The sequence below is a fragment of the Triticum urartu genome, chromosome 5A, assembly GCF_056163025.1.
Source record: "Triticum urartu cultivar PI428250 chromosome 5A, HENAU_Tu73, whole genome shotgun sequence".
Taxonomy (NCBI): Eukaryota; Viridiplantae; Streptophyta; class Magnoliopsida; order Poales; family Poaceae; genus Triticum; species Triticum urartu.
The window spans coordinates 12,640,354-12,712,442 of NC_141877.1; the positions used below are offsets into that span (position 1 = coordinate 12,640,354).

At 44.4% G+C, this 72,089-nt stretch overlaps 2 protein-coding genes, 1 long non-coding RNA gene and 1 pseudogene across 8 annotated transcripts; all 4 read right to left on the minus strand.

The window, feature by feature from the left end:
- Positions 1-2,172: 2,172 nt before the first annotated feature.
- On the minus strand, positions 2,173-13,046 carry LOC147967477 (uncharacterized). Its single transcript, XM_087522476.1, has 4 exons — positions 12,923-13,046; positions 11,540-11,753; positions 11,370-11,457; positions 2,173-3,083 (listed from the first exon to the last, which is right to left on the minus strand). Exons 2-4 carry the CDS (start codon positions 11,750-11,752, stop codon positions 2,413-2,415), a joined length of 972 nt encoding a protein of 323 aa, XP_087378602.1. The 5' UTR covers position 11,753; positions 12,923-13,046; the 3' UTR covers positions 2,173-2,412.
- A 14,239-nt stretch (positions 13,047-27,285) lies between these two features.
- On the minus strand, positions 27,286-29,747 carry LOC125531923 (uncharacterized). Of its 6 annotated transcripts, none has more exons than XR_007293627.2 (6): positions 29,302-29,747; positions 29,082-29,195; positions 28,909-28,968; positions 28,681-28,752; positions 28,257-28,428; positions 27,286-27,646 (listed from the first exon to the last, which is right to left on the minus strand). It is a non-coding gene; the product is annotated as an uncharacterized LOC125531923 (long non-coding RNA). The 6 variants fall into 6 exon arrangements; XR_007293626.2 differs by having other exon boundaries at positions 28,681-28,755; XR_007293625.2 differs by having other exon boundaries at positions 28,702-28,752; positions 29,302-29,746.
- A 1,460-nt stretch (positions 29,748-31,207) lies between these two features.
- LOC147967478 (uncharacterized) lies at positions 31,208-32,011 on the minus strand. The gene is made up of 2 exons (XM_087523153.1): positions 31,897-32,011; positions 31,208-31,737 (listed from the first exon to the last, which is right to left on the minus strand). The coding sequence occupies exons 1-2, from the start codon at positions 32,009-32,011 to the stop codon at positions 31,208-31,210; spliced, it is 645 nt and encodes a 214-aa protein (XP_087379279.1).
- Positions 32,012-34,590: 2,579 nt separating this feature from the next.
- On the minus strand, positions 34,591-35,555 carry LOC147967479 (uncharacterized; annotated as a pseudogene).
- Positions 35,556-72,089: the final 36,534 nt, after the last annotated feature.

The following is a 72,089-nucleotide window of genomic DNA, read 5'->3' on the forward strand; positions in this document are numbered from 1 at the left end:
TGCTATTTTTCTCGAGAGAAGCCACTAGCGAAACATACGGCCCCCGGGTCTCTTTCTCATATATTTGCCTTTGCGATCTACTTTTCCTTTGCATTTATTTTCAGATCTATCAAACCAAAAATACAAAAATATCTTGCTGCATTTTATTCTTATTTATTTTATTTCGTGTTCGATCTATCAATCTACTACAATTTCCTGACGTCTGTTTGCCATATCTGGCGCAGTTACCCAAAAGGGATTGACAACCCCTTTTACACGTCAGGTTGCGAGTAGTTGTTATTTGTGTGCAAGGGCTTTTTACATTGTGTTGCTTGGTTCTCCTACTGGTTCGATAAACCTTGGTTTCATATCTGAGGAAAATACCTACCACTTCTGTGCTGCATCATCCCTTCCTCTTTGGAGAAATACCGACGTAGGTTCAAGCCGCAACCAGTGGCTCTTCTGGTCTCCTCCCGAACCTTTCAGGGTTTCTTGTGGTGCAAGAAAAATCGTCAAAGAGTATCGTTCCGTTTGGTATTGATTTTTCCTAAAGACAAAAACAAGGAAAAAACAACAACTAGCACTACCACTAGGTTAATAGGTCAGTCCCAAAAAATGATATAAAATAGCATAATAATGCATATAAAATATCCAAGATTGATAATATAATACCATTGAACAATAAAAAATTATAAATACATTGGAGACGTATCATCGGCCCGTGATTTGTTCCTCACATTTCAGGCCCAATCTACTTCTCAGCCTGTTAAAAGCCCATTTTATTTTCTAGCCCAACTAAGGCAAGCGGTTTACTCGCCTTTTAATGGCCCGAAACTAATAGTGGGCCAGATTAAGTCTAGGCCTGCTAATGGCCCAAGATGATTGCAGGCCCATGTTCCGGCCCCTTTATAGCGATTGGTGGGCTGGCCAGTTTTAGTACGATTTTTTTATATAAACCTAACGTATTGGCCCATTGCGCTCCGATCAAAGCTTACAACCTTTCACAGAGCGACGACGGCATATACAATAAATAAATTGCAGCACCATGACGAAGAATAAACCTAGACTATACAACAAAGAAATTACAGCATATTACATCCACTGGGCATCAAAGTTCATCGCTAGTGATAATAAAGGGCAACCAGACAGCAGATTACATACATTGGACATCAAAGGTCGCCACCAGTGCAAGTAAACACGCCGACAAAATAATAGATAGAACCGATAGCACTTCAACACATTTCAAGAAAGGTTAGCCCTGCCCAGGAGCTGAGCAACCTGATGAGACTGCGCTTGTTTGACGCTTATATCCACCAACTCAAGTTGCATAACATCAATAGACCTCATGTACTTATGATTAATCTTCCATAGAGATTGGAATTAACCTCGGATTTGAGCTGAAGCATGTCTTTCTGCTTGAATTTGAGACTGAAGAAGTCAAACAGATTCACATGGCGACTTCGTTGAGCTTGGTTCAATGCTATTAGCGAGTAATTTCGACACTACATCAAGACATGACTTCGGGGTTGTATCGTTATCCTCAAGATGTGTTGCCTTCTTCTCTGCAATATATGTTAGAGGGACAAGCAATGGGTTCGTCTCACTATAATTGTGGCAGTTCTTCCTAGCGTCAGTGATGTCATCCTAAAAGAGAAACACGTAGACAGATAACATGTTTTGCACGTATAAGCACTAGAGCTGTCAATTCATCCCATTTTACTCGAAAATAAAGAGACACGGTTTAAAATAGCATTAACATAATAGTCATTGTTCATAGTTAAGAAGGCAGGAAATGTCATTGTGCAGGAGCGGCCAGCTTCACCACACCACTGGATTACAGATCAAGAACACAAGCATCAATGTAGTGCTAAACAACGTATAAGCATGAATGGTGAGTGTACTATCAATTTATTCCATTTCAAATTAGTTAATAAAGAGACATGATTTAAATAACATTAACATAATGTGACACTGTTCATAACACATAGCTGGATATGGCATTGTTCATAGTTAACGCATAGTAAAGGTTAATTTCTGAATGCACATGGAGCTAATAAGAAGCAATCAAACTAAAATATTTTGTCAAAAAAAGGTTCAGAAGGAAAGGATAAACAAAACTAATATGCATAAATACATAGTAGACAAATAGTATAGAAGAGCCAATATCTGTCGGAAGATAAAAATCCCTTGATCTGTTGTAGAAAAGGACATCTTGAATCTAATATTAAATTGTCAGGTCGCTTGCAAATATTGTTAACAAAGTCTACAATGAAATATTAATTTAGGAGCCATCAATAGTACACATTGTAATGACATCGAGGATCGCCATATATCTCGTCCAGCAAACACAAATAGAAGCATTTTTCCAGCAACAAACACGTAGTACCAAGCAAACACATGGCTCCAGACCTTGTTAGTTCATGACACTACGACTCAGGGAGCGACGGTCAGATAGCTTGGGATCTCCAGATGGAAGCCGAAGACATGCGAGCCCAGATCCGCTGGCAACAGGTACACATCACCACCATACCCTGTCAGTTCAGCACACTTGTGAGCGTCATCCCCATGTGAATCTCTGGCCCTAAACAGAACCCTGTGAACCTTCCCATTCTCGCCGGTTGCTTCATCTGTGAGAAATATCTGATTTACTTCCACTCCAATAAGCAAAACAGCATGATTTTTCTCCTTGTTTGGCCCCCTGTATAACTCTTTGTTTGCTGTCATCTTGAAACAGCGACCAGTTCTCATGCCAACTAGTAAGGGGAACCCGCTAGCAATCAGACGTACTAGCTTGTCGACTTCAGTAGTAGCAGTGCTCAAAAGGAACCACGACTTCAACTTCAGCACTCTTTCTGTTCGGACGCATTTCGTTGCACACACATACTTAACTCCCATCAACTGGGCAATCCTCAACAAGTTAGGAATTCTTCTCATCCTGTCGGCTTCTTCTACTTCATTCCCCACACCTTCCGGAAAGAGTGGATAATACTTTGCGAATAGGTCAACAATATTCAGCGGCAGACATATGGTAACCTCCCGGAGCGCTCCCTCGATTCTAATTGAAACATCCATGCCGGCCACTAATGCATGAGCTGCGCAGGTCGCTGCAAAAAAAAGTTCAACAACAAACTTTGAGGAACTACACACAGTCTGCAGTATTACCACACATAATAGCCAAGAGAATGGGCAGGAAATCTAAGCTAGCCACCTCACCGAGAAATTGTCAGCAATTCAATCCAAATCTAAGCTAACTCACGGCTCTCTCCTTGATCCTGCCGTGACTCCACAAGTACAACCTACCCTCCCCTGCGGCTACGTCATGTGGCACTAGCTAGAAGCGTGCTGGCCCTTTCAGGAGTCTACACGTTTGGTTCAGTTATCAATTGAGTTTAATAAAAAAATGCTTAAATTCATATTATGTGCTTGTATTTTAAACCAAAGAGCTGAGTATCTCTTCATTTGAGAACGCATATCGTATAACTTAGAACTCGGTTTGTATGACATGATTTGTTCTAAGCACTGTTCAAGATATCTTCCGATATGCCGATAAATCAGCCGATTTATCGCTTACCGCTGTCTGACCGATAAGATAAATCGGCCGATAAATCAGCCGATATGGCGATAAATCAGCCGATATGCCGATAAACTGGCCGATTTACCCCTTACCATGGGTCGACTGATAAGTTCCCGATAAGTGATATCCCCAACATTGGTTCTAAGATAGAAAATATTTAAAAGGCCCAATTTTAGTCATAACAGTAATATTTACCCTAATAAGTGGTGAAACATCCGACATCCTCAAGCATTAAGACGATCCCGTCAGTAAAGGGCGCTCTCTCTGCTCAATGAAACGTATCACTCTATGTCTGTTTTTTTAATATCTTTTTTGACTCTCTCTCTCTTTCTCTCTCTCTCTCATACATACTCCATCCTTATCAAAATATTGGAGTTCTAGGTTTGACCAAATTTATTAAAAGATATACCAACAAGTAAAACACACAATTAGTTTCATTTGATTAATCATAAAAATATATTTTCATATTATATATATTTGATGTTGTAGAAATTACTATATTTTTTTCTGTATACACGGTCAAACCTAAGTTTGACTTAGGACAAAGCTAAAACTTAAAACAAAATGAAATGGAGATAGTGTTAAATCAAGTTTGTAATGCTGTACAACTGGATATAATATTCTTAAATGTGCATTCGAAACCGACTAATATTGATATGCTGAGATCGTTTGCAACACATGCATTCTTTTCTGCATTGTTATTTCGATTTCATAACGTGTTACAAAATTGTAGTTAAAGTCTTTCGTTAAAAGGTGATAAGTCAAAAGATGAATTGCATTTATTTTGCCTTTTTTGAAAAAATTACAGACCTATTATAAAGGTTCAACAAAAGTACAAAACACCAATCTTAGCATGAGTTTGTCGTTACAAGCTAGTACTTGCTGCTCACCTATTTTACCTTTAACTCTGTACAAACCCTTCACGAAATTCATAAAAAAATCACTATGCAAATGAATTCCTACAGGTTCACCTACAAAAAGATACAAACATACTCACTTGGGCGGACACTATATGTGTTGGTCGCTGGGAGCAAAAATACAAATTTCATGTTTCACAGTATATTGTGAAATCATGCCATTGTGTTAAGTTCAATTGAAAGCATCTCTTTGTCAATACTTTGTAGGTTTTATTGTTTTTCAGATGTAAACCGAAATCACACTTGCATTTTTTTTCATTGGTTTTGTTTGTTTTTAAGCGCTTCTTTATCCATTTGTTTTAATAATACGGTTCCGGAGCAGTGCACAGGGCACTATCTATTATGAAGAATGAAGCACCCCCTTGAAGACCCCCTAGACCCCCCCCCCCTCTCTCTCTCTCTCCACTAGTAGAAAAGGGGGCTATGGTCCAGGCCGGGTCAGCCCATTAGTCCCGGTTCAATCTAGAACCGGGACCAATGGGGGCATTGGTCCCGGTTCGTGAGCCCAGGGGGCCGGCCGGGCCACGTGGGCCATTGGTCCCGGTTCATCAGGACCTTTTGGTCCCGGTTGGTGGGACGAACCGGGACCAATGGGCCTGGCTCCTGGCCCACAACCATTGGTCCCGGTTCATGCCACGAACCGGGACCAAAGGCTCCCCTTTTAGTCCCGGATCGTGCCTCGAACCGGGACTAAAGAGTTTAGTCCCACCTCGCCAACCGAAGGGCGCCCACACCTGTTTATAAGCCCATCCCTCTTTGCGTTGTTGAGCTCCTCTCAAAATGAAAATAGATGCACCTATAGAGGAAATTGGACTTAAATTCATAAATAGAAATTAATTATGAATTTGTGTTTAATTTTCTCTATAAGTGCATCTATGTTGACTAACAGAGAAGTTTTTATTTTTTATGACCTAAAAGAAAAAAGAAATCACTAAAAAACTATAAGTATTTAGTTCTAAGTAGAAATGAAAAAATAAATAGCAAAAAAGTAAAAACAAATGCCTATAATATTTGTTATGACTAACTAAAATAACCAAATTGAGTAAAGTTATTCATAAAGTAGTGATTCACACAAATTTTAAAAAATTCAAATTTAAACTATTCAAATTTTAAAACTAATGGCACTAATAGAAAAAGTTTATAATTTTTGTGACCTAAAAGAAAAAAGAAATCACTTAAAAACTATAAGTATTTAGTTCTAAGTAGAACCTAAAATAAAAAATAAATCACTACAGAACAAAAAAACAAAAAAAGTGCCACCTACTATTAAATAGCAGGAAAAAGATTGACTCAAAAATCAATTTTAACTATTCTACAAAGTGTTTTCACACAAATTTAGTAAACTAGTGATTCACACAAATTTTAAAAAATTCAAATTTAAATTATTCAAATTTTAAAGCTAATGGCACTAACAGAAAGTTTATAATTTTTGTAACCTAAAAGAAAAAAGAAATCACTTAAAAACTATAAGTATTTAGTTCTAAGTAGAACCGAAAAAATAAATGGAAAAAAAGAAAAAAAATGCCACCTACTGGGCCAGCACGGCCTGAATACGACTAGAAACCCAACCATGGGCCAGGATTCAGGCCCGCAGCAGGCCCAGTAGGCCCACAGGCATTGCAGTGTCCAGTTAGGCCCATAAGCCTGCATTTGAGAGGAGCTCGAGAGGGAAGGCGCGGCAGCGCTTATAAACCACTCTCGAGCTCCCTCAGCTAGCGAGGTGGGACTAAAGATTTGGCGCGGGGCAGCACAAGGTCTTTGGTCCCGGTTGGTATCACCAACCGGGACTAAAGGGTGCTTTGGTCCTGGTTCGTGGCACCAACCGGGACCAATGCCGCCCTTTAGTCCCGGCTGGTGCCACCAACCGGGACCAATGTCCGCCGCTTCCCGCCCTTTGGGCTGCCGAAAAGTGGTCTTTGGTCCCGGTTGGTGGCCCCAACCGAGACTAAAGGGTGCATTCGTCCCGGTTTCTATCACGAACCGGGACCAATTCTTCGTCTATATAAGTAGCACTTGTGAAATTTTCGATTCAGTTCGTTCTTCCCCGCCCGACGACGCCGCCAGGCTGCGCCTCGCCTTCGCCCCTGCCTCCGACGCCGTCCCGCGCGGCCGCAGACGCTGTCGCCGCCCCGTGCCCCCCTGCCTCCTCGCCGCCGACGTCATGCCCCTCACCGTCGCTGTCGCCGCCCCCTGCCTTCCTCATCGCCCGTCGCGCCGCGCCCCCTCACTGTCGCCGTCTCCGCGCCTCTCACCGTCGCCGTCGCCGCGCCTCTCACCGTCGCCGTCGCCGCGCCCCTCACCGTCGCCGGCCTCCTCGTCGATCGCCGCCCCGGCCCGTTGCGTAATTTCCTAATTTAGTGTGTGTAGTTAATTTAGATGCGTAATTTAGGATGTAGAGTTAATTGAGTTGTTGTAGTTAATTTAGATGTGTAGTTTAGATGTATAGTTAATTGAATTGTTGTAGTCAATTTAGATGTATAGTTTAGATATGCAAAAGTTAGAATTTTTTACTGTTCATACATTTTTTGGTGATATTATTGTTGCATATGCAAAAGTTTGTGTGTTCATATATATGCAAAGAATATGTCAATTTTTTTATACAATTTTTATGAATTTTGTTGTTGTAATTTTGTTCATAGAATTTTTATTTTGTTCATAGATTTTTTATGATTTTTTTCTGTTGTAATTTTGTTCATAGATTTTTATGATTTTTTCTGTTGTAATTTTGTTCATAGAATTTTTATGATTTTTTTTGTTCATAGAATTATCTGTGTCAATTTACGTATATGTTCATATTTAGAAAAAAAGAAGGAGAGAAAAAAGGAAAATAAGAAGAGGAAGAAGGAGAAGAAGAAGAAGAATAAGAAGAAGATGAGAGGAATAACAGGAGAAATAAATAAGAAGATGAAAAAGAAGAAAAAAAGAGGAGAAGAAGAAGGAATAATAGAGGAGAAGAAGAAGGAATAATAGAGGAGATTTTTTTCTTCTTTTTCATCTTCTTATTTATTTCTTCTTCTCCTCTTTTTTTCTTCTTCTTCCTCTTCTTATTTTTGTTATCGGGTATGTCGTTGTCGATATACCCCCCCTCCCCGATAACTTTTAGTAATTAGTACTACTTAGAAAGTGTTTAATGGAATTAGTTAGAACTAGGTAAACTTGTTTATTTTTAGTAAGTACTACATTATTCTATTTATAGTAAGTGCTTAGTAGTTGAACTAGTTGATTTAATAGAACTGGTTTATTTTACTATAGAAGTAGTTTATTTTTAGCAAGAAAATTAATAGAACTAGTTTATTTTTTTTAGTTAAAGCAATTATTCCCGCATCGACGTGGACGATCGATGCCTATCCCGCATCCTCGTCGTCGAGTCGGCGGAGGACGACACCTGCTTGACCAGATGGGCCATGTCCGGGACTGGGCTCCGCCGGGGTGGTACTGGGAGGCACTACCTTCCGGGGGGCGTAGCTTGGTGAGGAGCCAGCCCGTCGTTGACCCGATCCTTGTTTGGTGGCGGTCGCGTGGGCCAGTGACGGTGCCGAGGCTTCCGGACACCGCGGAGGTGGTACGTCACCATGTCAGCGAGGAGGACGAGCACGTCCGTCGCTACATGGTTGCGTTGGAGGGCAGGTTCGAGAATACCTGGCAGGTTCTTCAGGGATCTCACTGGAGCTATGATCCTGTGATGGTTCCTTCCCTTTGGGTGTCCACCGCCCGCGCCGATACCCGTCGGACGCTACGGTTCTAGCTGTACTTGCGATATGTATGATAGTATTCGACGTGTATTAGTGATAATATTCGACGATGTACGGACACATGGAGATGATATAGTTTTTCTTATAATTGAATGCATCCTAATTTGAATACTACTTTATTTTGCGATTTGATTTTTCTTATTGAATGCTTAAATTGGAGAGCACTATGCAAGGCATATGCATATGATTAGTTGAATAATAATGATCTAATTTAGTTTTTGTAGTACATATATATATATATATATATATATATATTTAATTGTACATGTTTAATCTTTGAATTATGAACGTATAGGAAATGTCATCATCGGACGACGGAAGTCTCCCAGGAGAGTGCGACTGGTGCCACGACGATCGAGGTCAGTGCGACAGGCCTCACCTTGACGATGATCGGCGCTTCAGCATTAAGCTCGAGGAGACCTTCGAAGTTGAAACGGTACGCAACGACGACAAGTGTTTTTTTTTCATAATTAAGCATGACTTCAACTATTTCAACGTGTAATTTTCATCTTTTACAATTCGAGTATAGTTTATCCCATGCCATGCAAGACGCTATGTCTTGAAGAGGATGGATTTTGAAGACCATGAAAATTTTGAAACGAAGAAAATTCACCTAAGGACCCATCATGATGTGGATTTTGAAGTAAAGTTGTATAGTGCTGAGAGCGTAACCCATTTTGGTTGCAAAAATTGAGAAGCATTTTGCAAATTGTATGATTTTAATGAGGGTATGCTTGTCACCATGTATCTTGGTGATCCTGAAATCGAGCAAGACAATGTGGACATTTGGGTCCTTGTTGATACGCCTCCAGTTCTACTGCTATGTGAGTTTCTCAAACATAGTTAATTATTAACTAATTTATATTGTTCATTTCAAAATAGTTGACAGCTTATTTCCATTGATAGCTTATTTTGAAGTATCAAAGAATGTGCAGAAGATGGTAGATAGAACTTACTACACCGATGGCTCTGAGTTAACTTACAAGGAGAAAACTCATCTGGTTGGATTTTGTAATGATCTTGAAAATTACAATATCTACAATCGAACTCCTCAACATTATGGTCAATACGTGCCACTAGTGCACGTGTTGAACTACGGTAACTACCATGGAGATACCCTGGTAAGATTTTTTACTATTACGACATCCGTGCATCTTTTTGCATACTTCTAAAACTAGTACATCATTGCTAACTACGAAGTTATTACTATGTTTTTCAACAAAGAATCCCAGAGGATTGTGTGCCTCATTTGATGTATCAGAATGGCGGCAGCCTTCGTGTTTTGAACATATATCCAGGTCATCCTACGAATCTCAACTGTCCATACCGGATTTCTAAAAGAAGTGGAGACATGACAATCAAAGAATGGAAAAAATGTATGGACAGTCGTAATGAGCTTCTTGGAAGCAAAAGGAAGCGAGGCGCAAGAATTGGAGATAGGATGATCTCCATTCTTCATAATGGAGAGTCAGGGTCTATATTGTTTTATGCTATTTTACCTTAAGTGTGTTCAGGTCCTACCTGATACTGATGATCATGTGCTAAGAACAATTATGTAGGGTTGGGTTCGATGACTATGAGGATGATGATCGTATGACTTATTATTAATAACGAGTAGAAGTTGTATGATGATGCTTGATTAGTAGGACTTGTTATTATATATGATGATGTATGATGCGAGCATGCATGCGTTATTATATATATATATATATATATATATATATATATATATATATATATATATATATGCGGGTGAAATAAACATAGCAGTAGCGTTGGTAAACCAAGGATGAAGATATATATAAGAGAGGACACTTCTCTCTATATTAGCTAGCTAATAACAACCTAAAAATAACCCCCTAAACCCCTAAAACGGCCACTTATTTATTAAAAAAAAAAAAACCTCAGCTCCAGCCAGTTGCTGACGCGTGGAAGCCTTTTGGTCCCGGTTTATGTCATCAACCGGGACCAAAGGCCCCCCTACCTGGGCTGCCGGCAGCGGCCACGTGGAGGCCCATCTGTCCCGGTTTTGGTTGGAACCGGGACTAAAGGGTCAGGGCATTAGTAACGACCCTTTAGTCTCGGTTCTGGAACCGGTACAAAAGGCCCTTACGAACCGGGACAATAGGCCCATTTTCTATTAGTGCTCTCTCTCTCTCTCTAAAGCGTAATATGTACATCACACAATAAGAGATCGTAAAATTGGTGTAGGCTACAACAGATAAGTATATACTCGCTTATGCAAAAGAAAATATGTACTTTTTATCTGTTGCATTAAATAAGTATATACTGTCCAAAAAAATATTGTATGTAATACAAGCAGTAAATACCCCCAAAAAATGTTCTCATGAAAAAAGTAGTATGTATATACCCACTCGTGTAGAAAGAAGTATATAATCCACAAGTAGTATATATATACTCCCTCCGTTTCTTTTTACTCCACATATAAAATTTGTTTGAAGTCAAAGTACGCAAAGTTTGAGCAAATATATATTAAAAAATATGAACATCTACGATACTAAAACTACATAGTATGAAAATACATTTCATTATGCATCTAATAATATTGATTTCATATAGTGAATGTTGGTATTTTTTAATATAAAATTAGTCAAACTTTACAAAGCTTGACTTTGACCAAATTTTATATGCAAACTAAAAAGAAACGGTGAGAGTACTTGCTAATTCAAAAAAGAATGGTATTCATACTCTCCCACAAACAGAAGCATTACTACTGCACTCCTTCGCAAGAAGAGGTATCATATTATCTCTCATGCTAAACATAGTTATATAGTCAGGTTGATGAAGCATGCCCTCAGAATATGAGTGTATACACATGCAACTTACTATGCACGCCAACAGAATTTAAAAAAATACTATACACGCCAGCAACCAATCAATATTATACATGCACCGCCGCCCCCCTAGAATATTATTGGAGATTGTTGCGTGCATGCATTATTCATGTATTGTAGAAACAAATAATCAAATATTATTCAGCCTTGCGATTGAATTAATTTGGTGACCCATTAACCAACAACTACCCGTTAAGAAGGGTGGGAATAGATACTCCTTCGAATGTAGAAAAGAGATGTCATGTGTAGTAGTAGTACACTAGTCCTAGATGTGTTAAGATTTTAGACTTACGGTTCGGGCCTTGATCTCTTATCGCAAAATTGGTTCTCACTCCATTTACTTCACAGTCATTAATGTTCATTCCGGCAGTCCCTGGGCACTGCAAAAAGGAAAAATAGATGTCCACTGTGAAACAACTTCCACTAGATTATAGATGTAAATGGTAAGGAACGAAATGTAACCTGGCCCTTGCAGTTGCGAGTAGCACACTTGAAAGTAGGAATCTTACAAAGAAGATTGTCCTTGGGTTCGTTTAGACGTCTGCAGGCCAGACAAATCCAGCCATCACAACATGTGGGTTTGATCTTTATTAGTGTTGCGCGCTCGTCGAGTTCCGCGTCCGTTGGAGCAGGAACAGGCTCAATTGCTGCTAGTTGCTGACGTCGTAGATCCATGCTGTAACAACAAGAAGTGATACATTTAATACGTGCAAAATCAAGCCTGCTTATGATTTATTAGAGCAACTCTAATCCATCCAAAAAGTTGGTTGTCAAAAACTCGTCCCTAAAACTTACTAATTTGCTACATAATCCATCCCCAAAACTTAGTTCGCAAAAAGATATTTGTGTGCTAAATTTGGAACAAAAACATCACACATTCCATAATCGGACAACTTGTTCACACAAACATGCCGAATGAAACATAAACATCACGTCATTATACATAAAACTAGACCAGGACCATACATAACTAAACCTAGACTGGAGATAAACTTCTTAGTCACTGTTAGAAATCACGACGACCTGCTCTTCGGCGGCAACCTCCGCGTATACCTCGGCCAAGGCCACTTCATTCTCCCTCTTCTGTTCCTTATAGCCGGAGCGTGCTGACGTGCAGAAGGGTTCAATGGCGGCCTTCACCGCCTTCGTCTCCGTAGCCTCCTCGGCTGCAATCTCTGCATGTAGCTCCGCGAAGGTCTTCGCATTGGCCCTCTTCCTTCCTCATAGCTCGCGTGCCAAAGCCAAGGGATGTTCAACCCGGCGCCTCCTCTAGGGCGCACTCTTCCCTGTCCCACCGCCGGAGTTCAGGATCGGAGTCGGACAATGTTCCGCCGTTGCCGGCATTTCCTCATGCACACAGCCGGCGGAGCAGGAACTGAGGAAAGCGAGTGGGTAGCGGGTAGTGAGAGCCGGAAAGCCGGCAGGGAGAAGGATCCCGCCGGCCGGGAGAACCACCTCCGAAGGTGGGATATAATGGACGGGCAGCGGTGGTGCAGCATCATCCTCACGGAGGAGGGCAAGGCACGGCGGTTACGACGGGCCGCGTGGCGTGGGGCGTGCCATGGGACCAGTGCGGGTGGGGACGACGGACAAATGGCACGCGGCGGGGCGGTGGTGGCCTTTGGGATCAAGAAATTTCTGCTGCGTGGTTCTAGGGTGTTTGGGACGGGGATTGGGACGAGGCTTTCTGACTTTCACACTTCTTTGTGGTAGATCCACCGATTTACAAAACAACAACACAAAAAGCTACTTGCCAGATCCAGTAGAACACAACAGCAACAAGCCAAAAACAACACAAAAAAGCATACCAACTAGGGTAGATCCATCAACTGTTCGAGTACTTACCGAGCAAACAGACCTCCAGCACGCGCTTGTGCCTTTGGTGTTGGCTGTAGCAGCTCGCGGTGTGTGTGCCTTTTGGTTTTGGATGTAGCTGATGGAGAACGGAGTGCTAGTAAAGAAGGGAGGAGAGGTGCGTAGCTTTGCCTATTTACTACAGTACCTACCACGGTAGTACTCCTTTGCTATAGTCAGGGTGACCTCAATTTTTTCTTGAAGGCACACCGCGCTTCGTGTAACCCGGCTGCAGAACTACGCCTATTTACTACAGTTGTACCTACCACGGTAGTGTTTGCTACTACTCATGCGTGGTCTAATAATATCTCTTTATAGCATCTACATCCACGAGTGGCTAATCTGGATCCATGCAACGTAAAACATGAAACTACGTAGATTAACAAATTAGCAACAAACGGACGTAATCCTAACATAATTCACATACTAGGAATCATCGGACAACCAAAAGAACAAGTGTTAGATCCTCGCCGGACAGTACTAACTAAACATAGAAAATAACTACATAAAATGGACGGACGGAGAAGTGCGAAGGAAATCACCATATCCTCACCGCCTCCTTCCCCTTGCGGTCGCCCGTGTGGCTACACCCATCCATGTAGGCATCGGCGGCTGGAGGGATGCTGTCGTCAGAGCTGGAGCCGTCGGTAACGTCCGAGTCGTCGAAGTAGATGTTGCCGGTCATCACCCAGCCGCATGTTCCTACTCCTTGCCCGGCACGCAGACAACACCGTACCTCCCCCACCGTCACCCTCTCCCTCGCCTGTTGGACCTCTCGACATGCCGCCCGCACCTCATATTTGTGCGTCCTCGTGTGCGCCAATGCTGGCGCTGGAACTCGGCGATTGATTGCCATGGGAGCGTGTCGCTCCCGTTAATTTTTTGTTGCTTTTTTCCTCACATGTTGTTAATTACAAGGTTACTTGGGTATTTATATTACAAATTAGCTAATCCCTTTGATCCATATTAATTGACGTAACTTTAACATAATTTGAATACAAAGTTATATCAAACCTGTGCCAACTAATATGATATCGGAGGGAGTAGTACAAAACCTAGTCGGTGATTAACTCCTATACTACACGGATAGGACACCACGCGTGATTTAACATCGCACGTTGCTGTGTTTAGTTTCAACATGGACATGCTCGGCACATGACGTATTGAAGATCATAGACAACTGTTTACATCTTTTTTGATTCCTATATACAGCCTCGTAGCCTCCGGGCAGCTTGCTCTCACCCAGTGCCATGCCCATGCATCGAACAGTGTGGGTACCTTTTTCTCGGACACGGGCTACGACGACTAGCTATACGCCAACTCCAATGTAGAGATGTAAAGGGCCGCAGATTTAATTTGTTTTTTGTCTGTTGGATAGGCCAGACGAACGTTGAAATCTGGTCTTGTCCGTCGTTCCGTAGGTGCGCCCAACGCGGGCCGATCGTATTTCACACTTCGGCACATTTTGGAATTAAAAAATAGTAATAAACAACCGACGAAAGTGCAACTTAAATTAAATAAAACTAAAAGTATTAAAATAAAACACTAAACTAAAACAGCCAACAAATCTAGGCGGCGGCGGTGTCATCCTTCTCCTCCTTAGTCAGGTTGACGTACGTCGACGCCTGCATCCACGGAAACGGCTGCTAGAAGGTTGCCAGCACCGTCGCCTACCGTTGAGCCTCCATCTCGCGCTCAGCGAATCTAGGCGGCTGCGGTGTCATCCTCCTCCTTAGTCAGGTTGATGTACGTCGGCGCCTGCATCCACGGAAACGGTTGTAGGAAGGCTGCCAGCACCGTCGCCTGCCGCTAGGCCTCCATCTCGCGCTCCGCCGCCTGCCGCTCGGCCTCCTTGTCGGTTGCACCCACCCACACGGGCATACACGACGTGTACATCGGCACCGTGCTCGTCCACGACCACGACTGCCCAAGCAACGGCCACTACTCCTCCACGAGGGCACAAGCAGCGGCCATGACTCCTCCTCCACATGCTTGGGTGTGGGCGGGGCTGGTGGCGATGGGGCGCGTTGATCTGCATTTCGGTGGCCGAACAGGCCAACACCTGCGCAAGGCAAGGCCACCTTGTAAGCTCCTCGCACTCGAACTCCTCGGTGGCCTGCTTTTTCACCGCCTCGAGGGTCACAATGTAGGCCTCCTCCTCCTCTTGGCCCTCCTCCTTAACCAACACCAGCGATGGGCGTGGAGCGGGTGCACGGGTGAAAGGACCACGATGTCGCCTAGACCGGGGGGGGGGGGGGGGTGAATAGGCGTTTTAAAAACTTCTACGGATTTGGCTTTATCCTAATGCGGAAATAGACAAAGCGTATACTTTTCAAGCACAAATCCTAAATATAGTAGGCTCAACTCAGTGCACCAACAACTTAATGTAAATTAGGTGAGCACAACAAGGATACTAACAAGCACAAGTTACACAAACTTACTTGAGCAATATCACAAGATATGTAAGTGTATGACACAAGTTAGCAATTCACACTAAACACAAGATATATCAATAGTAGCAAGTATGAATTGCGGGATATAAAGTGTAGTCCTAAATAATCTCTTCAAGGAAATAGCCAACACAATATAATGAGGACAACAATATATAGTGAATGCAAGGTCAAAAGACCAAGGTACACCACAAGTAAGGAGATAGGGTTAGGGATAACCAAAGCCACGGAGACAAGGATGTATCCCGATGTTCACTTCCTTGGAGGGAAGCTAGTCACCGTTTGGAGAGGTGGATGTTACCACGAAGGCGCACCAACGCCACGAAGGCTCACCCTATTCTCCTTGAGATATCACCATGAAGGCGATTCCCAACCACTAGTGGTAGACCTTGAGGCGGCCTCCAAACCTTCACAAACTTTCCGGGGGACAAATCACAAGTTGATTCCTCACCGGAGCACTCCTACCGCCTAGGAGTCTCCAACCTCCAAGAGTAACAAGATCAAGGGGGAAATGCTCAAGACTTGCTCAAATCACAAATTGCTTTGGTCAAAAAAGAGAGGAGGAGTGGGTGTATGCTTGGATGAAATCTCTCTCAAGAACTCTCGCAAATCTCTTCGGGGTCTAGCACGAGAAGGCTCAAATCCCTCTCCTTCAAATCCCACCAAAAGCAACTAATGCTATGGAGGAGGTCAACAAATGAACCCTAGATACATGGGATAGTTTTCCCCCAAATGGATTGGAGTTTTGAGGCTTGGGGGAGGAGGATAGAGCTCAAAAGAATGGGCAAATCTCAGATCCAAAAGCTCTACCTCAATGGGGAAGAAGGGTACCTTATATAGTGCCCCAACCAAATCTGTCTGTTATGTACAGAAAAACGCAGCCCGGAACTTCTGGGCATGCCCGGAACTTCCGGGCTCCCTATTGGGCACATATGTGCAAACTCTCTGGTTACCCCGAAACCTACCCGGAACTTCTGGCCCCCGGGACTTCCGGGAAGGCCCGGAACTTCCGGGCTCCCTTCGGCCCGATGTGTGGAAACTTTCTGTTTAGCCCGGAACTTTTCCCGGAACCTGCCCGGAACTTCCGGCCTGCCCGGAACTTCTGTCCCCGCAGAAAATAGCCAGCATACCAAAAGTAAAACATGCATACCTTTTTCATACGAACTCCGATTTTGATGATCTTGGGCTCATTTTGTAGATATTGAAAATCTCCAGGTCCTCACATAGAGAACCACCCAATATCAAACAAAATGGATGATGGCATCAATGAAAATGTTTGCTCACAGGATTTGGGGAATCCTATTTGGCTTTTGGATTTTACTTTGGAATGTATGGTAGGAGTGGAATTGTGTATAGAAGATGTTCACTTGAAGAAATCCATCACGAACCCCTTTGATCCCCTCTTAATAGTGTGGGATCCCTATAACTCAAGAAACATAAAAACAGCTACACTAGATAGCTCCTAGTAATCCATTCTTTGTCATATACCTTTTGTGATGGTCGTCGATCCATGCAACTACAACCAAAGGAACTAATACCGTTGACGAGAGCATTCCACTTGAGCTTAATGTTGACATTTATTCTTGGCTCAAGATGGAAGCATAAGCTTGATCAGATCATTTGATGAAGACCTCAAATAGCTCCCCCATAAGCCATGCGGGGAGAACTTCATTGTATCCCATCTTCATATGTCCATCATGTGATCATCCACAAGCTTCAAGCATGTAATACTTCAGGATGCTTATCTTGAACTTGCCCTTGTTAAGCATGATCGTCATTACTTGATGTCATCCTATCATGGATAATAGGATGCAAGCCCATGAGAGTCACCTAACCCACATAGATATAGAAAACACATAGTATGTGTTAGTACACATAATGTAATTGACCATTACGTACCATACCACAAAAACCCATGTGGTACATTATTTGAGCTTGTGTGTTGACCATATTTGAATTCGATCTTCGATCTTCATCTAGGTCACATTTATCTTTGGTCCATGATTAATCTTGATGTCTTGAAGGCCATATTGAACTCTTAAGAGGTACAATGAATTCTTCACTTGAATTACTTGCTTCAAGACATAATCATACATGACTCAACATATGAGAGCATCATGCTTCTAATCTTCAAGCCATATGGTAATTCTTATCTTTAATCATTCCCTCGAGAACTTGATCCATCATGATTCGGTCATTGATCTCAATCTCGATAAATGTAGATGGCATTCATTTCGAATCCATTCAATCTTCTTATTGCATTACCCATGGAACAAACTTTCATATGTCTCTTGATGTCTTTGTTTCTTCATAGGAATTGTCATTCATTATCAAGTCTCGATGCATATGTTTGTATTGATGGATTACATCCTTCAATTCATCCCATATTCTTCATGCATTGCCAATGGGACTTTCCTTCAAATGTATAACTCAATGCAAACATTAGTCCATTAGGATTGTCATCAATTACCAAAACCACACATTGGGGACTACTTGCACTTTCAATCTCCCCCATTTTGGTAGTTGATGACAATCTCAACAAGAGGGTTTATATATTGAATTTTAAAAATAAGTGTGCAATTCATACGAGGATAAATTGTATACTTGAGGTCATTTTGACAGCATCAAGTGTCACAATGATACTTGAAATTATCAAAACCGGTTGTACTCGCATCAAACACTACACAAGCATTTGATGTTAGCACACCCACAATACATAGAGTAAACTCCCCCACAATTTATGCATGTGTGAATGAACTTTGAATGTCATTGCATATATTGGTTAATATAAACTAGGTGAAGTTTTCTCTTTATACAATACTCATCAATGCAACACCACATATATAACAAGGGTAGGTAAGCATGAATTACAACAAGCACACTAAGAACACTTATCTTCAAACCCTCTAAACTTCTCCACCATTGGCAACAAATGCCAAAATGGGAAAAATCTAGAAGTCAATACAATATGAGTTCCTCCTTAATGTGTGCATATTACAAAATGTGATTGAAAATTAAATGCACATATTCAATGACAAAAATTTGAGGAGCTCGGGATCTATAGAATGCAACAAGGTATTATGATATGAAAATAAGCCTTCTACATGTGAGAAAAAACATTCAAAAGATCCAAAGAACATATTTTGGACAAGATATAATATGAATACTCAATTTGATCATCATGATAAGAATGGGTCCAACATACATTCAAAACACATGAGTGCACAAGATTATATGCAAACATACAAGCACTCACTACTCAACCTCTTACCAAGACCACCACCGAATCGAAAAGGAAACAAACGAGGTGACCCGCAAGGAGTAAATATATCAAGGTAAGATCTGAACTTTCTTATGTATAAAAATTGCTAAGTGGACAATAGTAATCTATGTATCCGCAAAGAAACTTGCATACACAAAATAGTCACAATTGATAAGAACATGATATGCACAAGTGAATTAATTATTATACAACTGTGATCCTAGCATAAGACCAATTGAAAGGACCAAGGCACATGACACAAATTGATCTCATTTGCATAACAATGAATTACTAAGTAAGATAGCAAATAACACAAGCAAATAGAGTGTTTTTGCAATTTCATCAAAATGTCACATGAGAGAACATTTTAGGACTTGATATGCAATGAACTGCTTAATTGGCATAATTTGGGATAACTCAATCATGAATATGATTTTATAGATCCCTATTATCTGGTTCTTATCAAATGTCTCACCATTGTAATAAAATGTCTTCTAGGAACATGCAAGAGAACACAAATACAACAAGTAATATACATGCCTTGATGCAACCTACACAAGGTTGACTCTATTTATGTATATGCATGAAGCAAATACTTGTTACCGAGAAAACATTGGTATGAATTAGTAGATCAATGAGTAATCCAAGCTTGGCTCTAATTCCTTGGTGGTGTCACCACCTTCTTCATGAATAAGCCAAGCACACAATGCTTCTCCATTGTACCTAAAACAATTTAAGTACAATATGGTCCTCAAACTTATTGGGTCCGAAATAGTTAGCATAACTACAAAACATAAGGTAAAACCAATTAAATACGTGCATATGGATATGGATGTGAGTTTCATGCACTTCTTAATGGTTAAGGATTTGATACCATTTGATGAATTTACCCTATATATTGGATCAAAGAAATCAAACAAGGCATGAAGATATACAACTAACAAATATGCATGCACAAGCCTACCAAGATCCAAGGAGATACAGTTTAGACACAAGAACACATAAACCATGAATACTACAATAACACACAAATCATTCATGTTGGCCAAGTTGCATTGATGTGATGAATCAACACATGATCACACATAGAGTTCCACAAAAGAACTAAGGAAAGCCCATGAGCATACAAGATATACATTTCAGACATACTCATAGGCATATCTTACTTGATTGGATACAAGGTAGTAAAAGCAATGACATAACCAGCTCCCATAACTAGACAAAACCAATAAGATGAACTCAAACAAAGACAAGCGAGAACACATTCATTGGCTAAATATAAAATGCAAGATGAAGCACTAGATGATATGAAGATTATCCTGAAGGTCTACCACATAATTAATACCATGTATAAGAGAATAAGAAAAATGGTATTTTGAATTACCATTCGGTGGTAGATTCCAAAATAAGCACAAGATCATCTATACTAATCACAAGCATAACATGAGAGTTTTAGCTATAAACACAATGCTTGGATGGCATATTATCAACATTCCAATTAGATAGATCATCATGCAAAGTAACAATTGGAATGGCTTGAATCAAACGATTTCCCAAATACAATGGGGAAAACCGCAAGAATGATATACACAAACAAGTCCAGAGGATGCACACCAAAAAGGTGTAAACATAATTGGGAACTTGTTGCAATAGCAAGCCACAAAGATATAAGGTAATCTAACAATATAAATTAGAGTGGCAATCCTCGATTGTTCACATTAACAAGGATTGTGATACGCACTCCCATAATGTGAAAACCCATGTATTATACATAAGAGGCATATGAAATCCGACTAAAGATAATCAATGAATGAGAATTTAAATTTCAAATGAACTTGACATACCACATAGTGACTAGATAATCTTGCACTATAATACTAGGTGGTATCCCGTATATATACACATTTTAGGTTTGTGATGTGCGTAGAGCATGACACTCCCCCATAATGTGATGATCCATTAATATCTCAAAAGAGCCCAAAAAGATGCAACTACGATGTAATGAAGGCTCGAGACTATACACACAAATATATGACGTGCATAGAAACCCACACATTTTAGATACATAAATCAAGCATACTATGAGGCACAACATATACGAGTTCATGCTAGGTACAAAACCTAAACATGCAAGAGGCAAGTAACTTCCAATGTAGAATATATTAGTACAACTTACCGCCTCGAGGAGCATTGGAATGAAAAATTTGATGATAATCCACTTGACTTGGCTGGCACCATGATAAATGTTGAGAATCATTTTTCTTCATGAACTAGCCAAGTCTCCAATGCCCTCCACACACATATTGATCAAGTTTGAGCTTGATGGTCCCCAACTAAGTTGGGGGTCCTAAGAAGTTAGTCACAATAGGCTTGGCAACCCAAATGCTCTTATCCACTTCCAAACCCATTTAGGCACCAACATACTTGGCAAACAAATTGCCAACATTGTCCTTCCTAAGTGAATAATTATCATTGACAATTGGAGGCTTAGATATGTTACCATTGGGACATGACGAGGCTATGTGTCCTTACGGCAAATATAGCAACATGTACTCCCCCTTCTCTTCTTCTTTACTTTCTCAACTTGGGGAGCATTATCTCCGTTAATAATGGGTAGAGGCCTTTCTTCATCTCGTGATTGAACATGAGGCCACTTCCCTTGTTGCTTCACACTTGAAGCCTTCTTCTTAAATGGACAAGATCTCACATGGTGACCAACTTTCTTGCACTTGAAGCAAGTAATATTGGCTGAATTCTTGACTTGATATTGTCTCTTCATCATGTTATGGGACTTCTTATTAGAGATGAAGTCATGTCCACTTTTGTCTTGTGGGTATTTTTGGACACACAAGATCACATTACCACATTTTTCCAAGTCATTCTTCAAACTAGTGACTTGGGCCTTGAGCTCATTAATTTCCTCTACATTGTTAGTTTCAACACTAGAAACAAGAGGACTAGTGGAAGTAGAAACTTCATGGTTAGAACAACAAGACAAGGTGAGCAATTCATCATGAGTGGTAATAATATGAGAGGTGGATGAATTGCAAGGATTAGCACATGGCACTAGAGCATTTAGAGTAGATGTGCTAATGTTCACATGAGACTCACAAGATTTTACCTCGGTGGCCATAGCCTCGTGAGCTAACTTTAGCTTACTATAAGAGATTAAAAGATCCTCATGAGTGCCCGAGAGATTTTCATGACTTTCTTCCAATTTCCCATAATTGCTTGTTAGCAAATCAAGTTGAGCACATAGCTCAACATTCTCCTTCAAAATTGATGCTTCACATGAAACCAAGTTAGTAGCACAAACATCATTATCAATATGAGAGGAGCAAGTAGGAATTAGAGACTTCTCATGAGTTGATTGAAGCTCCTCATGAGACTTAGAGAGTTTTATGAGCTCTCCCTTGACACCATTGCATTCAAGGAGAAGGAGCTCAAAATCCTCTTTAAATTTACAATGAGTAACTTTAATCTCTTATTTTGAAGACGTCAAGTCACTAAGCGTTTCATGAGCCTTAGCAAGTTCATGTTCAAGTTGTTCACTTTTAGCTTGCTCGTTAAGAAATAAATCATTACGTTTTTCAAAGCAAGTAAGAACTTCTTGGAACCTTTTGTAAGTGCTATTTTTAGCTCTATGGAGTGTTTTCCCAATCTCATAGAGATTTTGAGTCAAGTCATCATCATCATCCTCATTACAACTATCATCATTATCACTAAAATAAGATGATACCTCGTCATTACCTCTTGCCATGAGGCACATGTGAACCAAAGGGGTTGATGATGATTCTTTTGGAGAAGAGAGTTCTTCATCAATCAAGCGTGCCTCATCTTTCTTGATTTCCTCTACATGGTTAGTCATAGAACAACTAGAGGAAACCAAAGCATTTCGATCATGGCAACATGTGAGAGAAAACATATCATCATAAAATATATCTTCACTCACCATGTCATTACCTTGTGGCACACCACATGTTGGTGAAGTGGAAGATGTGGAAGTGTCTATGTAATCGGAGGTGGAAGCAATAGAAAGCTCTTCATGATATAAAAATGTGGAGAGCTCCTCCATTAACTCCTCCCAAAGACGATTATCTTCATCAAGATTGGACCCACCATATATTTTGTCAAGTTTAGTCCAAGCCTCATGAGTTTACTTACAAGCTGAGATTGACTTAAACACTTCAAAAGTTACAATTTGATGAATGGCAAGAGAAACCTCACAATCAAGAAGCATATATTCAATAGATGGAGATGGACCACCCTTTGCAATAGAAATCCCTAATAGAACAATTTGCAAAGCATTTGGGCCCATGGCCCGAAAGCGGCAAAGCATGCGAATTCTCCATAAGTGATAATATGTGCCATCTAAATCAAAGGTGTCATTGTGTACTAAATCACTAGTCGACATCGATACTCTCTAGGCGGTAAAGCCTAATAAGGAGAGACCTAACCCTGATACCAATTGAAAGGACCGCGATGTCACGTAGAGGGGGTGAATAGGCGTTTTAAAAACTTCTACGGATTTGGCTTTATCCTAATGCGGAAATAGACTGAGTGGATACTTTTCAAGCACAAATCCTAAATATAGTAGGCTCAACTCAGTGCACCAACAACTTAATGTAAATGAGGTGAGCACAACAAGGATACTAACAAGCACAAGTAAGTTACACAAACTTACTTGAGCAATATCACAAGATATGTAAGTGTATGAGACAAGTTAGCAATTCACACTAAACACAAGATATATCAATAGTAGCAAGTATGAATTGCGGGATATAAAGTGTAGTCCTAAATAATCTCTTCAAGGAAATAGCCAACACAATATAATGAGGACAATAATATATATTGAATGCAAGGTCAAAAGACCAAAGTAAACCACAAGTAAGGAGATAGGGTTAGGGATAACCAAAGCCACGGAGACAAGGATGTATCCCGATGTCCACTTCCTTGGAGGGAAGCTAGTCACCATTTGGAGAGGTGGATGTTACCACGAAGGCACACCAACGCCACGAAGGCTCACACTATTCTCCTTGAGATATCACCATGAAGGCAATTCTTAACCACTAGTGGTAGACCTTGAGGCGGCCTCCAAACCTTCTCAAACTTTCCTGGGGACAAATCACAAGTTGATTCCTCACCGGAGCACTCCTACCGCCTAGGAGTCTCCAACCTCCAATAGTAGCAAAATCAAGAGGGAAATGCTCAAGACTTGCTCAAATCACAAATTGCTTTGGTCAAAAAAGAAAGGAGGAGTGAGTGTATGCTTGGATGAAATCTCTCTCAAGAACTCTCACAAATCTCTTCGGGGTCTAGCACGAGAAGGCTCAAATCCCTCTCTCTCAAATCCCACCAAAAGCAACTAATGCTATGGAGGGATGGGAGAGGAGAGGAACAATGGAGGAGGTCAACAAATGAACCCTAGATCCATGGGATAGTTTTCCCCCAAATGGATTGGAGTTTTGAGGCTTGGGGGAGGAGGATAGAGCTCAAAAGAATGAGGAAATCTCAGATCCAAAAGCTCTACCTCGATGTAGAAGAAGGGTACCTTATATAGTGCCCCCACCAAATATGTCCGTTATGTACAGAAAAACGCAGCCCGGAACTTTTGGGCATGCCCGGAACTTTCGGGCTTCCTATTGGGCACATATGTGCAAACTCTTTGGTTAGCCCGAAACTTTCCCCGGAATCTACCCGTAACTTCTGGCCCCAGGAACTTCCGGGAAGGCCCAGAACTTCCGGGCTCCCTTCGGCCCGATGTGTGGAAACTTTCTGTTTAGCCCGGAACTTTTCCCGGAACCTGCCCGGAACTTCCGGTCCCCGGAACTTCTGTCCCCGCAGAAAACAGCCAACATACCAAAGTAAAACATGCATAACTTTTTCATACAAACTCCGATTTTGATGATCTTGGGCTCGTTTTGTTGCTATTGAAAAGCTCCAGGTCCTCACGTAGAGAACCACGCAATATCAAACAAAATGGATGATGGCATCAATGAAAATGTTTGATCATTGGATTTGGGGAATCCTATTTGGCTTTGGATTTTACTTTGGAATGTATGGTAGGACTGGAATGTGTATAGAAGATGTTGACTTGAGCAAATTCATCACGAACCCCGTTGATCCCCTCTTAATTGTGCGGGATCCCTATAACTCAAGACACATAAAAAGGGCTACAGTAGATAGCTCCTAGAAATCCATTCTTGGTCATATACCTTTTGTGATGGTCGTTGATCCATGCAACTACAACCAAAGGAACTAATACTGTTGACTAGAGCATTCCACTTGAGCTTAATGTTGACATTTATTCTTGGCTCAAGATGGACGTATAAGCTTGATCAGATCATTTGATGAAGACTTCTATTTTCTCCCTCATAAGCCATGCGGGGAGAACTTCATTGTATCCCATCTTCATATGTTCATCATGTGATCATCCACAAGCTTCAAGCATGTAATACTTCAGGATGCTTATCTTGAACTTGCCCTTGTTAAGCATGATCGCCATTACTTGATGTCATCCTCTCAAGGATAATAGGAATCTTCATCTTGATGCAAGCCCATGAGAGTCACCTAACCCACATAGATATAGAAAACACATGGTATGTGTTAGTACACATAATGTAATTGACCATTACGTACCATACCACAGAAACCCATGTGGTACATTATTTGATCTTGTGTGTTGACCATATTTGAATTCAATCTTTGATCTTCATCTAGGTCACATTTATCTTTGCTCGATGATTAATCTTGATGTCTTGAAGGCCATATTGAACTCTTAAGAGGTACAATGAATTCTTCACTTGAATTACTTGCTTCAAGACATAATCATACACGACTCAACATATGAGAGCATCATGCTTCTAATCTTCAAGCCATATGGTAATTCTTCTCTTTAATCATTCCCTCGAGAACTTGATCCATCATCATGATTCAGTCATTGATCTCAATCTCGATGAATGTAGATGGCATTCATTTCGAATTCATTCAATCTTCTTATTGCATTACCCATGGAACAAACTTTCATATGTCTCTTGATGCCTTTGTTTCTTCATGGGAATTGTCATTCATTATCAAGTCTCAGTGCATATGTTTGTATTGATGGATTACATCCTTCAATTCATCCAATATTCTTCATGCATTGCCAATGGGACTTTCCTTCAGATGTATAACTCAATGCAAACATTAGTCCATTAGGATTGTCATCAATTACCAAAACCACACATTGGGGACTACGTGCACTTTCAACTGGACGCAAGATAGAAGGACAACCGGCGGCGCTCCTCGTGCTCGATGGCAAACCACGTGTCCAAGTTCGGGGAATCCACCGCTTACGCTGGGTCACGACAGAGTTCGGTCTAGAGTTGAGCATGGCGGCGATGGATCTCCGCCAGCCGCACGCGTTTTGACAGCGACATCGTGGGCCCTATTCAGTTTGAGGTGCCACATGTGCGGCAGGTTGACGTCGGGCCACGAGACCGGCACGCGATGCTGCTAGAAGTACTCTCAGCGGTGCACCGCTACGCAGAGGCGGTCGGGAGGCCATGGCTCTGCACCCGGCGGCCCCATGGTGAAGTTGGCCGAGAGGCATCGCTGACAAGCTGCCGGCCTCCTGGTCATGCTTGTTGTGCTTCCAGAACCCCATGGTGGCGGCAACTAGGGCTGGGTTGTCGGCTGATGGGGATAAAGAGTAAGAAGAGGACTGGGGAGGAAGTGGACTGGGCGCGCCCCCATTGCACACGTGGCATTAAAAAGGACACGCGTTTGCTGGTTTCTGTAGCTGACGTGCAGGCCCAAGAATTTAATAGGACTGGTGAGTGGTGGTTTGGGCAGCCGATGCGCGGGTCTGAGGCGAAGACCGAGCGGACGCGTGCCGTGTCCAACTCAATGCAAATCGGACCCAAATTTATGGCAGATATACGTCCGGACGGATGCAAGGCGAACAAAATTTGTACTTGGGCCGGCGCGTTGGGTTGTTGTTTTTGGCTGCGTGGACCTAAACAGACACGAGCAGACGAAATGGATCGATCGCGTTGGAGTCTGCCTTACCGTCACAATGTAGACTAGCTGATTCCCTAGAATGTTTTTATTCGGTAGCTGATAATTCAATTCGGATTCGACAACATCACGGAAGTAGTCGAGCGACGAGCCAGCATGAGCGTGGGGAAATTGAACGAGCGGACGAGACGAACTTCTGAAGCAACTAGATGATGCCCCGCGCGTTGCTGCGGGAATCGGTTGCGAAATATCTCAGTGAAACTTTTTTGTATGGAGCATGAATATTGAATTAATAATATGAGAACTAAAACGTAATATGTACTACATATAAGTAGCATAACAAAATCCATGGTGACACGTTGTGGTGGGCCTCTTGCCCCTTTTAGGAAATTCAAAGCAAATAGTTCTCTTAGCATAGTGGACAGTGAGGGTGAAATTGAGAGACTACCTCGCATATGTGCAGTTTTGTATAGTAAGATCGCACTTAGTTTTGCTCACACTAATTTTCCTTGAAGATTTGTATAGGGAGGTAGCATTGTCCATGGAGTTAACGGCTAGGAATGAAAATATAGAATCTAGGGAATTCCAGATGAGAAATCTTATCACATAGCATTGAGAAACAATATTCTGAAAGAACAGGAAAATAAGTTCAGAAATACATAGCCCAGCCTGCAGTGGGGTGTTAGTACCCCCTCCATACCATGTGTTGGAGATACAAAACATATGTAGGATTACATTGATGTAAGAGGTGGGAGTAAAATATGCATGTGATGTGTACATTTTATTTTGGAATGATACGAAATGGTCTGTAGTATGTCACGACGCAGGTACGTTTGATTAATTCTGGTGGTAAAAGTGTCTGCCCGAAAATAGTTCAAGTGTTGCAATGGTAAATAGGTGGGCTCCTGATTAAAGGTCAACCAAGGTTGTCAGTCATCATTGTTGTGTGCGGTCATATTGATTTGGGGATGATAGAAATAATGCATAGACTACACACATTGATACCTGCGAGCATAGACGAATAAACCATGTTATTGCCAGAACATCATATCGTAGTATAGGGATAATATATGTAATTCTAGGCCTCTACTTCAGTGTTATATAATCATTGAGTTATCTCTAATTAATTTTATGTTGTGTTCCTCCGATATGGTATATTCCGATGGCATTGATACTTATCATGTGGATTTTATTCCTGTTAGACTTCATTGCAGCTATCAACCCTTTTCTGATCATACGAAATCGACATTTGATATTCTGTTTATAGAACTGGGACAATCACACAAGTCCTCACTTTCCTTTTCATACGACGCCAATTTGCATATATATCACTTGGATGGAACTGATAATGTATAAGAAGCTGAATCGTTTCCATATCAATGTTAAACATGTACTTATAGTCTCAAATTAAAAAATGGCATGTGCTCTTAACTTGTCCAAAGTGTGCTATATATGATTCACTTTTATGCCATTTATACTTAAGCCGCCCACTTATCATGTCTTCTCTCAACGGCGGGCCTGTCAATATGTTGTAATGACAATATACCCAAAGGGATGATACATGGACAATGTATTTGGAAATTAAAAACATGGATGAGAAGTTGAAACAGCAAACCTGAAAGTGGCTGAAGTTTGCACTGATAAAGATTAGTCAGGTTCCAGAATAGAGAAAATCTTCGTCAGTCATTCGAACGTGAAGGAGCAAAGAAAGTTGTCGGTTGTTAGTGTTGTGTGTGGTCATATTGATCTGGGTAAGTACAAAAGAGTACCTAGAATCCACTGTGTAACTGCAAGCATAAACAAACAACCATGTTATTTTTAGCACAACCAGATTATAATATAGAAACCTAGAATGGATTATCTCATCATACAGTGATAGATTTAATCCCAGCAGAAGATCAATTAAAACGAAGCAATAAACATCAGTGCCTACCTATGGTGTAGGATTGCTAGTGATCAGAAGGTTGAAGAGAAATCAAAAGTGGCAGGTAGATGGATCGTCCTAGTGAACAACACTAAGGGAAGGGGAAGGAACTTACGTTTGATGTATGAGTGCTTACCTCCGCTTGGTAGATGAAGTAAAAATTGCCGGAATTCTGGTGGCGTGCGGCCTGCTGATAAATCAAGAGATGCAGGTGCATCAGGTTATCCAAAACAACAACAACCAATGAATGGGATGGATCCAGATGCTGAATAAATAGAACATAAGAACGGAAGAGAAACTGGAATATATAAAAGAGGCATTACTGATACATATATAACACAACCTGCTTGCAATTTTGCCAACCCCTTGGTCGGAATGATGCCATTACACATCAATAATATTGCTGAAAAGGCGTGAGAAATTCAGAGACATATATTAGCAATCAAACACTTGTGTGAGAGAAATGGGAAAATTAAATCAAAAATCTCATGTATTGTCTAAAATGATATATGCTACCTTATGTCCAAGTGAAACAGAATCTCCATGAAGTCCATGTGGAAGCACATCGAGCTGCTAGCCTGGCCTTGGGAGTGTCAGACGCGTGTGGAGCGGATGAACAGATGTTGCAGACTGCAGAGTATGGATTGGGAAGCGATTGGAAAGGCAGAACCGGAATGACCAATCACACAGAAGCATGTCAAGGATGTTATTTAAATGTAAGCGTGGAGATGCTCACCTGATAAGATGGTGTGTTAGCCCCAAAGGTGGAGTCCCTTTGGAAGTCCTGTTTGGCGATTGAGTTGGATTCCCCACCTCTCCTCCCGCCGCCGGCCCGTTCTGTGTTCCCACGATCAGAGACACATTGAAGCGAGGCGAGGCGAGGCAGACAGGCGGGCGTGCGGGAGGTGGTCCAGAGCAGAGCAACGGCGTGTCTTCCTCGACGATGTGGGTGGTCGACAACGGAACCGCGTCCTACCAGCACCTAGAATTGCATCCGAACAGAGGCAGACCGGCGATGGTGGGGAGGATGGTAGCATAGACAGGTTAGTAGTAGACGTGAAGGCGGTGGCCGCGCAGTTTAATCTCGCTTTTCTTCCTGTAACGGAGGGCAATATAATGAGGGGTGATGAATGCGTCGGTAGAGATTCGGTCGCTGCAGCGGAAGAGATAGCGGCGGCGATTAGAGTCACGCGGAGAAGATGAGCGATCTTTTTTTTTCTGAGCTGCAGTTTTTTTTTTTGAGACAGACTTGGCTTGCGCTTGGGCAAATACTTGCGGGATTGAAAGCCCATGTACTCGGCTTGGGCAGCCCACGTGCACTCGACACGGGAGCGCATCGAGAGTTAGCGTTCGTAGTTGATTGCGTTCGTTGTTGATCCAATGGCTAATAATAATAGAGGTGACGTGGCTGCACGAGAAGCCAGGAAAATCAGCTAGTGGGAGGCTACTATTTAGATATAGAAGATTCATTCTACCCTACCCCACTTGTGCCCATGCGTGCTTTTCTTGTAGTACTCCCTCCGTTTCTTTTTACTCCGCACATAAGATTTTATCAAAGTCAAACTACACAAAGTTTGATCAAATTTATATAAAAAAATATAAGCATCCATAATACTAAAACTATATGGTACGAAAATACGTTTCATGGTACATCTGATAATATTAATTTCATATTGTGAATGTTTATATTTTTTAATATAAAGTTAATCAAACTCTATAAAATTTGACTTTGACCAAACCTTATATGCGGACTAAAAAAACGGAAGGACTACTACTAGCATTACTCCCGTGATCCCATCCATCCTGCCGCGGCGTGCCCGACATGGACAGGACGCCAACTATTGGCCGCGTAGTATGCCACTGTACTGTTCATCCATTCATTCGCCTCGCTTTGAAAGAAACTGCACAATGGCATGCCACTCTACTGTTCATCCATTCATTCGCCTCGCTTTAACTATGGCTGCCTCCTTAAATTCGTCTGTCCGAACCCATGTCCTTAACCATACACTCCTGGTTAAGTACTACTCTAAATGTGGGTCTTAGGTATGTACTAGGTTAAATTAATTACTATATGTGTAGCAACAACAAAATTATGGCTTACAGCGAAATGGAGCACAGCAATGCGATTGGCAATCTTGATGCGTGAGTTAGACAGACCGTCATTGAGCTAACCACCTTTTTCGAGCTAACCCTGATGTGTTGCATTCATGCACTTGTTCACCTATTAATTAATACTCCCTCTGTAAACAAATATAAGATGTTTTAGAGACTCGTGTCAAGTCTTTAAAACGTCTTATATTTATTTAGGCCAACTCCACCTCGCGACCCCAAACGGACGTCCGTTTTGTTCGGTTTCTGTCCGTTTGGATATAGATTTGGGGTCGTGTCCGGGCCTGTCCTAGGATGCGGTGGCCGTGCGCCTACCGCGCGGCCGCATCATTTTGCCCCATCCTGTCCGTCAGGGCCAAAAATGCCCAACTTTGCATCAAAACTAGTTTCCAACCCAAATATTTGTCTGAAAATTAAAATAGTTTTACAACCCAATTGAAATTGTCTTTAATAAAATAGTTTTACAACCAAATCAAAATTGTCTTGACTGAACATAAAATGGACAAATACATCTATTGGTTGCCAATGTGATCTCACACGTGCTCAACCAAGTCACTTTGAAGATTCACATGAGTGTGCCAATCACGCATCTCACGGTGGAATTGGGCAAACTGTTCAAATGTGGCCGGGTCTTGGTGCAGGGGCTCAATATTTTCACCTTGATAATCAAAACCTTGGTCAAAGATACTCTCATCACGCTCGTCCTCGACGATCATATTGTGCATGATCACACAAGCAGTCATCACCTCCCAAAGCTTCCTTTCATCCCATGACAGTGCAGGGTTTCGAACGATACCCCACCGGGATTGAAGCACACCAAAAGCATGTTGCACAACCTTTCTAACACTCTCTTGCATTTGGGCAAATCTCTTTCTCTTCTCACCTTGGGGTTTCGAGATTGTCTTCACAAAAGTTGACCACTGAGGATATATACCATCTGCTAGATAGTATCCCTTGTTGTAATGGTGGCCGTTGATCTCAAAGTTGACAGGTGGGGAGTGGCCTTCTGCAAGCCTCGCAAAGACTGGAGAACGCTGTAGCACGTTGATATCATTGTGTGAACCTGCCATGCCGAAAAAAGAATGCCATATCCAAAGATATTGCGATGCCACCGCTTCTAATATGACAGTGCACCCGTTAACATGCCCCTTGTACTGGCCCTGCCAAGCAAATGGACAGTTCTTCCACTCCCAGTGCATACAATCTATGCTGCCAAGCATACCTGGAAAGCATCTAGCTGCGTTGGCCGCCAACAATCTCTCTGTATCAGCGGCAGTTGGCTGCTTCAAGTACTCTGGGCCAAAGACCTCGATCACAGCCTGGCAAAACTTGTACATTGACATCAGACATGTTGTCTCACTCATACGCACATACTCATCCACCAGATCGCCTGGAATTCCATATGCAAGCATGCGGATGGCTGCGGTGCATTTCTGGTAGGAGGAGAATCCAAGCTTGCCAAGGGCATCCGTCTTGCACTCGAAGTATGGGTCATGAGCAACCACTCCCTCTCAGATACGATTGAACACATGCCTTGCCATACGAAAACGGCGACAAAATTTATCTGGCTTGAAGAGCGGTGTGTTGGCAAAGTAATCGGCATAGAGCAGGGCGTGGCCTCTCTCCCTGTTGCGGTTCAGGTTGGGAGCACGGCCAGGGAGTGACCCCCTGTACCGAGGAAGCTGCCGTTGAATATGGTCGTGAACGACCAGTGCAGCCACCACAAGATCGTCATCATCCGACGACGAATCGTCCGATGAACAAAGGAAGTGATGGAAGAAAAACTCGTCTCCACTGTCCATACCTTTATTGGCAAAAGGTCGAACACCTTGCGGTCGTGGTGGCAAAGAGGCCACGATGATCACCTCGACGCAGCAGGGATGGTTGCCGGCCGGCTACTGGCCGCTCTGGAGCTCTCGTCGGAATCTGCCTCGGCCGCCGTGGTACGTCATCGGCAGTCGTGTCCCCTCTGCCACCGGCAAGGACGGCGACGGCCAAACCTCCTCCGATCGACGGCCAAAACTATGGCAGAAGCGCGGGCGTGGTGGCGGCCATGTCGAGACGTGGTTTGGTATAGACGGGGGGCCTGTGCGGTGAGGAGGCGGCCGGAGAATAGCGGCGGCGCCGGCGGCGGGGCGAGGCAGGGAGAGAGGGTGAAGCGTTGGGAGCGGAGGGACTGCTAGTGTCCCCGACAGGCGGGCCACGGGGGGGATAAGGGCGTGCGTCGGGGCCGTCCGCGCGCGTCCGTTTCACCCCAAACCGAGCGCAAGTTTGGGCCGGGGATGGGTCGAAAGCGGACGGAATCCGGACATTTGTCCGTTTGCGCCCGCGCGCTGGGCCGTCTCGTTTGTCCCTTTTACCCCAAACGGACGGGGGCGGACAGGATAGGGTCGCGCGGCGGACAGACATAAGATTTTTCTTGATAACCTTCCAATACAAAATCATATATTCCCGCATAACAAATCACTACACTTGCGCACTATGCCATTTATTATTATCATTATCTCTACTATTAATTGGTAATCATAAGTTTCCTAATACAACAAAAATAACATATCTTTTTTCTTATGAGCGCATCCGCGCGTACACCATGTAAGACGCCGACGTGATTCTCGAGAATGCCAAGGTGTGGATCACGGTGTCGAGGATGGTTGTGGCGAAAGGCGGGTCGTCGGGCCACCACATACAGGCTTATGTGAATGTTGTCAAATTATATTTCTTATAAGTCATACAGAGAGCCGGACAGGCTAAATTCTCAAATCAAGTGTGATCATTTAAATGTCAAAAAAATCGTTAGGGAAATGCATCCAACAATACTCGGTAGTTGTCCTCGTCATTCGTAGCAGCCATTCACATGAAAATATTATGAAAATTGAGCACATAATCAAATTGGAAATCAAACCATTAATGCAATTAATTAGTTAGAAATTAACTACGCATGCAATTAATTAGGTCCATTTAAATAGGAATTTTTTCGCACTGAATCAATTTGAAAATCAAGTCATTAATGCAATTAGTTAATTAGGTAGACAATTTATTATGCCTAGAGATAATTAGAAGTACTCCCTCTCTCTCAATTCGGATTCGATAATTCAATTCGGATTCAACAACAGCACGGAAGTAGTCGAGCGACGAGCCAGCATGAGCGTGGGGAAATTGAACGAGCGCATGAGACCAAGTTTTGAAGAAAATCATTCTACCCTACCCCACTTGTGCGGTTGTGCACATGCGTGCTTCCCTTGTAGTGCTAGGAATACTACTCTCATCCATGCTGCCGCGGCGTGCGCGACATGGACAGGACGCCAGCTATTGGCTGCGTAGTAAATGTACTTTAGAGCTGTTGGCCAGAGTTGAGCACTGTAGAGCTGGGGATGCATGCGACCTTGGCGTCCTCCAAAGAAACTACACAATGGCGGCCTCCAACTTTGGCTGCCTCCTTAAATCCGTCTGTCCGAACCCATGTCCCCTGCCCCCTGATTTATTTACTTGTCTCCCTCTCAACAGTTTGGGCCTGTGGAGTGTGTAGCGCACTCAGGCCAACTCCACCGCGCGACCCCAAACATACGTCCAGATTGGTCGGATTTTGTCCCTTTGGGGCACCGATGGATTCGCCCGTGTCCGCCTTTGTCAGATGGGTCGTGCGTGCGCGCACCGCGCGGCCGCACCCCAAATCGTGTCCGGGGTGGACGTGAATAAAAGAAATATTAAAACTAAAACGAAATAACTAAAAAACTAAATAAACACATTTTTAAAAAAATATAAAAATATATATAGGGGGCGGCCACAAAACGGCCCAGTTTCCACGGCCACTTAAAAGGCCCATTTTTCATAATTAACATATAAAACAAAATAAAAAAACGCCTCCGCCTCCCGCGCGCTCCTGCCGCGCCCGTCGGTGCCGTGGCCGTCGCCGTCTTCACTGGCTGCCGGTGTCGTCGTCGTCGCTGACGAGGTCGACGTAGTCCGGCGGCGTCCAGAGGTGGGCCGGAGGTGCGTGGTGGACGGGGGCCGGCTGGACGGCCGGAGGTGCCTGCACCACCTCCTCCCGTGGCGAGGCCTCCCGCTCCGGTGACCGCGGCGGAGTGGGGCACCAGTTCACGCCCACGCCGGCGGCCATCTCCGGAGCAGTGCAGGACCAGCCCCACTCCTGGCCCAGCAACTGCTGGAACGCGGCCGGCGGGTCGTCTCTCCTCTCCTCCTCGACGGGGAAGGCGACGTCCCCGGCGGCAGAGAGGGCCATGGCCTCCTCCAGGCCGCCCCACTGCCGCTCGCCGTGCGTGTTCATGGAATCGTCCATGACACGCTGCAGGAGACGGGCCTCCTCCTCCGCTGTCATGCGAGGAGGGGGAGGGCGCGACGGAGACGGGGAAGGCGACGGCGTGGGCGTCAGGCCACGCACCCGCGTACGCCCGCGCGGCTCTGCACGTGGCCTCCGCGGCCCCGACACGGTGCCGGCGAATCGGGGGCATACCTGTGGTCGTAGTACAGGTCGTCGGGGAGGAGGCGGCGGCGGCGGTTGATCTCATCGCGTCGTGCATGGCCGGTCGCCGGCACTGGCGGGATGGGCACCCGGTCCACGGAGAGATGCCACCCGTTGGGGAGGTGGGCGTCGCTCCACGGGACCGGCGTCCTCGTCTCCCAGTACCTCCGGCACACGTCCGTGCAGATGTACTGCCGGTCGCGCTCGCCAGAGGGCCTAGGGGCAATGGTGAAGGTGGCCGGCGCGGGGGCTCGACGGGAGGAGTGCGGCGGTGGCGCGGGGGCCCGACGGGAGGAGCGCGGCGGAGACGCGGGCTCCTCCTTCTTCACGGAGCCACGGCGGCGCCCCGAGGAGGAGCCGGCCTCGCGGTCGTGCTTCCCCTTACCGTTCCAGAAGCCCATGGCGAGGTGGGCGGCCGGCGAGCTCGAGGAAGAGTCGGGCTAGGGTTTCTGCGCTGTCGGGGTTCGAGGAGGCCGCTGGGTGGCGTGGGGCAGTGTGGACGACGACCCGTCCACGCTTCCCACTTAAAGAAGGACGGCGACCGCTCGACGTGCGGATGACAGGTGGGGTCGCCCGCTCGTGCGCATTGAAGTGGGTGGGTGGGAGGTGGGCGGCCGCCTACCACGCGTCCCCGACGCGGACGAGCGCGCGTCCGTTTGGTGTCCGCCGCGACCCAAACTCGGCGCAAGTTTGCGCTCGAAATGGGTCGGCCCGGACACAAAACGGACAAGATGGGTCCGGGCCGTCGCGCGCTGGGCCGCCTCCTTTGTCCGTTTTAGCCCAAACGGACAGGGCCGGACAGGATAGGGTCGCGCGGTGGAATTGGTCTCAGCTGCCACGCATCTTTAATGGAACTGAAAAGGAAATTAACGCTGGTGAAATGTTGAATATAGATGTTAACGATTAGAACCCATCTATCTAAAGAAACAATCCATGAAAATCAATCCTACTTCTCAGTCCCTCTTAAAGGGTTCTGAGCTGGATAAGGCACATCATTTTCTTTGATATTCTTATTATCCTATGGTGTTGTGCATAGGCAGTAGAATTAGATATGCATATATATTTTGTTCACTGGAATAAACTTTTCTGCCACATGGATTAAAAGCAGAGAAAGTAGCACTCTGGTTGCTGGCTGCATGCAACTTAATCATAACACTCTTGATTAAGTACTACTAGGTTACAGCGAAATGACGGTCTTATTAGGCTACGTACTAGGTTAAGTTAATTATATATGTGTGTAGCAACAAATTGTTACGAAATGCAGCAATGCGATTGAGAACCTCCATGCATGAGTTAGACCGTCATTGAGCTAACCTTATTCATGCACTTGCTCGTCTACTTTTCTATGGCTCTATGCTGTGGGCGAGTTTGGCTAGAAACCCACGCAATAGATTGATTCCGTGTATGTTTGTAGCGCCAGCCTTTTCTACTAGCCATGTACAGTCGTGAACTTAATTGTCTTCACAGCGCTGCTCCATGGCTCTGCTGGGAAACTTCCCCCCTGACCAAAAGCTTGCACCTTGAACTGCTCGCATGAAAACTTGCCTAAAATGCGTCCGGCCTGTGACCATTGATTTGCGAGGGGCAGAGAGCCGCTGCGTCGCGGGGGTGCCAGAGCCAGCCATTTCTGTGGTGCAGGCCGGTTCAGCAGTTATTGCTAAAGTGACTAGAGCTCGGCCTTATAATCAGAACACGCAACACGCATGCACACCCTAGCTCGCACACAATGCGCATGCACACACTCGCTAGCAGCCTAGCACACATGACACGTCGATCGGAGGCCGCCGGGTCGTGCTCCGGCAGCCACGCCGCCATGGTGCGCGCGCATGCATGCAAGCAGAGCGACCGGTCTGCGTGTCGCCGCTGTCGTCACGCAGACAGAGCGTTGGCATGCGCCTTCTCTCGCAGCTCCTGCGCATCCACCGACACCCATCAGTACTGCGACGCAGCGAGCGCTCATGAGACCTGTCCTAGATGGCCGGCAGCACGACGTACACCCCGGCACCATCCATCCACTCGCGCTAGCCATGCCAAGCGGCGGCTGCTTGCTGTGCGTGCGTACTGACTACTGAGTTGTGTTGGTGCTTATGCTTGTGTTTGTATGTGCATGTTGTGAATGCTGACAAGTTGCGCGAGCGCGTCAGGCGGCGACAGGCTGCATGCGAACCAGCTAACTTACGCTCAAGACCGGGAGATACATGGTCGCGGTGACCACGTGGAAGACATGTCGCGAGGGCTAGGACCTCAGGGACGGCAGACGAAACGGGTGCGTGCTGCGCGTGGCTGAGTGTGTATAGTGCGTGTGCAGAGTGATTATATAAAGGAATTTCGTTCCCATAGACTCAAAAGAGCTCTGGTTTAGATGGCTTGCGCGCGTGTGTCTCTCACCTGAGATCTCAGGTTCAATCCTAATCTGTGCACTGTATTTTCTTTTGTTTCTTTCATCTCACTGATAGTGGGACCCACGTGAAGGTAGAGAGAAAACATTGACTGACCATATAATCACCGTAAGCCGCATTTAATGACCGTATTCATAAATATAATGACCAGTGATGCATTTTACTCCGCCTCTTATCCAACGTCTATATTTACTCGACCGCCCACCGCTGGCAGAAAATCAGCCCCTGCCTCACCCACCCCCGCTCCCGCGCCTCATCTAAGTCGGTGCACCCTTCCTGTATTTTCTTTTGTTTCTTTCATCTCACTGATAGTGGGACCCACGTGAAGGTAGAGAGAAAACATTGACTGACCATATAATCACCGTAAGCCGCATTTAATGACCGTATTCATAAATATAGTGACCAGTGATGCATTTTACTCCGCCTCTTATCCAACGTCTATATTTACTCGACCGCCCACCGCTGGCAGAAAATCAGCCCCTGCCTCACCCACCTCCGCTCCCGCGCCTCATCTAAGTCGGTGCACCCTTCCTGCCCCCACCGGCTACCACCCATCACCCTGAACACTTCGTAGGGCCCACCGCGGTCCTCGCCCACCGAGATTTGAGCCTCTCTCGTCGGCGGCGGCGCAGAAATAGACAGATCTACGGTTGCTACCGTCGCTGCCAGATTTGACGCATTCGGCCGCCGCCGACAGCGTGTTCGTCATGGATTGGCCGGGTACTGAACCGCACAGCCCCGGCAACAACTCTGTGCCGCATGCAGTTATGGGCTCCTCCTCTAACTGCTCCGATCTCACTTGTCTGTGGTTCACCGGCAAAGACACAACCCGGCCGTCGGCCGAGCTCGGCATTGGCCCAGCAGCTCGGCGGCTCCCCGTTGCCAGTCATAAAGTGCGACGACTGCCCGCGGCAGGTGTCGCATCGAGTTTCGACCACGCCGGAACGCTCCGGATGGGTGTTCTTCAAGTGCAAAAAAGATGGGGTGAGTGCTTGTTTTGGTCAAATTTATAGCTCATTGTTTGCTCAAATTTGTGTGTAGGATGGATGCAAGTTTTGGTATTGGGAAGAAGATCACAATGATCTATTGAAAGCGAGAGTAGAGATTAGAGATAAGACAAGATGCGACACAATATCGAATTCGTCGGAACCAAAGAAGAAAAAAGTGTGCAAGCTCGAGAAGCCAATTGAGAGAATCAACAATGAAGACATAGTGCAAATATTAATCCAACCAGTGGGAGTATTTATGAAAGTTGGATATGTACTAAAGTGTCTAATTGTGATTCCCGTTTTATTTGGTTTCGTTCTCGTTCGATGTATCAAAATGTCGTTCAATGAGATAAAGAAGCAATGAAATTTGTTTCAATGGCCGAAAATGAAATGCAGAAAAAAATTATCCATTATATTTAGAGGATCAGTTAGGTCCGGCTAAAATACAGTGGAGTCATTAAGATTTACTCAGCCGGATACTCCTCTACTTTTTAGCGGATAGGATAGAGTTGCTCTTAGTAAAATATGTTTACTGTAAATGCCTTATAATCTGGTTGATAGAGGAGTCAATGTAGTTGTCCACACGTGTTCTTTTTCTTTGGACCCACGAGTACAGATCACTCGGTGGTGTGATTACATTGAGAGAGCATCAGCTGACTGAGGCCATCTGGAACAGTCGCGATTAGCACAAAATCTCTAGAGGTTCTAGCTTTGGCGTCCGGGTGTTGCTATCCCTGCTTTCACCAATGGGATCCACGCTGACCTGTTGATGGATTCAGGTTGCATGCTACGCCCCACAGAAGAGCAGTGGCCCATTATAAAATTTGGACAGTTGACCTAGTCCAATCAACATCGCTGTTGCTCCTGCATCCTCCACTGATTGACATACACCGACGTGCAGAAAGAAAGACCTCGCCGCGAGTATTTCTGCTATTGTTTCAGGGGTCAATGCGAGATTTGTGGCGTGCCCGCTTTTCCGGCCGGTCATGTGATCGATACGGGCAACAGATCGCGCGTGCCTGGCTACCCAGATCACGCGTGCCCGGATCCGCGCTGGTTGAAGCAGTTCTGTAGCCTAGACTCTAGAGTGGCTGTCGTGATGGCATGCAGCGGTTTTTACGTCCATCTCTGCTTCCTTCACGGGATATATATAGTCAAGTCAAATAAACAGCCGTATCCGTATGGCTGCTCGGTGACAACGATGCTGATGGTGGACCTCAGTACACCATCACCAACACAATATGCCGCAGGTGGCGTCTCCGTGTTGATTCGGTCGGTCAAGGTATTCAATTTTAGATTTAATTTACAATTTTGACTGGGTCAATGATTTCTCAAATTAATCAGTAGCAACCGGCCTAAAAATACATCAATCCCGTGCAACCTCTCACCACCTAGAAAAAAGAAGCGTCCACATATGACACAATAACACCAATATAATACATGTGGCCACCAACACAAAAATCCCACAATAGTATGAGTTAATTAGTAGACAACCCACAATCACACTGCCAATAAAAGCTCACCAAAAGGAGCAATTTTGGACTGTTGGTAGGACATTCCTCAAAACTAGCCCATTTCTTTGGATCCAAATATTGCAACATCCTAGTGTACCCACTTCCATTCCAAAGTGGGAAGCTAGTTCTGCTTTGGCAAGTAGGGTTTTCCCAAAAAAAAGTAGAGTTACCTCTCTTTTTGTTAGGTATCAGAGTATTTCAACATCTTTGAGCGTAGTTGCAATCCCAAAGCAGATGCAAAAGGGTTTCTTCTGACCGCTGATTGCAGTTTGGGCAGAAATAATCATCCAGATGCATGCCCCTTCTCCTTAGCATATCTCTAGTATTAGCTCTGTCATGTGCGACTAGCCAGAAAAACATTATGTGTTTGAGTCTGCTAGAGCTGCCCCAGATGTGACTGAAGAAGATGTGCCCCCCTTGGTTTCCAAGCAGATGTCTGTACAATTTCATGGAGGAGTATTTGCTGCGTTGCCCCACGCAATTCCAATTATCTTTCGCCAGGGGATTAAGTGTAGGAATGAGATCACTGAGTTGAAGAAGTTGCTCATGGACTTGTATAGATAATGGCAGATGAAAGTTGTCAGTCCAATCTTGTTGTTCAACAAAGCCTTGGATTGACATGGAGCTATGTTTGGCAAAAGAGTGAAGATGAGGACATTTTTTATGCGTTGGTTCAGCTGTCCAAGTGTCAATCCAGAGATGAATGGATGTCCCAGACTAAACTACAAACTTGCAAGCTTGCCTGTAGACTGGAGCAGATTAATGTGGGCCTTCCACCAAAAGGGTCCTTCTTTTTTATCTGAAGGCAAAGCAGAGGAGTAATAAACTTTCCAAATAAGATTAACCCAAGGCAGCTCCTGAGATGTTGTAGCGTTCCTCAGAATTCTTTTAAAAATTGTATGTAGTACTAATTGGCAAAGTGGGTTGTAGACTCGTCGGGGGTTCATGCCTTCGTGGCACGGTTCTGCTAGTGATGTAGCACTAGTATGGTGTGTGGTATATCAAAATAGTTTATCTATACCTAATAATAAAGGGGCTTTTGCTTCTGGCGATACGTCACCGAAATTTCCCCAAAGTTGCAAAATATTACCCATCGATGTCACTTTTTTAGGGGCCCACGGATGTCAACTATAAGTAATAAAAAATATTTCACACAGGCGAATCCCCGTCTGGGCCGGCCCATGCAGTAGGAACCTTCTATACCGCGCTCTGCACGCTGGGAGAAGAAATACAACGCCTCTTTGGGCCGGCCCATATCCGGACTGCCTGTTTCTTAAATATCATTTTCTCGTCTTTTTTTTCTATTTTAAATAATTTGGGACTTCAGACAAGTACCGAAATTTTTTATAAATCAGAAGTTAGATTTTTTTTAATAATTCATAAATGTTTGTGGATTCAGAAAATGTTCGCAATTTTCAAGAATGCTTGAAAATTCAAAAACCGTTTTCAATTTTGGACACAAATGTTCAGGAAATCAAAATATGCTCATGATTTTTTTAAACTATTGTGTATTAAAAAATGTTTTCAATTTTGGACACAAATGTTCGGGAAATCAAAATATGCTCGTGATTTTTTTAAACTATTGTGTATTAAAAATGTTTTCAATTTTAGACACAAATGTTCGGGAAATCAAAATATGCTCATGATTTTTTAAAAACTATTGTGTATTAAAAAATGTTTTCAATTTTGGACACGAATGTTCGGGAAATCAAAATATGCTCGTGATTTTTTTAAACTATTGTGTATTAAAAATGTTTTCAATTTTAGACACAAATGTTCGGGAAATCAAAATATGCTTATGATTTTTTAAAACTATTGTGTATTAAAAAATGTCAATGAAATTGAACAAAAAATTTCCAATTCAAAAAGTGTTCATCAATTGAAAAATATCCTGAAAATTCAAAATTGTTGGTGAATTTTAAAATAATTTATTTGTGCATAAAATGTTTGCCGATTCAAAAAATGATCTTTCATTTCAAAATACGTTTGTCAATTTCAAAAATTGTTCCACCAATTTCCAAAAAAATGTTCGTTGATTCTAGAAATGTTTGCCTTTTCAAGAAATATGTTTTAAAAAATGTTCAATTTTTTCTAAATTTTTTATAAATAGTATCAAATGTTCATGAATTAAAAAAATGTTCATGATTTTAGAAAATGTTCACGAATTTAAAAAATGATTTAGATTTCAGGTAGGTTTGCGGGTTTAAAAGATGTTCGTGATTTGCAAAAATTGTTCATGATTTCACGAAAATGAGAGTGCTAATGTATCTCGGTGATGCAACAAAATATGGTCATGGACATTGGAGATTTGATTTTTTTTCTACCGTTGTAACGCACGGGCCGTTTTGCTAGTGAAGCCGAAGCATGGAAGATTGGAGACCCTTTCAACATTTGTTTTTCAAGTATTTGTAATTTTAGTTTTAAATGTAGTAATCTATATTAAAATATTCAAAACATCTTATATTTATGAACGGCGGGAATACTTATTAGCGCACAGATTGAAATCCAAAATAGTAACATACATTCGTATAATTCATGAATATTACAAATTCTTGGTTTACAAGTTAACTTATTCAAATTCAAATGGGAAGATTCAAATGAAGTAGAGGTTGTGCCCTATGTCGCCAACCCAATTGTCCCTGTCAGTGCAAGACACACCGTGCCAGAGCCCCGTCTTGGCATCACGAGTGAGATAGCTGACCTTGCTGTGCAATGTTGCACCATGGCCAGTGATCTCTGCAAGGATCTCGTGCTTGAACACATGGATTATCATATCCGTGCCGCGTAGAAACAACAGAGCGTATGGGCGTCTTTTCCAATCGAACAAAGTTTACGGCGGAGCCCGTGAGAAGTATAGCTAGCCAAACGGGCCGTGCTAACGGGCCGGCCCGGTAGCACACAGGAACGACAAGGCCCAGGCACGACACGACCCGGGCTAAACAGGCCAGGCACGGCATGCGGCACGCCATGGGCCATGCCTGGATCTGGAGACTGGGCACGCGGGTCGGCACGGCACGGCCCGTTTAACTTTTTTGAAATATATAAATAAATATGTCCTATATAAATACCTAGTACTCTAATATGTTCAACAATTTTGTAGTGCATGCGTACATTTGTAATGCTCTAATATATTCCTTTCTATTTCTTTTAATCTTTTAGTATTTCTAGAGCATAGCTTGTACTCTTTTACTTCTTTGGAATGGAAGTTTTTAATGAGGCAAGCGCTAATAAAACTCTAGATTTATCCCACATAATACTCTATATTTTTTTTGCACTTTTCTACATTTTTTTGGACTTTTTTTCGCTGTACAGAGGGGGGAAACGCGCCAGCCAAGGTAAATATGCGCCAGGCGGCCCAGCGTGCCATAACAGGCCGGCGTGCCTGGGCGTGCCGCGTGCCGGCCCAGATAGGCTGCCTGTCGTGCCTGGGCTATGAGCTCCCGCCCGTGGGCCGGCACGGCACGGCCCGGCTAATAATCATGCCATGGCGGGCAATGCCGTGCCAGCCACGATTGCCGCGAGCCGGGCCGTGCCGGTCCGTGCTAGCCCGTTTGGTTAGGTATAGTGAGAAGGGCCTCATAATAAGTAAGTTAAAAGGTGACAAGACAAACCTCTCCTTCCATGCCACAATCGGAAATGGAGATGTTGGGAAGACTACTCTGGCTAAAGCTGTGTTCAATGTCCCCTAAAAAAAAGGCTGTGTTCAATGAACCCACAGTATCGGAGGATTTTGATATATACTATTGTGGGTCTATGCCGCTGTCTATTGTGGGTTATACACGAAATGTTGGAGTCCTTACTAGGGGACAATCATGAAAACATCAAGGGCCTGACGGAGCTCCAGGGCATTCTAGAATTAGCACCGAAGTCGAAACGAGTTCTACCTGTTCTGGACGACATGTGGGAAGATGGATAAGCCGAAAAGGAAAAATGGGACGGGCTGTTGATTCCACTGCCTGTCAACGACGTCCATGGGAATAATATCCTGGTGACACAACTCGGAAGCCATCTGTGGCCAAGTTCATTGGAGCTACAGACAACGTTGATCTGGATGGTCTAAAACCGACTGACTTTTGGCAATTTCTCAAAGAATGTGCATTTGGAGATTCGAACTACAGAGGAGGACAGAGGCTTGAGAAAATTGGGCAAAAGATAGTTGTCCAGTTGAAGGGTAATCCTTTGGCAGCAAAGAGTGTGGGCAGAGTACTCAGAAGCAGCCTGCTGCCCGTGAGCTGCGTGCCCCCGTCTCGCACATCTTGGAGCAGCCTGGTGCTCGTGAACTGCCGGCTAAGCAAAGAAAGCCCCGTCAAAAGAAGCCACTCGCTACCACACCGCGGAGGAGTGTTCGCCTTGCCAAAGGCGGCAAGGGCTCTAAGGCGTCTAAGCAACAATCAGTCCTAATCAAAAAGTTGTGCCTGGTGAACGAAGGGGATGCGATTACTGATGAGGCTCTTCAGGCATATGCGAAGCTGTTCGACAAGCCACTCCTCGGCTGTCATGTGAAGGCTATTTTGGCGCTCTTTGGCTGGGATGCGTCGATCCTGCCCTTGCAAGGTGAGGAAGATGTGGTGGTGCAGGGGCACTAACGTCCCTAGGTTGTCATTGTGGATGTGGGTTACTCTTGATGATGACTCATCCACCAAAGTTACTAGCGTGGAACGTGCGAGGGCTTAACTCTCCTGCTCGTAGAGCTACTATCTATCAAGCGGTAGTGGAAGCTAGAGTGGATATTGTGTGTATTCAAGAAACTAAGATGGAGGTGATAACGGCGGAGGTTGTGCGGCAATGCCTTGAAAATAAATTTGATAACTTCTTTTACGTTCCGCCACTGGCACGAGAGGTGGAATTCTCATTGCTTGGGATCACTTGGTGGTTTCAATCACTAATAGTCATATTACACAAAACACCCTCACGGTGCTCATTTCGCAAGAAGGGGCGCCATTTTGGTGGCTTACAGGTGTGTACGGTCCTCAAGGGGACGCTGAGAAAGTGGCTTTTCTGGAGGAGATAAGAGACGTGCGGGACTTACATGTGGGCCCGTGGGCGATTGTTGGGGACTTCAACTTGTTGGTCAACCCGGAGGATAAGAATAAGGCCACTGTTAACAGGCGCATGATGGCTCGTATGCGTGCTCTTCTCAATCGGCTTGAGTTGAAGGAACTTTACCTAAATGGTAGGCGCTACACTTGGAGCAATGAGCGGAGGGACCCAACTATGGAGAAGATTGACCACGTTTTCGTCACTAATTCCTGGGAAGATATATACCCTAGGAGCCTTCTCACGTCGCTCGGTTCGGCGATCTCGGATCACTGCCCGCTCTTGGTTGATTTCGATGCGGATTTTGAGGTGGGACGACGATTTAAATTTGAAAGCTTCTGGCCAAAGGCGGATGGATTCTTGGACACTGTCAAGTTGGCCTGGCAATCTCTACCCTCGACGGGTAATCCCTTTATTGTGCTGGATAACAAGTTGCACGCAACGGCCAAGGCACTGCAGAGCTGGAATGATCGGTGGATTGGTAATGTGCGACTGCAAATTGCAATTGCCATGGAAATCATATGCCGTCTAGAGAAGGCATCGGAGGCGAGGGTTCTATCCGAGCAAGAATTTGGACTTCGGAAGCTTCTTAAGCGGAAATTGCTAGGTTTGTGTTCTTTGGAGCGGACGATGGCAAGGCAGCGATCTCGTCTACTGCAGCTTAAGGTGGGAGAAGCAAACAAGGCTTTTTTCCATCGGCATGCTAGACACAGACAGAGGAAGAACATCATCAACAAACTGCAACGCGACGGGATTGTATACACAGGGCAGGATGAGGTTGCGGAGGTTGCCGACAAATACTTCCAAGAGCTGCTTGGTTCGTCGCGGCCCAGAAATCTCGATATGTTGGACCTTCCTTCTCGGGACTTAAGGCATCTGGAAGCTCCTTTCACAGAGGAGGAGGTGATTTCGGCCATCAAGTGCATGCCGTTTGACAAAGCTTCGGGCCCCGACGGCTTCACCGGTAGATTCTTTGTCTCTTGCTGGCAGATCATCAGGGCAGATTTCATGAACGCACTTGACCATTTTCACAGAGAGGATATGCGTGGTTTGGGGGCAGTTAATAAAGCCCTGGTATCTCTACTGCCCTGGTATCTCAAAGATTTTCGTCCGGTTAGCCTCATCAGTGGTCCAGTAAAAATCTTTGACAAGATACTGGCCATTAGACTTGCTAAGGACTTGCCAAAGCTTGTGGGGCCGCACCAGAGTGCTTTTGTCAAGGGCAGATCCCTCCATGATAATTTTATGCTTGTACAATGCATGGCCAGAAGATTACATGCTCTCAAATCGTCGATAGTTATGCTGAAGCTGGATATTACCAAAGCTTTCGACTCCATCAGCTGGCCCTTCCTGGTCGAGGTCCTAAGGCGATTTGGCTTTGGTGAAAAATGGATAACATGGATATGTGGACCGCTAGCTACCTCCTCCACCCGGATCATGATCAATGGATGCCCTGGAAAACCTATCCTTGCTTGTCAAGGCTTGCGGCAAGGTGACCCCGTCTCGCCCATGATTTTCATTCTCTACATGGAGCCTTTATTTGCGCTGTTCAAGCACGCCATGGAACATGGGTTGTTGGCGCCGCTGTCTCAGGCCATGTTGCAGCATAGGGTATCCATGTTTGCGGATGATGTGATTGTGTTCTTCAAACCAAACGAGGTGGAAACTATCACTTGTGGAGCGATTCTTCAGCTTTTTGGGCAAGCTTCGGGCCTTGTGGTCAACATGAGTAAGAGTTCAGCAGTGCCTATTCGCTGCTCCCAGGAAGAGATACAGTGGGTGTCCCGCAGCCTGGGATGCTCGACCTCGCTGTTTCCCTGCAAGTATTTGGGCATACCACTCACGATCAGGAAGGCCACGGCAGCTCAACTCCAGGGACTGGTGGACCATGTGGCGGATTGCCTCCCACTTTGGAAGGCGGCAATGCTGCCTAAGAGTGGCCGTTTGTTGCTCATATAATCCGTGCTATGTGCCATACCTATCCACACAATTATGGCTTTGGATCTTCCTGCAAAGACGCTGGCGGCGCTAGTCAAGATATGCAGGAATTTCCTTTGGTGCGGTAAGAAGGAGGCTAGTGGAGGCAGCTGCTCGGTTGCTTGGGAGGAAGTTTGCACGCCCAAGTGGGCGGGTGGGTTAGGTTTACCAAATCTGCCTTGGCTTAATAAGGCCCTTCGGGCACGCTGGGCTTGGCTGAGGAAAGCTGATAAGGAAAGACCTTGGATCAACTTTCAGATTACTATACCAACGGAATCACAGGCGCTGGTGGATGCTACTGTCCGGACGACAGTTGGTGATGGGAAAGCGACTCTGTTTTGGGAGGATAGATGGATCATGGGCGAGCGAGTCAGAGATATAGCACCGAGCATATACATTCGGGTTCCAAAACGGGTGCGATAATCTGAATTGGTGGCGGTCGCGTTGAGAGATGGCAGTTGGGCACCGCATGTTGGCACTGAACTGTCACCGGAGGCACTTGATCAATACCTCCTTCTGTGGACTTGTGTCTCAACCATTACACTTGATGATGAAAGTCAAGACTCTGTGACCTGGGCATGGGAGAGCAACGGGTGTTTTTCAACTCGCTCGGCTTATGCGGCAAGGTTCTCCGGGCGGCAGGTTTCACCAACCGCGGACTTCACCTGGCAATCCAAGGCACCACTAAGGTGTCGTTTCTTCAGTTGGCTGGCCATAAAGGATAGATGTTGGACGTCAGTGAGGCTTGCACGGCACGGCCTGCCTCACCAAGCAGCCTGCCCCATGTGTGATCAGCAACAAGAATCTATGCAGCACCTGATGTTAGAATGTAGCTTTGCAAAGCAGATTTGGCTGGCGGTAAGCAGACTTGCCAACAAGGTGGAGGTTCAGCCCAGATATGGGGAATCGCTTGAGCAATGGTGTCTGCGGCAGGAGGATGTCTCGGCTAACCGAAGAGCGCACAGAGCGAAGTGTCTGCTAGTCATGTGGACAATATGGAAGCATAGGAATGATGTGGTGTTTAATGGAGCAACGCCATCATTCCAACACGCCATGCAACGGATTCACGAGGAAGGACAGTTGTGGGCGAAAGCAGGTCCCTTCAAGGAGGATAATATAGGGTTCGAGGTAGCTCAATTTGCGTGGGATGTCAGCGAGTAGTAGGCTTTGGTAGTCAAAGGTAGGCGGAAATCCGCTTGTACATAACTTTGTAACGGTGGACATGGGTTTCGTACCCTTTCTTCTCTAATGAATGATACGCACTCTCTCGTGCGTATTCGAGAAAAAAAGAGTACTCAGAAGGAGACTTGATGTTGAGTACTGGACGCAAGTTCTGGATAACAATGAATGGAAGCACCCAAAAGATAAAAATTGATATCATGCCAACCTTGATGATCAACTACATATATCTGTCAGTCCACCTCCAGCCTTGCTTCTCTTACTGTGCTCTGTTCCCCAAGTACAATAGATATGAGAAAGAACGTCTGGTCAATATCTGGATAGCTCAGGGTTTGATATATATGTTGCACTGACACGCATAGACGACTGGAAGACATTGGGAGTGAATTTTTCGATGATCTAGTCGAATGGGGATTTCTCCAAAAGGAATTTGAGTCGGGAAGGTTTCTTGCCATGCATGATCTCATTCATGATTTGGCGCAAAATGTTTTAGAGCTTCAACATAGAGAACAATGAGCTTGATGCTGCCGGGTGTCAGGGCGTGCTCGTCCACCGGCGCTTTGCGTTTGGTGTGGCGGGGATGCGGCGGACGGCGTGGCATGAGGCTGGAGCCCGGCGGAGGGCGATATGGTGGTGGTGGGACACCGCCGGCAGCTGGCCGATCTAGCGCTGGGCTCCCAGGACGCGGAGCCGCTCGGGGCGTTCTGGACTTGGCTGCCCGATCTTGCCTTTTGGCTTAGATCTAGGTGTGTCGGGTTCAGCCAGGGCCGACTACGGCGGTCTAGCTGTGGCCTTCGGCCACGCCGGTGACCTAGAGACGGGCGCTGGTCTACCCCTCCATTGCTGTCGTTCCTGCTGAGTGTGGCCTCGCGGCGTCGAGGCCTGCAAGGCTTCAGATTAATGGTGACGGTCCTAGGGTTCCTCTCACGTCAAGATGAAGATCTGCCTGACACCTGTCCTCCTCTGGCCGGAGTGTCAGATTCTGGAAGGCTCCGCTAGCGAACTCCCATAAGTGTGTTATGCCTGGAGATTGTTGAATCGGGTGGGAATCGGTCGTGCCCATTGGTCCTCTGCTAAGGAGGGAGCGGCGCCAAACTTTGCTATATGTTGCCATCATGAGCTATGTTTTGCTCCATGGTGAAGTCAAAGGCGGAGAATGTCATGAAAAGCCGAGGTTTGAGGACTAGTAATAGTGATTGGAGCCTATGATGTTGAGAAACTTGCTTGGAGTTTCGGGATTCGTAGCAGCGGCATGTAAGTGGGGCCGACATCACATGTGAAGTTCAAGGTCGTACCTTTCAGGGTGGAAATCCAAGGCCTGGCCTTAATTGGTTTTGCCTGGCAATGGCCTTTTTGAAGGCATTGTTTTGAGAGCGGGGATTATCTGCGGGGTGAAAATCCAAGATTTACGATCGGGCAACGACGGCGTTGGTGCACTGTTTCCTTCTTGGAGGCGTCGCTTTTGGAGAAATTGGACATCAGGTGTTGTCTTGCTGGTGGTTGTGCTACTGCTGTATGGACTGCAACTCTGTAGCGGGACTTCTCTTTTTTAGCTTCTTCTTCTTTTTTTGGCTGTGTGCATCCGTCATGCCATTAGGGCATTGCGTTGTTGCAGAGGCTGGGTGTAATTGGTATCTTCGCGATATTAATATATACTCTTTATCGAAAATAGAGAACAATGAGCATAGAGCTGCATCACGGCTTTTTTTTAGAAAAGGAGGAAGACCCCCGGCCTCTGCATCTGGACGATGCATGCAGCCACTTTATTAATTATTCATAAAAGTCCTTACAAAGAAATTACAAAACAGTATAGCACAGCTAGCTAGGAGCCTCCACAGCGCTTTGACTTCCTTAGCCGTCGGATAGCTCGAACACACGATTCAGATCAACCCGGTTGTCCCAAGTCGTTACGCACGCACGCGACACCGTATTGTGGGTCGCTGCTCCGCAGAACGACCTTCTGTTTATCTCCATCAGCGGGCCATCCAAGGCCAAGGTTTTTCGATTCGCTAACAGGCTCGATCGTCCCGTTCCAGCGCAAGAAAGCCCCCTCCACGAAAGAACACCTCCTCTCCTTCCACCGCAATGCGCCACCACTGTGGCCGAGTTTCTGCTGCGCATCCGCCACCCCTTCTTTATTGTTTTTGAATTTCCTACTACTGTTTTTAGGCCAACTCCACCGCACGACCCCAAATCGTCCGGGGTCGTCCGTTTGGGTGTAAATGGACAAAACCAACGACCCACCGTGCAACCCCATCTTGTCTTTTTGTTCGTCTAGTGTCCGCTTCGACCCCATATCCAGACTAAATTTGAGATGGGTTTGAGGCAAAGCGGACAGCCCATCTGCGTCCTCGCGTCCGCACATGGCCCGCATGGCAGCCACCTGCCCCTGCTTTTGTCCTCTTCCCCTCTCTCTCCTCTGCTGGATGCCGGAGCCGCGTCGCCGGAGCCGCCCGCCCCTGCTTCTCTCGTCTTGCCGGAGCAAGCGGGCGCGGCGGCCGGTGGGGCCGGGTGAGCGGGCGGGCGCAGCGCGCGCGGTAGCAGCCGGCGAGCGCCGTGCCAGGCGAGCGGGGAGCGGGCGCGCGCGGCAGCGGCCGTCGGGCGAGCGCCGGGCCAGGCGAGCGGCGGAGGGGCGCGCGGCGAGGCTGGGGCGAGCTCGGACGAGGCCGAGGCGCGCACGGAGGTGCGGCAACGAGCTCGGGGCGAGGCCAGGGCGAGGGGCCGAGCGCGGCCGAGCAGCGGGGCGTTGCCGGTGCGGGCGACGCATAACCGAGGCACGCGCAGGGCGAGGGCGAAGCAGGCGCGCGCGGGGTGAGGGCGAGGCGGGCGCGAGCAGGGCGAGGTGGCCGGCGGCGCGAGGGCGGGGCGGCGCGTGGCGCGGCATGCTCGACGGAGAGCAGACGTGGGCGCGGCGAGTTTGGCAGAGAGCAGGGGCGGGCGAGCGCGCGAGCGCGGGAGGCAGGGGACAAGCGCGGCGCGGGAGGCGAGCGAGCGCAGCACGAGGGGCAGGGGACGAGCGCGGGACGGCGAGCGAGGCGCGAGGACGGCGAGCGCTGCGTGCGTGCTTGCTTGCTAGCTAGCTAGCCCGCGGCATGAGTGCTTGCTAGCTAGCTAGCCTGCGCTAGGGCAAGAAGACCAGAGGTTGAAGAAGTACTACGGCCATTGGATGGACATCATTGACCACGCCGCGCCGAGAGCACCAGGGCGATGGACGACGGCGTGGCCTACGAAGGGAACGACACGGAGCCGGGGAAGACACGACAGTGGCTGCCCACGCGGTGGAGAGTACGAGGGTTGACTGGTTCGGCTGCTGTCGCCGGAAAATAACAGGATGTGCGTGTGAGTAAAGGGATAGACAGGCCATGGATGCGAGTATGATGGGGCCGTGAGGCCTGCCCCGCAGCACTGCCGGCCACGGGAGGCAGGAGCAGGCGGTTCCGACGGCGCTGGTTTGGGCGGCTGGGGCAGGAAGATCAGAGACTGAAGAAGCACGATTGCCATTAGATTGACATCTAACGGTCTGACGCTGGTAGAGTCGATTGTTGACTAAGTTTTTTTTGAGAAACCTTCTGTACGCATGAACTTAGTAGGCCCACAAGTCAGCCTCCAAATCTGTGACAGACAACATAAAGCCCATTTGCTATTTTTTATAATTTGCAGCCCATTTGCTAATTCTTAAGTAATTTATTACAGTCCATTTTCTACCCAGGACCATGGTCAAAAGTTCAACCTTATTTTGCATATTTTGGTGGAGTCCGAACTGCTGTAATCCCGAAATGATAAACATTTTTTTAAGAACTTATTGATTTGCCAAAAAATCGTTTTGTTTTTGTAAGCAAATAAGACATGGGACAATTGAGTTGGTTTAAGGGAAAACCAGTGGTAAAAAATCAGCGCTGGGTGGGAAAAAACAACAAAAATAAGGATGTAAATATGAAAAGGGAATTTTATGTGTTTTCAATATAATGATACGTGTATATGAACTAGTAAAACTATAGATAGAGATTAGAAAATGGATGTAGGACATGTGTTTCAAGAGGAAAATAGAACTGGGCTGTGTGTTTGATTTACTAAAAAAAACTGCCTGCGGATGTTGTAAGACAAAATATAACTAACGCTGGCGGGCCAGAGGCCAGTAGATACCTGCTGGATCTTTGTGCCCCGTTGTCGTCATGGGCTGGGCCTGTTAAAAACAAAACCAACCCTGGGTAGTCTACAGCCCAGTTGAAACTTGCTCGACGTGAAAAAACAATATACGTGCTCAATAAACAAGAGAATTCTACAAGTACAGACTGATAACTGGGATGCAGCACGGATATTGTTTTTTATCATGATAATAAGTGCATGCACTTGTTTAGGAAAATTTGGAGAACTGGGAATTCGAACAGCGGGTGCTTATGCTACCCATCAAATAAAAATCAGGTGCCTGAAAATTCGTTTCGAAACAAATGATTCAGCTTTATATCCATATCGACCCTCGGCATGATGGTTGGAAGCAAATGCATGTTCATACCAAAAGATCGTTAACAACAATACCAACTTGCGGACGACAAGGTAGTACAACTACCAATACCAAACTAACTTATAATCTTTTTACTCCTGGCCCTAGTGTTCGTCTGGTAGAAAATCTTGCAGAGGACCATCTCCCACTCCTTCTCTTGCTCCAGGTCCCCGAGGTGGTACTGGCGCATCACCCCGTTGGTCCTCTGCTGGTCGAAGTTCTTGTTGGTGTGCAGCACCAAAACCTTTTTTGCTGCCCGTCTGCCGGCCGTTGACCATCACCGGCAAGGTATTGCCGGTCTTGTGCCACATCGCGTGCATGCCGCACTCCGACTGTATCTTGCGACGCGTCCACGTGCCCCTTTTGAACGCCCTGTAATTGCGCTGGAAGAAATGCTTCCTTAGGCCACTCAGTGTGATACCTGCAGTATTGTGGAATACATGTTTTAGTGTACCTAGTTAGCATTTTCATAACATCTTTGGCATGTTGCAGTCACTTGTTTCACTTTTTATTAACTGTAAAATTGTAATTGCTTCACCAGGTCTGCGTCTAAAAAGAAAAATAGAGCTATAAACAAAGGAATATGTTTGTGCAAGTAGACGGCCGATCGGTGTCTTACCTGAAAGTTTCTCAAGTTGGGTGTAGCATATGCCGTGCCCGCTGTTGATGGTTGGTATGAACAAATCGATGAGAGACTGAAATCTCGCGCTGTCAGCACTCACTTTGGCCTCAAGGTGCTCGATCAGCTCCTGATCCGTGGGATCGAACTTGACGCCAGCCGGTAGCACCGGCCAATCCTTCTTCGGATTGCATCGGTAATTCTAGTTATATGGTACTCAATGTATGATCAATCGACTGTTTTAAGTGAATGATGAAAGATTTCGACATATAAGTGGCACTCCAAATCTGAAGTCCAGAATACCCGAACACGCCGCCGGGATTCTTGTGTCACCTCACGTGCAGCGTGTTGTCACGTCAATTCAGTGTGTGGACATGATGAATAATTTGACCGACGTATACTAGTACTGCTACTGTATTACTTACTAGTCGTATTTAGTGTCGCAGTTTGTACATAGGTTTAACTAACAAGTACGCACTTGAAGCCTAACTGATACACACACACATACATATACATAAACACTATTCTGATCACGGGATCAGAATAATATTCTGATCACAACCTGACCTGCCCCGCTAGTAGTACGTTGAACTTCCCTGTGAACTAGGTTGAACTTTCGCCACCATTGCCCAAATGGGGCTTGCGATATACCGTTGGAAAGCTATGGACACCAATATCATGACCCAACTATCGGTGTACGAAAAGAGGGGTACACTTTTCGTACCCCTATAACTGTGCACGGGCAGTCTGAGCCACGGGCACCGCCACACCAAGCACGGCAAGGGAGGTGAGCCAAGGTAAGGCCGAAGCTTGAGAGAAGCAGAACGACGCCAAGACAAAGACCACAAAGAGCAAAGGGGACGAAGCAGACTCCCCCGGCAAGATCCTTGCCGGGGGGCAGCTTTAGCAAACCCGGCAAGACCCTTGCCGTGGCAGCTCGCCCCACACCTACGGAGCGAGTCACCCTTGAGTCCACTGCCCCCATGGGGAAAGGATTCGGGAGACATCCCCGTGGTGGCATGCAGATCTTTGTGAAGACATTCAAGATCAGATACACACTTTAGAAGATGATGATCCTCGGCGGGATCCCAGCCAAGGAGGACCAGAAGGCCCCCGGCAAGAGCCTTGCCGGGGATGATAGCAGGCGCCACGGCAAGACCCTTGCCGGGGCCCCGGCAAGGCCCTTGCCATGAACATCCGTAGGGCCACCATCAGGCCCACGCCAATCAGACCTCCACCGCCGTTCGCATGCAGCTGCCGACCCAACCAACTGGGCAGGCACCTGCGTGGCGGCATGCAGATCTTCGTGGAGACCCACCACTGCGCCACCTCAGCTACCTGCCTGCCTACATGGCACCGCGGGCACCGCTGGCCAGGGCGCGTGTCGACGCAAGAGGGAGCGGCGATGGATGAGACAGGGCTCTCCCCCATCCCCGATAAAGCAAGGACACCTAGGCAAGACGCATTAAAGGCACCTTGTCATGTAATGCGAGGGATAACCTCGCATCACTGTACCCTTTCCACCTCCTGTGTGCCACTGTGGCAACCCCTTTCCCTATAAAAGGAGGCCCAAGGCGACCAGGAAGAGGATTCGGCTTTTTGGAGCTCCTCACGCCCCATTGCTAGTTCAAGAACACAGATAAACAAACCACCAAAGCAGGAGTAGGGTTTTACGCATCCTCGCGGCCCAAACCTGGGTAAAGAAACCGTGTGCTACCTGTTTGATCCGCTCTTCTCACGACCCCGCGCCCCGCAACCGTAGTAGGGATTCTTGTGATCCCATAGGTGTCGTTCCCACCGACACCAACTTAAATTTTTGGCAAAATATAAGCGGTTTAAGAGCAGTTTTGAAAACCGTTTTTTCTTCGCACAAAAAACGTGAACCGTATTTTCGACCGCATTTCTAAACCGTTTATCGGAATGAAGCATATAATATTGCATTGGAAAGCTGCTGCAAAACTGCTCTTTCCACGTGTTGAAAGTTTTCTCTAATTCCCTATGGTTAAAGAGTAATTTGAAAAAATGAAAAATTTCGTAAACTGAACAGCTGAGTTCATTTTTTTTGATGTCATTTCTAAACGGCTAATCCAATGAAGGCATATGATATGGCGTTGAAAAGCTTATGAAAATGCACTACTTTTTCATCTTGAAAGTTTTTTTCTAATTTTGAATGGTTTAAGAGTAATTTAGAAAATGGTCCAAGTCCTACCGAGTCCGTATTTTCGAGCTAATTTTTTAACCGTGCGTCCAAATGTAGCAAATGATATGGCGTTGGAAAGCTTTAACAAGTGCGAAACTTTTTGGTATGTATTGTTTCTCCCAATTCTTTACGGTTATAAGTCAGTTTTGAAAATGGCAAAAAATGTATTTTTACCGTAATTTCTGCAAACTTTATCAGATTTGGGCAAATAATATACCGTTGAAAAGCTACGGAAAATGCAAAACTTTTTCATCTTGATGGTTTTCTCTAATTCTTAGCCGTTTTCAAGTCATTTCGAAAACGGCGGGATCATTCATTCTGCCTCTATCGCGAAACAGATTCTTCGAAAATGCACCGCGTGAAGAACCTGAACTTCTCAACATATCTACCTGAACTTCACTCTGTTTTCGACGTGCTTTGTTTTGCTCGCAGATCTCCATCCACTACTCGTAGTTCTCCATCCACTCCCCAGAATTCAACGAGTGATATACTGATGGAAAACTGCTGTAAACACGCAAGTTTTCCGTGTTGATCATCTTTTCATATTCGCGATGATTTTAAAAGTTTTTCTTATGAAATTCATTCAGCATAGTAGTTGAACTTCCTGCTGTTTTCACGTTGAACTTCTGTGACGTATTTTCCATTGTAATTTTCTCATCCATTCGTTAGTGTTACACAAATGATATTCTTTTTGTACAAACGTCTCTCACAATATTTTTTTAACTTTCTCCGACCGAGTACTTGAACTTACACAAATGATATTCCAGTCGATTTCAAGTAATTTAGAAAATGGCGAGATCATGATTTTTGCCTTCATCGCGAAAGGAAATGTACTGCGTGAAGTAGTTGAACTTCTCGGACATGTCTGTTTGAACTTCGCTCTGTTTCACTTTATTTTTTTTTCTTATATGAAATACACACCATGTAGTACGTGAACTTCCGATTTGTTATTACTTTGAACTTCTCTCTGGTTTGAGAGAGTTATTTTCAAACACAAGAAACAACAGGTTTTTTATGTATTTTGGACATCTAAATATACGGTGAACCTCTCTCACAAGATTTTTTTGAACTTTTCCTCGTTGAGCGCTTGAGTTTCTAGCAACCATTTTTTCGTTTATGAGTTGTTTTTAGAAGTTCAAAAAATGGCATTGTGTTTTTTTTATTTTTTGAACAGGTAAATCCTAGGTTTTAATAAACTCCGAACTTCTCTATTATTTCATTTTGAACTTCACCTTTTTATATTTTGAGTAAAGAATTGTATCCGATTTTTATACGAAAAAATCGAACATGGAAATACAAGGTGCACCTCTCTCGCAAGAATTTTTTAACTTCTCCGGACAGAGCACTTGAACTTCTTTCAACAAGCTTTTAATCATTTTTTCATACTCGCGATGGTTTTAGAAGTTTTTCATCTGAAATTCATTCAGCGTAGTAGTTGAACTTCCTGCTGTTTTCACGTTGAACTTCTGTGACATATTTTCGTTTGTAATTTCCTCATACATTCGTCAATGTCACACAAATGATATTCCTCTTGTACAAACCTCTCTCACAATAAATTTTTCAACTTTCTCCGACCGAGGACTTGAACTTACACAAATGATATTTCTGCCATTTTGAAGTAAATTAGAAAATGGCGAGATCATGAGTTTTTTTATGAATTTTGAACTTCTTTGTTATTTTAATTTGAATTTCTTAGTTTTATTCCTATAAAAACATGTTTTAAATAAACATCAAACATTTTGTTAAATTGAACTTCGTACATTTATTTTTCTAGAAACGAAAAGAATTTTGAGTTTTCCATATAAATCGAACTTCTCCTTTATTTTAATTTTTTCATACTCGCGATGATTTTAAAAGTTTTTCACCTAAAATTCATTCAACGTAGTAGTTGAACTTCCTTTTATTTTCACGTTGAAGTTCTGTGACGTATTTTCGTTTGTAATTTTCTCATCCATTCTTCAGTGTTACATCTTTTTGTGCAAACCTATCTCAGAATAATTTTTTTAACTTTCTCCGATCGAGGACTTGAACTTACATAAATGATAATCCTGCCGTTTTGAAGTAAATTAGAAAATGGCGAGATCATGAGTTTTTTTTATGAATTTTGACCTTCTTTGTAATTTTAATTTGAACTTTTTAGTTTTATTCCTATAAAAATATGTTTTAAATAAACATCAAACATATTGTTAAACTGAACTTCATACATTTATTTTTCCTAGAAACGAAAAGAATTTTGAGTTTTCCATATAAATCGAACTTCTCCTTTATTTTAATTTGAACTTATTCATTTTTATTCTTTAGTTACAAGGAAACTTCTTCGTTATTTTAATTCGAACTTCTTGATTTTATTCTTTTGATAATGTGAAAAATCTTAGGTTTTGTAAACACCGAACTGCTCATTTTTTTTTAATTTGGACGTCTTGGTTTTATTCTATTAGCGTGGTTTAGTTCAATTTTAAACTAAAATGCAAGATGATTATTATGGATACAAGGGAGTATCATATTTTGAACTTCTCATTTTTTACAAAGTATACATGAATGAGCCTATGGATGTGTGGGTGGATGCCCCAAATCCTCTATGGACAATGCATAAAATTTCCAATGTATTTTTCTTTGCTATGGAAGCATGCAATAACAGTAGTAGCTAACTATAAACTTTTTTCATATCTTGTCTTTTTCCCAAAATGAACATTGTAGTAATAATGTCCTTCCAACGTAAATGTGTTTAACCTTCTTTCTAATTGCTCCAAAACTATTATTTAGTTGAACTCTCTTCCAAAAAGTTATTGTGTTGTACGTTGCAAACCAAAATAAATAAATTCAGTTATAATAATCAATAACTACAAACATATAGGTGGACAACATCTAACCAATAACTACAAACATATAGGTCGACACCATTTATCAGCCAAACGCAAAGCAAAAGCAAAATGCGTACACACCAAGTGCAACAATTAGAAGGTTAATACATGTGTTCTTGTCTGCACATACTTCATACATAATAGAGTAACTCAGTTCGAGTAAAATATGCTACTGTACATACATACACATGTTCATTACATGGCAAAATGATTAGATGCTACCACCAATGGCTGGTTTGAAAACCTATGTTTTTTCTTCACCGCACATCCTCTCCCCATCTTCTCGAGTGCTACAGTGCCGCTTTGTATAAACTTTGTCTCTGCTGCAGTTAGATGAACAAATGATTAGAGTTTGTTGCAAAATAACCATGTTATGATTGGTATGTTTCACTCTGGTTTGTGTTCTGACCCTTGTTACCTTTCTCTGCTATTGTAATCATATGAACAGAGCACAGAGACAAACTTGTATTATTATATTTCCAAACCAGGAGGGGAACCCAACCAGCATTACTACAAGTAAAGAGTAGAACAGGGATTACTTACCGATAATTGCGAGAGTGCAGCAGGGAAGCTGAAGAAAAGCCTCTAGCTCCGAACTGAGGAGGACTCGATGAGATAACCATACAGGAAATCAACAAACCGAACTTCAAAAAGTCAACAAGCTGATATTTAGAAGAGGACTAGACAGGGTGCAAGTGAAGCAACCTTTCTCTTCAAAAAAATCAAAAAACTGAACTTCAGGAAATCAACAAAGTGAATTAGAAAATCAACAAGCTGAATTTCAGAAGCGAAACAAACTATACTTCACAGGGCCCTACAAAATATGCATGGTTATACTCCACTTTAAAAACTTCAGAAAATAAACAAACTGAACTTCTACAGGGCCAGATGCTGACCTTTCTATTCGCATCGCCGTTGCTGACCAGTAATTGAAGGTCGAGGATAGCGGCCCCCGCTGCACTACCCTCTCATACACAAGGAGATTGTGGCGGCCTGGCACCTGGCAACGGACGACCAGGACGACCAAGCAAGAACATGCATCTATCTTTGAACAAATTGTGTCATCAAGTTAGCGTGATACTAGTGTCAATTTCTAGACCCAACATTTTCCTTTTTTTGCCTGTGCAACCTCTCATATGGACATATGCAAACCTTTGGTCAAATTATAGTGTAGCAGATCACAAAGAAATCACCAAGGTTTTGACATTACAGGGAGCAAAAAGAACAAATTTTCTGAATTTTTTTTTATCATCAAACGAGATGGAGGAGAAAATGGGGAGAAGAGAGAAGGATGGGGAAGATGAAGTGGATAGGCAGGAGGAAGATGTTCTGGGCAAGCTGGGGATGGGGTTGTGGAGGAGGAGCATCCCGGCACCGGGGAGGGAAGGTCGCGACAGAGTAGATGGAAGGTCACACCGGACTGGAGGGAAGTTCACGCATTTTTCTGAAACAATTTTTTATCATCAAACAAGACAAAGCATTTTTGCCAACCTAGTTTTGTTCAATGTATATTGCATGATTCATGTAATCTGGGTACATTTTTTTTCTTTGAACCCACCTCTAAATTGCTGGAAGCCCGCAACAATCACAAAACACAACATCTGCAACCTATTGCCATTTTTTCTTCTTCCCCAGCATAAATTGAACTGCTGCAAGTAATTGCTAAATTTGAGCACTTCTTTTTTTTGTAGGGCAAAAATGCAGGCAGCACAAGTTGGCATCGGAGCATGGAAATGCAGGGGCTATGATGAGCTATGCAGAGGCTGCTTGGAGGCTGGGAGAAGTTTGAGAAGCACAAAAAATACCGTTGAACGGCCTGGGGATGTGTCCTTGAACAGCCCAAGGAGGCGGCATTGAACAGTTTTGGGCGATGCTGCGGCGGAGCCCCACCGAGAGGAGGCTGCATCATGGAGGGACTGCTCGTGAGACATACCCAACGTCCTCAGCCCTGCAGAATACTGAACTTCCATGGAGAAATTGGTATCAAATGCAGGAAGGGGTAGGGTTTCAGCGGGCCGGTTACCTCTGGATGACGTGGTCCAGAACGCGGCCAGAGCAGATCTCGCGGAGGGTGACAACGGCGGCGCGAAGCCGAAGAGCGTCGCCATGGACGCAGCCGCTGCCATGGGCGAGGGGACGCCGGAGGTTGGGGTGGGGGAGAGATGGCGCCGGATGTTGGGGCGGCAGCGGCGCCAGAGATTGGGGCGGCGGCGGCGCTGGAGGTCGGTGCCGGAGGTAGGGCCAGGGCGGCAGCGCATAGAGCTTGGGGTAGCGGGGGGCGGCGGCGCAGAGAGCTAGGGGTAGCAGGGAGCGGCGGCATAGGAAGGTCGGGCGTGGAGGCGCGATGGGAGGTCGGGCCTTTGCCATGACACGGTTGGGCATCGGGCCTGGCGGCGACACGATTGGAGGTCACGGCCGGCGACGGCGCGGGCGAGGGAGGGAAGGCAGATGCGGGATCGGGGGAGATTTGGGGAAGAGATCGTGGGGAGCGGGTGGGGTGGGATTTTTCTTTCTTTTTTTTCCTTTGTACCGATCGGGGGTGGGCTTGTTGGGATAGCAGGAACATCCAATCGCCCCTATATAGGGTGCTGTGATCCAAATAGTTATTCTAATCCCAGGATTAGAATAGTGCCACTCTATATAGGAAGACGAGTAGCTCTCGAGTACGTTTCTGTTTTAGCCACTCCAAATGAGCGCATTTCACCATGCTCCACCAACTGTTCCAAACTGGCATCCTTTCCTAAACTCAATGAACTAATTGAGAATTCTTCCCTGCCTGGGTTTGCCCTTAATGAATTGATCCGTTGGCGGCTATAGCGAGATCTGGGTCAGAGTCTATCTCCCCATCCCTCCGGCGAGGTAGCAATGAGCTATCAAACGCCAATAGAGGACATATCCTATTATCCGTTTGTTTCAGCACCACAATCTTTGTTCGTTCCTACAACATCTAAATCAGCACTGGGAGCGCTTCCAGATGCACTTTCAGGTGAAGTCACATCAGACGTTTTCGAGGATGTTCTTGCACATTGCTGGGGTATCGAAACCCGTGAAACCGGGGCTACTGCCATTACAATCTGATCGAAGGGATGTCATTAGGTAGACAACACCCTCTCTTGAGCGCCGCCTTGATGGCTTTGTGAATGAAATTCGAGTAGATGTTGTTTCATCCCGCGTATGTCTAGAATCTTGTTAGGATTCGTCTATTCCAGGTCAGGAAAGAGCTCCCAAATAGTTATTCTAATCCCAGGACTAGAATAGTACCACTCAATATATATATATATACAGTAGCACTATTCTAATCCCAGGATTAGAATAACTATTTGGATCACGACGCGCCCTATATAGCTGCGATTCCATGTTCCTGAGATCTCCTGGAAGAAGAAAAACCAACCGCCCCCACCTCCCGCACCTATCACTCTCCCCACCCCTCGATCCCTACCCACCCGTCGCCTCTAGGAACCCCCGACCAACCCCTCGCGCCGCCGCCTCTGACCCCCCGCGCCGCCGCTGCCGCCCTTGACCCCGCACACCTCTGCCGCCCCTGACCCGGCGCACCGCCGCCGCCCCTGGCCTCGTGCGCCGCGGCTGCCGACCCGGCAACCCAAGGCGCCTTCGCCCCAGGAAACACCCGATCCTAGCTCGCCGGCGACGCCCAGACCCCGCGCGCTGCCGTGACCAACCCCCAGCCGCCGCCGAGATGCTCCCTGCCCCCTACAGCACCGCTGCCGTGGCCCAACTCCCGCCCGCCGTCGCGGCTGAGTCTCCACCCCGCCGATTTGCTCGCGCGCTTCCACGCGTCCGAACCCTGCGTCGCCCAGTGGTGCACCGCCGGAGCAGGTTACCAGCAGGGGAGGTCCACGGAGAGGTGGCAGAGAAGTTCGCCCAAGGGTCAGCGGCAGCGGGGATCTCACCCGCGCGATTCTGCCGACTCCCGAGGCACCGCCGCTCGGCTCCTAGTGTGACGTAAGCCCCTGACATCCTGCAGATGGAACCTCGGCCACTAGCACGCAGTCCACGCGGTGATGCACTGGCCCCCCACGAGCTCACCTCTGCTCAATCCGTTCTTTCTACTGCTACAGCGGAGGTTCAATTCTTCAACCAACGATGGTTCAAAAGTGCATCAACTGAAGAAATACGATTCAGTGTTCATAAAAAATGCAGTGGTGAGCTCCTGCACAACCGGCATCTGGCGAGTGGATCGTTCCCCGCGCCCCTCGTGTCCTGATGCATCATCGTCGGCACCGAGGTAGCCTGCCTCGCTAGTATTTTCCTGTCAGAGCCCCTCTGGAGTCCACCCCGTGCATTCTCCACGGTCGTAACACATGTGTTCTCAAGATATCCCATGTCTAATTCTCCTGGTAGAAATTTGTCTACCCTATCCTTGTCCGTATCTCCGTGATGATTGATCATAAAGTTTCACCAAAAAACAGAACCAGAAGGGTTGCTGCTTCCTCAATTCCTCTGTCCATCATTCTTGCTGCTCCTGGAAAATTTGGAGTGCAGATTGCCTCGCCCCTGTGACACAATCTCTGATCCAGGCCTTTTCCACTAACAAGTGCTGCTAGAGCTGGCCGTATGGGCACACCAAAAACTAAAATAAAATGGTGAGTGGACGAAGAGTGGCTTGATTGTGAATGCATAAGAGATATGTGCTTGCGAGAGGATAGTGTACTACTGTAGAAAACACCATTTTTCGTGGAAAAATAGCATGTGTAATACTCTAGAAAGAAAGGACACGTGTACTACTCTAAGAAAAAACAATTTATTTTTTAAAGCTATTCTTGGTTTGATTTAGATATTTATCTTATGTAGTTATGTTCTCTTTGTGTGTTTATTAAGTCACAAACATTTAAGGGAGAGAAGTATGTTTTTCTTATTTTCTAAAAAGGGAAGTTCACGTTCACAAAAATATTGAAGAAACATACCTCCCATTCCCTCATGTAGGACGATCCACCCTTGGGAGTTCTTTCGGTAGTAGTTCAATATTGTAACATCATTTTAACTATTATGGGTGCCTTCTAAATGTTTGTCCTATTGCTTATGAGAATTGACCCATCTTTTTCTATTGTTTTTGCACATGTTCGATTCAATGGAAAATGTGTATAAAAAGGTGTGATTTCGAAAGTTCAGGTGTAACGAACATCGAAGTTCAAACCAAATAAATGTAAACAAAAAAATCATGGAATTCAAAGAATAAAAACTATGGAGTTTCATGAAAAAAAATAATAGCACATGAAGTTCATGTTTCAGAAATTCCGAAGTTCACGTGTACCATGTGCAGAAGAAAAATCATCGAATGAAAAAAGGGACCGCCTAGGCCATTTCACTAAAAAGCAAAAAATGCATAAAATGTCGTGACAAAATTCTATAAGAAGATAAAATTCAAAAAATGAAGCAGGTAAACATTAGAAAAATGAAGTTTTTAATATCTAAAAGAAAATTTTGGAAGTTCAAACAATTTGAGCAAGAATTTAAAAAAAAAGTAGTTCAAAAATCTTTACAACGAATTTTCCCGTTTGTAAAAAAACAGATTAGTTCAAATTAATAAGAGGAGCATTTCAAAAAGATTGTATAAAACTGTTTTTCCCCATTCTACAAAAACTAGAAGTTCAAATTAAAAATAATGGCACGGTATCATTGTTTATATAAAAAAAGCATTTTCCCCGTTACTAACCAATAAAACTAAGAAGTTCAAATTTAAAAAATGGTGAAGTTCGATGTCTATAAAAAATTCAGATTTTCCACATTATTAAAAAAACAAGAAGTTCAAAATTTGAAAACAAAGAGGTTAAAAAAACTCGAGTTTCCTCGTTACTAAAGAATAAAACTAAGAAGTTCAAATTAAAATAACAGAGAAGTTCAAATTTGATAAAAATCTCAGATTCTCGTTCTAAAGAATAACTAATAATTTCAAATTAAAATAATAAAAAAAACATTTTAAAAAGATTTTCCCCGTTTTTTAAAATTTGGATTTTCCCCGATACTAAAGATTAAACCAAGAAGTTCAAAAATTAAATAACAAGAAGTTCAACTTTTAAAAATAGAGCGCTTCAAAATTTCATAAAAAAGATTAAGAAATAAAACCAGGCAGTCCATATTAAAAAGATGGAGAAGTATAGAAAACTTAGATTTTCCTTGTTATTAAAGAATGTAAACAAGAAGTTCAAAAATTAAATAACAAGAAGTTCAACTTTTAAAAATAGAGCGCTTCAAAATTTCTTAAAAAAGATTAAGAAATAAACCAGGAAGTCCATATTAAAAAGATAGAGAAGTTCGATGATTATAGAAAACTCAGATTTCCCTCGTTATTAAAGAATAGAAACAAGAAGTTCAAAAATAAAATAACAAGAAGTTCAACTTTCAAAATAGAGCGCTTCAAAATTTCATAGAAAAAAAATTAAGAAATAAAACAAGGAAGTCCAAATTAAAAAGATGCAGAAGTTTGATGATTATTGAAAACTCAGATTTGTCTCGTTATTAAAGAATGGAAACAAGAAGTTCAAAAATAAAATAACTTCTAAAAAAGTTGTTGCTACAAGTTCAAGTGCTCTGTCCGGGGAAGTTCAAAAATTCTTGTGAGAGAGGTTGAACAAAAAATACATGACAGAAGTTCAAGATGAAAACAGCGGGAAGTTCAACTACTACAAAAAATGTGTTTCAGATAGGAAAATAAGAATAGGAAACAAAAAGCTTAAAAGATTTTGTTGCAAGAAGTTCACGTGCTACTCCCGGTGAAGTTCGAGATCTCTAGTGTGAGACGTCCGACCTTCAGTTACATGTAAAAAACAGGCAAAACTGACGTTGTTTTACGCATTCAAAAATATATTTTGAACCGTTGCGAGTATGACAAACTCATCAACACAAAAAAGTGTTGGGGAACGTAGCAGAAATTCAAAATTTTCCTACGTATCACCAAGATCTATCTATGGAGAAACTAGCAACGAGGGGAAGGAGAGTGCATCTACATACCCTTGTAGATCGCTAAGCGGAAGCGTTCAAGTGAACGGGGTTGATGGAGTCGTACTCGTCGTGATTCAAATCACCGATGATCCTAGTGCCGAACGGACGGCACCTCCGCGTTCAACACACGTACAGCCCGGTGACGTCTCCCACGCCTTGATCCAGCAAGGAGAGAGGGAGAGGTTGAGGAAGACTCCATCCAGCAGCAGCACAACGGCGTGGTGGTGATGGAGGAGCGTGGCAATCCTGCAGGGCTTCGCCAAGCATCGCAGAAGAGGAGAAGAACTTGGGAGAGAGGGAGGGGCTGCACCAAAGGCAAAAGGTGTGTTTGAGAGGCCCTCCTACCCCAATATATATAGGGATCCCAAGGGGGGGGTGCGCCAGCCCCTAGGAGATCCAATCTCCAAGGGGGCGGCGGCCAGGGGAGGAGTCCTCCCCCCGCAAGGCACCTAAGAGGTGCCTTCCCCTTCTGGGACTCTTCCTTTAGGGTTTCCCCAGGCGCATGGGCCTCTTGGGGCTGGTGCCCTTGGCCCATGTAGGCCAAGGCGCACCCCCTACAGCCCATGTGGCCCCCCGGGGTAGGTGAAACCACCCGGTGGGCCCCCGGGACCCTTCCGGTCGTCCCGGTACAATACCGATGACCCCGAAACTTGTCCCGATGGCCGAAACAGGACTTCCTATATATAAATCTTTACCTCCGGACCATTCCGGAACTCCTCGTGACGTCCGGGATCTCATCCGGGACTCCGAACAACATTCGGTAACCACATACAAACTTCCTTTACAACCCTAGCGTTATCGAACCTTAAGTGTGTAGACCCTACGGGTTCGGGAGACATGCAGACATGACTGAGACGTTCTCCGGTCAATAACCAACAGCGGGATCTGGATACCCATTTTGGCTCCCACATGTTCCACGATGATCTCATCGGATGAACCACGATGTCAAGGACTTAATCAATCCCGTATACAATTCCCTTTGTCTATCGGTATGTTACTTGCCCGAGATTCGATCGTCGGAATCCAATACCTATTTCAATCTCGTTACCGGCAAGTCTCTTTACTCGTTCCGTAACACATCATCCCGTGATCAACTCTTTGGTCACATTGCGCATATGATGATGTCCTACCGAGTGGGCCCAGAGATACCTCTCCGCTTACACGGAGTGACAAATCCCAGTCTCGATTCGTGCCAACCCAACAGACACTTTCGGAGATACCTGTAATGCACCTTTATAGTCACCCAGTTACGTTGTGACGTTTGATACACCCAAAGCATTCCTACGGTATCCGGGAGTTGCACAATCTCATGGTCTAAGGAAATGATACTTGACATTAGAAAAGCTATAGCATATGAACTACACGATCTAGTACTATGCTTAGGATTGGGTCTTATCCATCACATCATTCTCCTAATGATGTGATCCCGTTATCAATGACATCCAATGTCCATGGTCAGGAAACCGTAACCATCTATTGATCAACGAGCTAGTCAACTAGAGGCTTACTAGGGACATGGTGTTGTCTATGTATCCACACATGTATCTGAGTTTCCTATCAATACAATTATAGCATGGATAATAAACGATTATCATGAACAAGGAAATATAATAATAACTTAATTTATTATTGCCTCTAGGGCATATTTCCAACAGTCTCCCACTTGCACTAGAGTCAATAATCTATTTCACATCGTCATGTGATTAACACTCACAGGTCACATCGTCATGTAACCAACATCCAAAGAGTTTACTAGAGTCAATAATCTAGTTCACATCACTATGTGATTAACACTCAATGAGTTCTAGGTTTGATCATGTTGCTTGTGAGAGAGGTTTTAGTCAACGGGTTTGAACCTTTCAGATCCGTGTGTGCTTTACAAATCTCTATGTCATCTCCTAGATGTAGCTACCACGTTCTATTTGGAGCTAATCCAAATAACTGTTCTACTTGGAGCTATTCTAAATTGTTGCTCCATTATATGCATCCGGTATCTCTACTCAGAGCTATCCGGATAGGTGTTAAGCTTGCATCGACGTAACTCTTTACGATGAACTCTTTTACCACCTCCATAATCGAGAAAATTCCTTAGTCCACTAGTTACTAAGGATAACTTTGACAGCTGTCCCGTGATCCATTCTTGGATCACTCTTGTACCCCTTGACTGACTCATGGCAAGGCACACTTCAGGTGCGGTACACAGCATAGCATACTGTAGAGCCTACGTCTTAAGCATAGGGGACGACCTTCGTCCTATCTCTCTATTCTGCCGTGGTCGAGCTTTAAGTCTTAACTTCATACCTTACAACTCAGGCAAGAATTCCTTCTTTGACTGATCCATCTTGAACACCTTCAAGATCATGTCAAGGTATGTGCTCATTTGAAAGTACCATTAAGCGTTTTGATCTATCCTTATAGATCTTGATGCTCAATGTTCAAGTAGCTTAATCCAGGCTTTCCATTGAAAAACACTTTCCAAATAACCCTATATGCTTTCCAGAAATTCTACGTCATTTCCGGTCAACAACATATATTCATCAGAAATTCTATAGTGCTCCCACTCACTTCTTTGGAAATACAAGTTTCTCATAAACTTTGTATAAACCCAAAATCTTTGATTATCTCATCAAAGTGTACATTCCAACTCCGAGATGCTCACTCCAGTCCTCAGAAGGATTGCTGGAGCTTTGCATCCTTATTAGCATCTTTTCAGGATTGACAAAACCTTTCGGCTGTATCACATACAACCTTTCCTCAAGAAAATCGTCGAGGAAACAATGTTTTGACATCCTATCTGCAAGATTTCATAAATAATGCAGTGACTGCTAATATAATTCCAACAGACTCTTAGCATCGCTACGAGTGAGAAAATCTCACCGTAGTCAACTCCTTGAATTTGTCGGAAAACATCTTAACGACAAGTCGAGCTTTCTTAATGGTGACATTTACCATCATTGTCCGCCTTCCTTTTAAAATCCATCTATACTCAACAGCCTCACGACCATCGAGCTGTTCTGTCAAAGTCTACACTTTGTTTCCATACATGGATCCTACCTCGGATTTTATGGCCTTGAGCCATTTATCGGAATCCAGGCCCACCATCGCTTCTCCATAGCTCGTAGGTTCATTGTTGTCTAGCAACATGACTTCCAAGATAGGACTACGTACCACTCTGAAGTAGTACGCATCCTTGTCATCCTACGATGTTTGGTAGTGACTTGATCTGAAGTCTCATGATCAATATCATAAGCTTCCACTTCAATTGGTGTAGGTCCCACAGGAACAACTCTTTGTGCCCTGCTATACACTAGTTGAAGTAACGGTTCAATAACCTCATCAAGTATCCACCATCCTCCCACTCAATTCTTTCGAGAGAAACTTTTCCTCGAGAAAGGACCCGATTCTAGAAACAATCCCTTATTGCTTTCGGATCTGAGACAGGAGGTATACCCAACTGTTTTGGGTGTCCTATGAAGATGCATTTATCCGCTTTAGGTTCGAGCTTATCAGCCTGAAACTTTTTCACATAAGCGTCGCAGTCCCAAACTTTTAAGAAATAACAGCTTAGGTTTCTCTAAACCATAGTTCATACGGAATTACGTGGTGCCCTATTTAAAGTGAATGTGGTTGTCTCTAATGCCTAACCCATAAATTATTGTGGTAATTTGATAAGAGACATCATGGTATGCATCATATCCAATAGGGTGCAGTTATGATGTTCGGACACACCATCACACTATGGTGTTCCAGGCTGTATCTGTTGTGAAACAATTTCCACAATGTCTTAATTCTGTGCCAAATTCGTAATTCAGATATTCATCTCTATGATCATATCATAGATATTTTATCCTCTTGTCACGATGACCTTTTAACTTCACCCTGAAATTACTTGAACCTTTCAATAATTCAGACTCGTGATTTATCAAGTAAATGTACTCAACATCTACTCAAATCATCTGTGAAGTAAGAACATAGCGATATCCACTACATGCCTCAGCACTCATTGGACTGCACACATCAAAATGTATTACTTCCAACAATTTGCTTTCTAGTTCCATTTTACTAAAACCGAGGCTTCCAGTCATCTTGCCCATGTGGTATGATTTGCATGCCTCAAGTGATTCAAAATCAAGTGAGTCCAAACGGTCCATTTGCATGGAGTTTCTTCATGCATACACACCAATAGACATGGTTCGCATGTCTCAAATTTTTCAAAAATGAGTGAGTCCAAAGATCCATCAACATGGAGCTTCTTCATGCATTTTATACCGATATGACTTACGTGGCTGTGCCACAAGTAGGTGGTACTATCATTACTATCTTTTGGCATGAACATGTGTATCACTACGATCGAGATTCAACAAACAATTCATTTTAGGTGTAAGACCATTGAAGGTATTATTCAAATAAACAGAGTAACCACTATTCTCCTTAAATGAATAACCGTATTGCGATAGACATAATTCAATCATGTCTATGCTCAACGCAAACACCAATCTCGATGGTAGAGGGAGCGTACGATATTTGATCATATCCTCATTGGAAACATTTCTTACACATATCGTCAGCTCACCTTTAGCTAGTCTCCGTTTATTCCGTAGCTTTTATTTCGAGTTACTAACACTTAGCAACCGAACCGGTATATAATACCCTGGTGCTACTAGGAGTACTAGTAAAGTAGACATCAACACAATGTATATCCAATATACTTCTATCGACCTTGCCAGCCTTCTAATCTACCAAGTATCTAGGGTAATTCTGCTCCAGTGGTTGTTCCCCTTATTACAGAAGCACTTAGTCTCGGGTTTGGGTACAACCTTGGGTCTCTTCACTAGAGCAGCAGCTGAATTGCCGTTTCATGAAGTATCCCTTCTTGCCCTTGCCCTTCTTGAAACTAGTGGTTTAACCAACCATCAACAATTGATGCTCCTTCTTGATTTCTACTTTTGTGGTGTCAAACATCACGAATATCTCAAGGATCATCATATATGTCCCCGATACATTATAGTTCATCACGAAGCTCTAGCAGCTTGGTGGTAATGACTTCGGAGAAACATCATTATCTCATCTGGAAGATCAACTCCCACTCGATTCAAATGATTGTTGTACTCAGATAATCTGAGCACAAGCTCAACAATTGAGCTTTTCTCCCTTAGTTTGCAGGCTAAGAAAATCGTCGGAGGTCTTATACCTCTTGACATGGGCACAAGCCTGAAATCCTAATTTCAGCCCTCGAAACATCTCATATGTTTCGTGACGTTTCAAAACGTCTTCGGTGCCTCAACTCTAAACCGTTTAACTGAACTATCATGTAGTTATCAAAACGTGTATGTCAGATGTTCGCAACATCCACAGACGACGTTCAAGGTTCAGCATACTGAGCGGTGCATTAAGGACATAAGCCTTCTAAGAAGCAATGAGGACAATCCTCAGTTTACGGACCTAGTCCGCATAATTGCTACTATCAACTTTCAACTAATTTTTCTCTAGGAACATATCTAAACAGTAGAACTATAGCATGAGCTACGACATAATTTGCAAAATCCTTTTGACTATGTTCAGGATAATTAAGTTCATCTTATGAACTCCCACTCAGATAGACATCCCTCTAGTCATCTAAGTGATTACATGATCCGAGTCAACTAGGCCGTGTCCGATCATCACGTGAGACGGACTAGTCAACGTCGGTGAACATCTTCATGTTGATCGTATCTTCTATACGACTCATGCTCGACCTTTCGGTCTTCTGTGTTCCGAGGCCATGTATGTACATGCTAGGCTCGTCAAGTTAACCCTAAGTGTTTTGCATGTGTAAAACTGTCTTACACCCGTTGTATGTGAACGTAAGGATCTATCACACCCGATCATCACGGCGTGCTTCGAAACGACGAACTGTAGCAACGGTGCACAGTTAGGGGAGAACACTTCTTGAAATTGTTGTAAGGGATCATCTTATTTACTACCGTCGTTCTAAGCAAATAAGATGTATAAACATGATAAACATCACATGCAATCAAATAGTGACATGATATGGCCAATATCATATTGCTCCTTTTGATCTCCATCTTCGGGGCTCCATGATCATCATCGTCACCGGCACGACACCATGATCTCCATCATCATGATCTCCATCATCGTGTCTTCTTGAAGTTGTCTCGTCATTGACATGCAAGTCGTGATTCCCTTGACAAGAACATGATCAATCTCATACATCACATATATCATTCATCACATCCTTTTGGCCATATCACATCACATAGCGTACCCTGCAAAAACAAGTTAGACGTCCTCTAATTGTTGTTTGCATGTTTTACGTGGCTGCTATGGGTTTCTAGCAAGAACGTTTCTTACCTACGCAAAGACCACAACGTGATATGCCAATTGCTATTTACCCTTCATAAGGACCCTTTTCATCGAATCCGATCCGACTAAAGTAGGAGAGACAGACACCCGCCAGCCACCTTATGCAACTAGTGCATGTTTGTCGGTGGAACCGGTCTCACGTAAGAGTACGTGTAAGGTTGGTCCGGGCCGCTTCATCCCACGATGCCGCCGAATCAAGATAAGACTAGTAACGGCAAGCATATTGAACAAAATCAACGCCCACAACTACTTTGTGTTCTACTCGTGCATAGAAACTATGCATAGACCTAGCTCATGATGCCACTGTTGGGGAACGTAGCAGAAATTCAAAATTTT

Bases quoted from the DNA above. Each gene is read 5' to 3' on its own strand.
- LOC147967477 (XM_087522476.1), bottom strand. From the start codon at position 11,752: ATGGATCTACGACGTCAGCAACTAGCAGCAATTGAGCCTGTTCCTGCT. The intron at 11,458-11,539 runs GTTACATTTCGT...TCCTTTTTGCAG, and splicing joins CTCGCAACTGCAAGGGCCAG to TGCCCAGGGACTGCCGGAAT. The intron at 3,084-11,369 runs GTAAGTCTAAAA...TTTTTTTTGCAG, and splicing joins AAGAGATCAAGGCCCGAACC to CGACCTGCGCAGCTCATGCA.
- LOC147967478 (XM_087523153.1), bottom strand. From the start codon at position 32,011: ATGTACAAGTTTTGCCAGGCTGTGATCGAGGTCTTTGGCCCAGAGTAC. The intron at 31,738-31,896 runs GTATGCTTGGCA...TCGGCATGGCAG, and splicing joins CGCAGCTAGATGCTTTCCAG to GTTCACACAATGATATCAAC.